This window comes from Patagioenas fasciata, chromosome 7, assembly GCF_037038585.1.
Source record: "Patagioenas fasciata isolate bPatFas1 chromosome 7, bPatFas1.hap1, whole genome shotgun sequence".
Classification (NCBI taxonomy): Eukaryota; Metazoa; Chordata; class Aves; order Columbiformes; family Columbidae; genus Patagioenas; species Patagioenas fasciata.
The window spans coordinates 17,584,750-17,646,394 of NC_092526.1; the positions used below are offsets into that span (position 1 = coordinate 17,584,750).

At 60.1% G+C, this 61,645-nt stretch overlaps 1 protein-coding gene across 1 annotated transcript; it reads left to right on the forward strand.

Annotated features, from left to right (window-relative positions):
* Positions 1-30,329: 30,329 nt before the first annotated feature.
* On the forward strand, positions 30,330-60,011 carry ASIC4 (acid sensing ion channel subunit family member 4). The gene is made up of 10 exons (XM_065841419.2): positions 30,330-31,664; positions 54,839-54,983; positions 55,199-55,326; positions 55,418-55,577; positions 56,005-56,061; positions 56,163-56,316; positions 56,718-56,809; positions 57,101-57,180; positions 57,477-57,581; positions 57,849-60,011. The coding sequence occupies exons 1-10, from the start codon at positions 31,089-31,091 to the stop codon at positions 57,966-57,968; spliced, it is 1,617 nt and encodes a 538-aa protein (XP_065697491.1). The 5' UTR covers positions 30,330-31,088; the 3' UTR covers positions 57,969-60,011.
* Positions 60,012-61,645: the final 1,634 nt, after the last annotated feature.

Genomic DNA, 61,645 nt, shown 5'->3' on the forward strand with positions numbered 1-61,645 from the left:
ATGGCAGTGCTATCTCTGCCGCCCAGGCGCTGCCTGGCTGCCTGCACCCAGCTGCCTGCGGGAGCATCTGTGCTCCAGCTCACCTCGGTGAATTATGTAAAGCATCCTCGGGTGCCGTGGGAAGATGATAACGTTGGAACTGGGGAGGGATGGGCAGTAGGGGCTGGTGGGGCAGCTGGTGGATAGCTGAGCCTTTCCGTGCCTGGGGTTTGTGCCACCCCCGGGATGGGTCCCTTTGCAGCCAGGCTAGTTTTGTGAACAGGGCTGACCCTTCTAGAGGAGCTGGCATGGGGCTGCGACCCTGGAAGTGGTGAAGGAGTTATGTCTGACACAGGAGAGGGATGTGTTGCCCCTCCTGTGAGCACCCAGGCTTGTCCCCAAGGGTGCAGGCAGGAAGGTCACACTTTGGGCAGGGAGCCGAGGCAGGCGGAGGCAGCAGGGCCAAGCAAGGTGCCCTGGTGTGGGGGTGGCACAGTAGCGGGGAGGGCAGGCAGGGTGCACCGGTGGGGGAGCCCTGAACCCTCTCAACGCTGATTGCAGATCAGCCTAGCAGGGGATGCGGAACCTGCCGAAATAGCAGATTTAATTATCTCCGTGAAGCAGCGGGAAACCAGCAAGCAAGGAGGAAGTGCGGGTACACGGGTCTGGGGTGTCTCAGGGTGGGGGGGGGGAGCAAGTGCTTGATCGAGCAAGGCTGTGACCCCCACAGCCTCTTGCCCCTTGGTAGGCACCGACTGGTCCCATTACAAGAGCCCCCCTCCTGGCTCTCCTGCAGGAATGGCACAGTCCCATGTTGCAGAGCAGCCCCCCCAGTCAGGGTTCATATGCAGTGCTGGGGACTCCCTCAGCTGTGCAACCCCCTGCAGCCCCCTCCCCAGCCCCAGCCCCTGCTCAGTATGCTGCACACTCCCTCTGGTCACTGGGCAGGAACTCTTCATTTCACACATCGTTTCCTGCTGCTGCTGCAGAGCCACCAGCAGTCTCATCCCTGGCTCAGCTACCCCCATCCCCTTGGCACCAGTCTCAGCTGTCCCCAGGACTGCTCGTTGCATGCTGCTGTCCATGTGTCTTTGGCACTGCCTGTGGCCATCACACCCTGTGCCCTGGGCACCATCCCTTTGTCACCACCCACCATTCCTGTATGCTCAGCCCTAATCCGTACTACCATGGCTCATCCCCTCTGTGCTGTCAGTTTATCATGGCCTACCACCCCTGTCTTCTCGGACACACCGACAATCCCCCTAACCACAGCTCTGGTCCTCCTGCCTCCCCTTACCTCATCAGCGCCTCTCCTTGCCAAGGTGCGCTCCCCACTGCCAACCCAGCCAAACCACCCCTGCTCGCTCTGCTCTGAGCCCCGGCCAGGGAAAACACTGCTCTTCTGAGAGATGGGCACTAGCATCCCATTTCCTCTGGCCCCTGTCTATTCCTCATCAGAGGAGTTTCTGGTGTCCCATATCCCACCTGTCAGGTCCCATCCTCGGCATTTTACAATGCCCACCAACACTGGTACTGGCCTGGCGCAGCTCTGGTCCCCATGGTGCAGCACTAGCTGCCAGTCTGTGCTGCTCCTGCTCTGCTGCCAGCCTTGCCCTGGTTCCCAGGTCCTTCCCACAGAGTCTCCCGAACACCCCAGGTGCTCCAGCTCCCTTGCACACACTAGGAGCAACTGGGGTGCCCGCTCGTCCTGAGTCAGCTGCTGGGCTTTCTTGGTGCTGGCTGGGGGGACCCCTGCCAGTTGTAGATGCTGGTACCCCTAGGCAGGGGGCAGAGTGGGCAGGCAGTGACACACGTGGGGACTTTGCAGGCAGCATCCAATACAAGATGTGGGCCAAAGACAGGGCTGCGAGAGAGCCTGAGAAGGGGGTCTCCACAAGCCAGCCTGGACCTACTCCTTATTGCCCTTGCTGCTGCAGCACAGAGAGGTGCCTGGCCCCAGGGCTCCCCAGGTCTGGAAGAGTTAACAGGCAGGGCCAACTTGCCTGCTTCACCAAGCAGGAGGGGCTGGGAGGTGAGGGAGCAGCGGGAGCAACCGGGAGTGATCAATACTGTGTGCTGGAGCCGCGCACAAATCGCAGCTTGGAGCCATAAATCTCCCTCCCGTCACAGGCGATGAGGATGAGAGAGGAGCTTATCTCCCGGCTGCGGCACTGCCAGCCGCTCCTCCCACACGTGCCCGGCTGCACGACGCCATGCGACCGCACCAAGCCCAGCGGGGAGCTGCAGCCTCCCGCCTCACCAGGAACCCCACGGCCCCCGCAGGGTGAGCGGTGGGTCAGGCATGGGGATGGATGGGCTTACATCCACGAGGATTTCCTTGGTGGGAGCAGGGACATGGGTTCACAAAGAGCTGGAGGCCAGGGTGATGGGCTGGATCCAGGAGAGACATCCTGGCCTGGCTCAAGCCCCCTGGCTCTCTGGCTGCTCCTGCCTGCTGCCTAGGGTGAATCACCCAGGGCGGGTGAGTCACCTGTCACCCCCCCCAGCCACCTTGGTGGCAGGGCTTGGCAGCAGCATCCACTTCTTTTCCTCACCCACGCCTTAGCACAGCCACGGGGCTGTCACTGCTTGGCTTTCTGCAAGGGAAGGGTAGCATGGGGGAATGTCCAAGGGCTTGAGGAGGGACAGACAGCACTGGGGTTCCCCAGAAGTGACTGCAGTGCCCTGTACATCCCTTCTCAAGTCAAATACTGCCTGACCACCGTCTGAGCACCAAAGGTTCTGGGCAGGCTCAGACCACAGGCACGTGGCAAGCAGCCTGCCCTGGTGTCTGGCCAGGATCGATTTCCTGTGTCCAGCCCAAGCTCAGTCAGTTCTGGAAAGCACCAGTGCCCAGAGCAGCAGGCAGGCAACCCCATCCCATGGCCCTGGCCAGCCTCCAGCTGCCCTGATACAGCATGACTGGTCACTCGCTGGAGTTGAGGTGAAGCCAGGGCTGCTCTGCCTTCATCCAGCTCACCGCCAGCACTGTGCCAGCAAGCTGCTGCCCAGAGCATCCCCCACTGAGCCAGCACACGTCCCTGCACCCAGAGGAGGCCACACACACTGCCACTTGCACCGCTGTGAGTCCAGGGGCTCCTGCCAGAGAAAGCCCAGACCTGTGCAGGCAATGCTGAGCAGTGGTGCCTTGGCCAGGGGAGGACCAGGACCCATCTCTGGGCACTGCCTGGAGGCAGTCCTGGCTGCCAAGGGCTGGCACCTGCCACCATTGTGCCTGAGAGCCTGGGCTGGCATGGGTGACATGCCACTAGGCCCATGTGGTATCAGCCATGAGCTGAGCCCACAGAACAGGCAAGGTAGATGCCAGGACCCCATGTCTCCCTGGGATCTCCCAACTAAGCCTGCTCTGGAGCAAAGGACTATGCAGTCAGCAGTTGAGCTGGGATTGATTTATTGACCCGGCATCCATAGGGGTGGAAGCTGGGAGGGGCTCAGGCTTTGATCAGGCTCCCACAGATGAGGCAGACATCAAAGGCTGGTGTGTGGGCAGCAGTGGCCTCTCTCCAGGACAGGGGGTAAAACTGTCTGCTGTTCTGCTGGGTATGGCCTAGGGGCCTGGCTGCCCATGGGGAGCTGGGACTGGGCTTGGGCAACCAGAACTGGCAACCCCGCCCTTTCTGGTGGTGCAGGGAAGGGAAAAGGTCTGGCAGGGACCAGGGCATCCCTGGATGAAGCTTGTTCCCCAGGGCAGCAGGGGTTGCCATGAGGATGGGCAGTCAGGCTCCCTCTTTCTGCTGCCAGTACTGGGACATCCATTGTCCACAGGAGAAGCAGCAGACCAGGCTGTAGCTGCATCCCAGGGGATGGGAGGCAGCAGTGTGGGGTAGCCTGGAGCCCAGCATGGAGCCCACGGCTGTACCCAGTTCTGCCCTGAAGGTGGAGGAGCAGGAGAGGTGAAGGGAGCAGGGCAGATGCTGCTGCGGCTGCTAAGCAGGGGTGGCAGGTGGGATAAACGAACCTGGGCTCTCCTGGGGCCAGTAAATTAGAATCAATAGGAAGCAGGAATAATTTATTTGTTTGATATCGCCTGTTAATTAACTGGGCTGATGTGTGTGATGGGGAGCGGCAGGAACCCCTCCACCTGTCTAGCTCCTGTCTCTCCATGGGGGATGGGAATGGCATGGGGGAGTCCCATCCCCGCCAGCACAGCATCTGTCCCCACTCTCAGCAGTGGGGCAGGACAGGGACAGGAGGGGATGACATGCAAGGACTCCCCGCAACAACCTGACCCCCCATGGCAGGGCATGAGGCAGGGAAGGGATGTGTGTGGGGATGTTGCGTGGCCAGTTGTCAGCCGTGTGCAAGGCCCCCTAGCTCAGCATCTCCTTCCTGCCCTGGGCCACTGCGGGGAGCAGGGCTTGGGGCTGTGAGCACCCCCAGACCTCTGCTCCTGCACCTTCCTGGCTGTTGCAGCACTGCTGTGAGCCATGTCCCTGCTCTGCCAGCTGAGTGTGGCTGCCCTGTCAGAATGGCTGGATGGGCACTTGTGCACATGTCACTCACATTCCCAGCACATGTCCTTGGCCCTGCCTTGCCCGCACCCTGCTGGGCTCACACATGCCCTTTGCCGCTCCAGTGGGAATGGCTGGGAGCGCAGCTGGCTGGAGTTGTGTCCCGAGGCAGCGACACACTCACCAGGACATGGGCACAGAGCCGTCCCCAGGGCCCCAACAACAGGGTGCTGTGCTGCCCCCACTCCACAGCCCTGCCTCAGTTCCCCCAGCCCCAGGCAGCACCATCACCTCCCTCTGTTTTTTTTTTAAAGAATAACATTTCTGCTAAATACTTTAATCAGATTAGTAGCAGTGTGTCTGCAGTGCTGTTAAATCAATGCTCCCCAACACATCTCGGCGGCTAGAAATCAATTACTGTTTAAGCCGTGCCTTGGTCCCTGGCCTGCGATCAATATGGGAGATGTATTACTCTCCCGGAGTCTTTCCCACTAAAAACCTTTCATTTGTATAACAGGAGCTCAGGCAAAGTGCCGGTGCCTTCCCCTCCTGCCTGCTCCCCAGGGCCGAGGCAGCCCCATCCCAGTCCTGTGTTGGGTGGCTGCTGGGGATTAACTGGCTTGGGGACTGTGTGTCACTGGGTTAGGACAGTCCCCGCTCCATGGGGAGATGTGCAAGACTAGGCCAGCACAAAAGGGTCCCACACACTGGGGATGGCTGATTAGGGACATCCTGGCCCATGCTCCTGTGTGGCTGAATCCACTGCCTGTCCCAATGCCCTCTATCCCAGCTCCGGCCCATCGCTACATCCCTGACCAGGGCAGTGCCAGACCCCCAACAGGGTGGGTACCACCACTCCCTGTCTTTCTCCTGTCCCAGAGATTTGCCCCTCTGCAGCCCCCTATACCCACAGGGCTTTTTCCCCCTTCCTCCATCCTTGTCCCATAATTTGGAGAGTGAGCTCCATTATTCATGATAACGATCTTTAATTAGCTGTGAATATTAATGACTTACTCTGTAATTAATCATGCTTTGCATACTGGGGAGGGGGTAGCTCCCACCACCACCACAGTTAAGCATGGGTGGGGAGACCCGCTCCAACAGTGGGGGCAGCCCTGGGGTCTCACCCCATCCTGGGTGAGATGTGGGGCTGGGGGGGAGGCTGCATGGGGTGCTGAGCTGAGACCCTGTGGGTGGGGCAGGTGCTGCCAGCCTGTCCTACTGCTTTGGGGTTAGCATCCCCACTTGCCCCATATGAGGATGGGGAGAAACTGGCCCGCCATAAATACAGTGGCAGCTTCCCAGCTGGATGTCCAGCCTCCCACCCCCAGGCCAGGGCTGAGGGGTGCTGCGAGGCACAATGGGGTGCTGCACCCACCCCACTCCCTGCCCCTGTCCTGCCTCAAAATCTGGGGGCAACCTGGACTGTGCTGGGATCATATCCCCCCCACCCCCAAGCTCCTGGGGCTGCATGATGAGGGATGAAAAGTGGCTTTCAAGGCATCATGTCCTCTTCTGTCCCATGCAGTGGGCTCTGGTGGGCTCCAGGCTGGGTCCTGCTTAGGGGCTGCTGGGCCAAAGCTGCTGCCTGCACAGGACAGGTCTACATTTGTCGAATTCCAGTCTCACCCCTTTGCAGCTGCAGCTGCCCTGCCTGAAGCAGGCAGGCATCATCCTGCCCACAGTTCCCTGCATTCTCTACCTGCCTGCCTGCCTGCGCATCGTCTATCATCTCCTGCTGACAGGGAATTTGCGTGGTCCCAAATCCTGCCTGATCACCCCAAACGTGGCTCTCACCTTACCTGAACAGAGGGGAAACTGAAGCACCAAGGCTGACATTGTGGGGAGAGCCCCCACATTGGTGTCGCATGCCTATCCCATCCTGGCCTGATAGTGACGTCCCAGGTGCCAGGTGGAAGTGCCACATCTTGGTGGCCTGGCTGCCCTGGCGGCAGATGGCGAGTGGAGGCGCCTGCTGCCTGCTGGAGTCCCCTGCCTGCCCACGGCAAGCGCTCCCGCGAGGGCAGAGTTTGCTTAAACGGAGACAGATTTAACTATTTCCATTACAGCTAAATGATGAGGCCCATAAACTTTATGGCTCTGTGTGCACGAGAGCAGCTCTAATGGCCTTCGCCATCTGGAGGAGATGGCTCCATGGGGGACCTGCCGCCCACCAGGACCTGTGTGCTGCGCCAGCACCTCCCCGGCACTGGCGCGGGGCTGCTAGCAGCTGCGGGTGGCACGATGCCACCGGCTCTCCATGCGGGGCTGGCTGTGTTTTATCACAATGTGATCGTGCTCCAGGGCAGATGAGCTGGACCTGGAGATGGCCTGGCTAACACTGGTGCTGGTGGGGCTGCACAGCCCTGCCTGCACACACACCGCAGCGGGGTGGCAGGAGGGCACCCCTGGGGGCCTCTTTCTGCTGTCTTCTGCCCAGCAGTCTGCAGGGGTGGGTTGGGGGTAGGTACTCGCTTTGGTCCTGCCTGTGCCTCTGAATGCTGTGGCCTCCAACATGCTCCCCACCACTTCTCCAACAGTGCTGTGCTGCAGGATCTGTTCTTGGTGGGAGCGGGCAGACTGCCCGGCGAGGCCGTGCTCTGCACGCCTGACCGCCCCTGAATAGCCCCTGCCTGATGCCTGCTGGCTGCAGATTGTGGCAGGGAGGCGGCGGGGCCCTGGGGCACCAGCACCAATTAGCCCCTACAAAGGGCTGCTGCCGTATCACTGCGATCCATGCAGGGATGCTGCTGGGCTGGCGATCCAGGCAGGGTGCTGCGGGCACAGCCCTCCCCTCTGGAGGGATGGAGGGACAGACAGGTGCAGGTGAGGACACAAAACCATCACCTCTGTGCTGCTAACCCCTCTGTTTTTGTGATTCCCATGGCAGCACTCCCATGGCACAGAGCACCCCCCCAAGATCGTGGGCCAGGCTTGCTGTGGGACAGCAGGAGCAATGGGTATGTGGCTGTGTGGCCACTGCTGACCAGGGCAGGGGGGCTCTGTGGCTGCCCCGACACTGCGAGTGAGGGCTGCTGGCACCGTGCTGCGGCAGAGGATTAGGTTTGGTGCAGGGGAGCCAGGCGAGATGCTTTGAAGTCTCATGAATATGGATCAGTGGCTTGGGGCGGGAGTGGAGGGGCTACAGCTAATCTCTCCCTTGCCATGGTGACAGGTGTGACAAACAGTGTGGGGGCCGGGAGGCGAGGGCAGGGAACAGGCAGGGGACAATGGATGGGGATGCCCTGCTGGCACCAAGGCTGGCCCTGGCACCGGGGGCAGGTGGCTGGGACACATTGGGGCTCTGCACCCAGAGCTCTGCAGTGCACCCTGGGAGCCTCTCTCATCCTTGCACCCACCCTCCCTCCCTGTCCCCCTACCTGGGCAGGGTGCTGCCCCCATGGCTGCTGGCACCCTGCTGGGCTACTGTCCCCAGGGCAGAGGTGACATAGTGGCCGCTGGCAGGGGTACAGGCACAGCTGGGGCTGGGGGGACCACAGCTGGGGAAGGGACCCATACCTGTCCCCAGTTCATCCCACCGCCAGCCCAGCCCTGTATGAGCTGTTAAAGACCCCAGCTCCCATCGATCCAGACCCTGGTGCCATCTGCTCAGTGGCACTGTGGCCCTGCCTGCTGTACCCCGAGCTCCATGGAGATGTCATGTTTGGGTCTACTCCTCCTGTGACAGCCTGAAGCCCTTGGTGCTCTCCTAGGAGACAGTAACTAGAGAGGACGCTTGGTCCTAGGAGGATGTACTGGGACTTGCAGAAAAGTCTCGGTGATCAATTTGGAGGTCGTTTTGATGCTCTCCTGGTTGCAGGACAGCAGTGGCAGCTGCTTGCTCAGCCCAGGGGACCATGCATGGCCTGGCAATGCACGGTGGGGCTCAGCAAAACTATTTGGGCTGGTATGCACCACAAGGCAGGCTGTTGGCTTCACAGCCCCATGAAGGCTGTGGGTGCTGGCAGTGAAGCTGCTGTTTTCTCCAAGGGGTGCCCAGAACCCCTCTCTCTCACAGCATGCATGGCCCAGGATGCTGTGCCTCTAGGCTGGGGCAGAGCGATAAGCAAGGTATACCATCCTGGTCCTGAGTGCTTGGCAGAGGACAGGGAGGGGAGAGCGAGGGCTGGAGCGACGTCACAGCAGGAAGACAGACAAATGCTGAGCAGATGTTTAATTATCAGCACAGTATTCTCAGATCCCTGGAAATCTCTGCATCCAAATGTAGATATTTTACGAGAGCATACACTTCTGCTGAGCGCTGGAGCCGTCACACAGTGCCCACAGGCTGGTCACCCCGCCTTCCCATGGACCATATACGCCCGGGGCTGGCATGGTTTGCCTCTGCTGTGCATGGGGCACCTGTGGGGCTGGAGCTGGGCTGGAGAGAGCCACCAGGAACTATATGCAGCTCTTGGGGATGAAGCCCTGCTGCAGGCTTGCAGCCCCAGAGACATGTCCCTCTGTCCATCCTGCTGTATCCCGCTCTGCAGGAACAGGCTGGGATGCAGCAGCTAGACCTGGTGCCCATCTGGGGGCCTGGCCAAGCACAGGGGCAGGCAGGGGCTGGAAACTGCCACCTTCCTATGTCCATCACCTCTCACAACCAGTCCCTACTGGCCCAGGCAACTTGTAGACATTTCTTGAAGTCCTTTGAGACCTTCGAGGTATCTGTTTTATACCGTAAGAATTGCTGGGTGTAGGTGTGCACATTACTCCTGTGGACAGGCTGTCTCTGCCATATCTCACACTTCTCCTGTGGCCCTTGGCTGTTCTCCCAGCACAACTGGGGCAAGAAAAGGGCTGGGAGCTGGGAGAGGCACAGGCAGAGCAGGCAGCAGAGCCACCTGGGGCTCTGGGCTCACACTGGGCTTTGCACAGCACTTGCCTCTTGGCTGCTGGAGGAGCTGGAAAAGCTGCCTGCCCTGCTGGGGACATGTGCCTCTGTAGGTCCCTCGAGAGAGCAATGTGCTGTAAGTTCCTCAACACAGCCCAGCTTGAGGCTGCAGCCAGATGTGGGGCTTGTCTCCAGCACAGAGCCCAGCACCATGCCAGGGCTGGACTGACTTGAGGAGCCCCCCCATCCCAGTGCTTTGCTGCAGGAGTGAGTTCAGCACAGAGAGGGCACTGGGCTACCCTGAATCCCCCCACTGGTCCAGCAGAGCTCCTGGGAGGATGCCCATGCTGGAGGAAAGGTTTTCAACAGCACATCAAGGATGCTGATGGTCTCTCCCCGGCATGGCCAGCTCATCCCTGATAGCCCAGCCTGCCTCCCTGCTTCGCATCAACGTGTCCCCCAAGGCTGTAAACATTTTGGATTCCCTGCCTCACCTGCTCAGGCACCATGCAGATTCAGGGCATGTTGCTGTCTTAAAACCTATCAGGTTTCCTGTCACCTCTCGGGGACCATGAATCTGCAGGCTGGTGGTGGAGCTGGGGCTACAATGACCCTGTTGTGGAATGGCTCTGTGCAGCCCCCGGCACCACCGCTAGGTCCTAGTGTGGCTCCTCAGCCTGCAGGTTTGGAATTGCCCCCAACCCACGGGAACCTGCTCCAGTCCCACAGGGGGTAGTCCCCAGTGTACTGGAACCAACTGCTCTTCCCCAGCTCTGCTGGAGCTCCCAGGGATATCCCAAGTATTGGGTACCTCCTCCAGCTACGCCTGGTGTGGTGCCCTGGCTGCCAGCTCTGCCGGTGGGCTCAGAGCTGGGGCCAGCAAAGGGTCTGTCACTCCTGCCAGCCTAATAAGCCAGGACTTAGAGGCCAGGACATTTTTCCTGCTGCTAGTACACCTCTTGGACATGCCAGCTATATCCCTGCCCCAGGGAAGGGGGAATTAGCAATGCTGTGAGTGCTGGAACCCCGCTGGGCAGCGGCAAACACAGGCTACATGCACACAACTGACAGCCCCAAACCCTCATAAATCTCCCTTGCATGGCCCATGGCTCACCTAAGTAGATTCGATTTGTCAAATATTAAAATTAATTTAGGATTGAGTGGTGGCCTGTGTGCGTGCCCTGCTCTCCCGTCTTCCCCTCACCGCCACCTCTGCTCCTGCCCAATGCATCATCCCCGGCCCCGCGCTCTCGCCCCAGTCAGGGCGCCGGGAGCCAGGATAAATCATCCTCCCGCCGCACTCGAAGACGAGCCGATTGCTTGCTCGGCAGCAGGGGATCACAGGGGAAATCACACCGCGTGCCGCCCGCTCTGTGCTGAGGGCGGGGGAGACGCCACGCTTAGGCAGAGATTTATTTATTTGATTTTACTGGGCTGGGATTTTTTTTTTTTCATCTCTCAAACGCCCGCCAGGGAATTGCAGCCCCTGGAATATTAATGCCACGCAGGACGCCAGCTCGTTAAAATGTCACCTGGCTGTAATTTCTCTTGCATTTATTATTCCCTGGGGAGTGCGAGCTCCCCTCTCTCCCCGCCTGAGGTGGTCCCAGCACACCGGGCAGCCCTGCCCGTCCCCTTTTGCTGCAGCACGAGTGCTACTCCATCACATCACCCAAAATGTTCCTGGCCCTCTTCCACCACCGCAGCAGTGGGCTGCACTGCCTCCGGCATCTCCTGCTGAGCTGAGCCCCGGGGACTGATGCCGGGAGAACCCCGTGCCACCAGCAGCACCAGTGTGGTGCAAACCCAGCCTGACCAGTGCGAGGAATCATGGGTGCTGGTGTGGGCGGGGGGACACGGGCACGGGGTCAGGCAGGGGACTGTGCCAGCGCGGACTGGGGGTAGGGTGGCACAGGGAACAGCTGCCTTAAGGAAACTTTGGCTCAGTTCCTGCAAATTAATGTTTTTTTCCCAAACAGTTTCCCGGCGCTAAGCGCGACGCGGGGAGCAATTATCTTTAGTGTCGATGTTATTACCATAAAAATTGCATTGAGGACTTTTCTCCTCCGATTAGAAAGTTAACGATCATCACTGCCTTCATTGTTCCCCGCACCGTGCTCGCTCTAATAAAGAGTCTGTGCACTTTACTTTTCACTTAGCATGAAAATTACCCAGCTGCTGCTGTGCGCGGCTGTGCAGCCCCGACTCCCACCTCCCGGTGACGGGCCCTTGTCAGGTATGGGTGGGGAGTAGCCACCAGGGACGACCCTTTGGCTTCCCTGTGTGGCGGGGACGAGGGGTCAGCTCGGGGTGGGGGATGCTGGCATCGGGGCTGCCTTCCCCACGTGTGTGCTGTGGGAGTATCCGAGGGATGCTTTCCCACACACTCTTCTCCGGGGATGTGCCGTCAGCAGTCCCTGCCAATGCCCATCCACTGGCCATCCCCAGCCCCTCTAAACTCAAGTCCACGGGGGATTGCCCCTGCTCCCCTTACCAAGGGCTTGGAGAGGCTGGGATGGGTCCAGCCTTGCCACTGTGGCTGCACTCCACCTTCTGCCACACCTCTCCATCCATGGCCAAACTGGGAGTCCCGGCTGCCCATGCTCCCATTACCTCTCGTGGGCAGGGGGTGTGGGGTGAACTCTGCTGCTGTCTGCTGCCTGCCCACCCCAGCACGCAGGTAGCGCAGCATCACTGCTCACAGCGAGCCGGTGCTGCGCCTGTCTGTGGGCATTCAGGCTCCAGCACTCACTGTCGGTCTCACTGCCTGTGCTTTTCACAGAGAATATTTGTATCGTTTTGCTTGATACCAGCATAGCTCTTTAAATTCTCCAAGTGCTGTAAAAATCTTAGCTAATCTTCGGAGAGTTTTTTTTTTTTTTTTTCTGAAGCTCTTCATTACTCTCTAATTGTTCAAACTTCTTTTCCTTCTGATTAAAAGCAGATTTTAAAAGTGCAGTTCAGTTTCTCAGCTATTTTCAAGTCAAATGGATTCCATCCCCCTCTCCATGTATTAATAACCTGTTCTCGTGCATCCCCCAGTGAGCCAGTAAAAGCCCTTCTGAGCAGAGACAAGGTGACAGCAGCGCTCCGGAGGGAGCGATTGGAAGGGGGTTACAGCTTGGAGGGAGAGAGATCCATCCATCCAGCTATCTATCATCCACCCCGCTATCATCCATCTACCAGAGAAATAACATTTGCAATTCCGCTTAGCTCTCCCTAATAATCATTAATATATTTTTTTTTACCTTCCCTATAGGTAGCAGAAGGAGATGCAGGGGTTTGGGGTGCGGGCAGAGGGGCCATGAGGAGAGGGGCGGTACAGTGGGGTAGTGGGATGGGGTGTGGAGGCTGGTGTGTCTGTGTGCTGGTATACTGGATGGCTGTGCTGCTGGGGCTCAGGATGAGGGGGATGCAGTAGATACAGCACCAGTGCCCGGCACATCCTGCAGCAGGAGGGACCATGTGCCAGGCTGGAGAAGTGTCTTCTGGAGGGTTTTGTGGGGAGCAGGGACTCTGGGGGTGAAGAGCTGTCATGCTGCTGCACTGGGCTCTGCCCCTGCCCCGTGGGAGAGCCTGATGCTGGTCGGGGTGCAAATGGTGCAGTGTGGTCCCAGACAGCACCCGAGGGTGCAGTGTGCATGAGCCTCTCACCATCCCCCAGGCCTGGCCCTGGGAGCCCCGATCCCTCTGGCTGTTGACACCAGACCCCTGACACAGCCTCAGGCCCCAGCCCAGCTGGGCAGCCGTGGGAGACAGAACAGTGATGGATTGCAGCACTTCCATGTCTTACCAGGGAGGAAATGCCAGGTCCTGCTGAACTCTGGCAGCTGTCAGCAGTGGGCAGGACGGGACCTTGGCCATACCGGGGAGCAGGTGCTGATTTCCCACGAGCGATGCAGAGGCAGGAGGGGGAATCCCAGATGCCAGCACCCAGCCTGAGCATTTCTTTCCTCTCTTGAGCACCTTCCCTCTTTTTAGTTAGTGCCACACAACCTCCTCAGGCAGGGGCAGCGGCCCGGGCACCATAAAACCCCCGTACTTGTCGGGAGGTGCCTGGAGGAAACTCCAGCAGAGCCCAGGGGATGAGCCACTGTGGTTAGTTGCCCTGCTCACCAGTGGGCTTCATACCAGCACCCAAATTGGTTTGCAACATCTTCTAGCCACTTCCTGCTCTTAGATGATTGCCCACCAGTGCCAGTGATGATAGTTTTAGAGTTTGTGAGCCACATTTTTGGTTACCAGTGTCCCTCAGACCCAGGATAAGACACTCCTCTGCAGCTCTGAGCTTCGGTGTCCTCCTGAATGGGCACACAGCACCCCCAGATCCCCAGCCACATCCATGGCAAGTCCAAGATGTCCCCTGTGCCCCACTGGAGATATCTCCTCTTCAGAGGTCTCCTCAACCCTCTGGATGGCTCAGGCCACCCATCATGCTTCCCATGGAGCAGCATGGGGCAACAACAGGTACTCAGTGGGGCTGGGAGATGGGAGAACCAGGGGAGGTACCAGGGCCTGGCACTGGCACCTGGGAGTGGCTGCAGGCAACCTTGTCCATTCCAGGCTCAAACCTTCAGGAGATGCCAGTAGGCTGGTGGCCGTGGCCATGCTGTGGAGGGAGGGATGCCAGTGGCCCAGGCATGGGCACAGCTGATGTGCTCTGGGGTGCTGTGTCCCCTTGGCTAGCCCATCCCGGCAGATGGCAGCAGGGACGCGTCACATCCCGGTAGCGCATGGGGACCTGCCTCACACCCCGACCTTGGAATAATCTTCAGTAGGATTAAGAGCTTAAACGTATCTGTGTAATTGCCAGGCCCCTGCTGAGCTGGAGAGAGTGTGAGTGCCAGCACAGGAAGGCAATGCCCAGGAGTGCCTTGCTCCCTCCTTCTGCCTGCTGCTGCCTGCTGCTACTGCCACAACCATGGGCACCACCAGGAGTCACCACCCTGAGCGTGGATGTCTGGGTACAGGCATGTGGCTCGAGAGAAAAGGGTGCTTGTCATGGAAAGGGATGATGCCCGGGCAGTGCCAGGGAATGTGCCTCTTGGTGGGTTCCAAAGGAGGATGTTGAGTGTGCAGAGCCCTGGTTGTGCTCCCCAGCACAGCCTCAGTCCTCCCAGGCATCCCTCCCACACCCCTCTGGCCCCCACCAGCTCTGTGCCCAGGAAGGACACGGGGCCCTGTGCACGCCTTGAGGAATAAGGAGGGTTGGTCAGCATGCCAATCTGTTCCGCCAATCTGAGCCTCCATGGGCAGATGATCCAGAAGGATTTGTTCCCCTCCTCAGGGGGAATGGGGTGCGTGGCTGGCAGTGTTGGGATCTGTAGGGTGTTCAGAGTGTGCCTTCAGCACCCATCAGCAATCAGAAGATGTTCAGGGTTGGCAGAGGTGTCAGTGGGTCTCAGACAGCCCCAAGCAGAGCCCAGGCACTTGGTTAGGGACACCCAAAGCATCTGCGTGGCCCCTGCCCAGGTATGCCAGTGGGAGGCCAGCACCCTGGTCCCGGCCCGTCCGGCTGGTGCGGGACTTGGCATGGAGCGGAGAGTTGCCATCCCAGCCCCCTCCCTGTCTGCCTAATGGTCCCTGACATTTAAATGAGATTTAGTGCTCAGCCTGATGCTGAATATTCATGAGCCCATGCGGCCCTGACAGCCCGGCTGGGGCTGCTCTCATGATTAATAATTTGTTTTTCCCTTTACTGTAAACCTCACCTGCACTCGCTGCTTGCTCTGGCACTGCCAACCCTGGTGCTACCAGGAAGCACCCATACCTTCGTCCAGCAGGTCCTTCACCTCCCTGCCTGCTGTGGGACACTCACTATGGGGCCAGGCAGCCCCCCAGGGACCCAGCCAGGGGTGAGTGGCATCTGCCAAGCATTAGGAACCTCTTCATTGCTCTGAGCTGTGCAGCTGCACAGCTATGCAAGGGGAGTGAGCGTCCTGTCTGCTCCTGACCCGGGGGCAGACATAGATGCTTGGCTTCTGCAAAAGAACACTGGGGATCCTGTGTGTGCCACCGCAGGGAGGGGTCTGCAGCTCACAGCAGTGCTGTCCCTTGTCCCCTCCCTGTGCCCTGGGTTGGATGCTGGCACAAGCCTGTGGTGGTGGGTTCTGGGGTAGTTCCAGTTGACTCCAACTAGAGACACCCTGGAGAGATGCAACCAAGTCCTCCTGCTGCTTGCATGCTGGGCTCCATCTTTGTTGGCACCAGCCCAGGCAGTACCAAGGCTTCCGGGCTCTCCCGAGTGGACAGGCAGTGGGCAGGCAGCCTCCAGTGGCAGCACAGCCAGAAGCCCAGAAGCCCAGCATCTGGGACCTGCTGTTGGTGGTATTCGCATGGTTTGTGGCTGGTGCAGATGTTCGCACTGCAAACCCAGCACAGTAGTACCCTGCGCCACCTTGGACACTGTCTCCCTTGTGTCTGTCCTCAAGGTCACTGCTCCCAGGATGCTCACTTCCCATCTCACTGCCTGCTGGATGCAGGGTGGAGGTGTGTGCAGTGGCATGGCTGAGCTGGACCAGACCCAGGGATGTCCCATGGGACCTGGGAGAGCCAAAGGGACAGGCTGCTGTCTACCCTCCTGCTCAGCAGCTCAGCTTCAGCAGCTCTGTGTAAATTGCATAAATATTCATGGTGAACTGAAGGAAATGTGACTGTCCCAGCTGATTACATGTGCCTGTCCTGAAGGCTGCGGCTGATCCCCAGGTAGTGCTGGCCAAGCGCCTGCCACTTGGCGAGAGATGGCCAGGGCATCCTGTGCTACCCACTTGCAGCATGGCATAGGGCATGGAACTGCGGGGACCCTCACAGGGCTGGAACAAGGGCCATGAGCTGGGGACATGCTTGTCCTCAGCCCTTCTGCAAGCTCAAGCCAAGGATGAGGCTTTTCCAGGGGAAGTTTCAAGACACCTAGGGCTTTCCCAGGGTGTCCCACCAGCTTTGCTGCCAGACTCGGGGTCTATCCTGACCATAGTCATGGGATGCCCGGTCCCCAGAGACATGTCACACCCACTTCAGTGATCCTGGCACATCGAGTGCTGCCTCCACTCCCTGGTACTTTGGGCAGATGTGGGCAGGGAATGGGACAGAGCTGCCAGGAGGAGCCCGAGGATGCAGCCCAGCTGGGATTCCCTCACGCTGCAGAGATTAATCCCCTGCAGACCTGAGCAAGGTGCTGGGCTAATAGCCTGATTTATTCTTTCCCGTCTCTCCAGAGCACACGAGGTTCCCCACTGTGTCCTGAACGACCTCATGCATAATGCCATGCACAATCCTATTAACGCCGCCCTGCCACGCGCTCCCTGCTTAGCGCCGCCACTCGCCAATGCAATTTCCCCATGATATATGGGAAAAATAATTGAACTATATTTGAAAAATATATTGAGAGTTACGGCTCACACCCGGCGGGATTTATAGGGGCCATATTTCACAAAACCACAGGCCTGCACACCAAGGCACCCGGTGCTCCCAGGGAGAGACCCACAGTCACAGTGGGTGCATGGTCAGGGCAGACAGTGAGGGAACAGGTCCCACGCCCTTGTGGGGCTCAATATGTGCTGATGGGCATCAGTGTAGGGCACAGGAGAACTGTCACAGCCCTGTGCCCAGGGAGCAGGGTGAGGGCGTCACAGGACCGGGTGGTGAGTGCAGCAGGCACAGAGCACCCAGCTGCGCCAGGAGCTGAGGTGGCAGCTGCAGGCACGGGCGCAGCCATGTGGGCAGTGCTGCTGCCAGCCAGAGCTGGGCTGAGCTTCATCCGCTCCTGCCGGGGGGAGGAAACGCTCCTGGCAGCGTCCTGACTGCTCAGCTGCATGGCTCTGCTCGCCGTGCCAGGCAGCCGCTTTGCTGGGTGCTGGTGTCCCTTGGCCTGCCACAGGGTGTCCCCCAAGCGGGCTGGTGGCTTCCCAGCCAGGGCAGCCCCCATACTGAAGGAGGGCTCTGCACGGAGCTTCAAGATCTGCGATGCTCTGCAGCCACCTCTCTAGCCTCTTCAGCCCCAGCGCTGCCCTGCCTGTGGGGTGACATTTCCCCACCTGGTTCTGGCTGCCTGATGCAGTGACAGTGGCTTGGTGCCCAAGGCACATGTCCCAACCCTCCCCATCCCCACCTCTGTCCCACAAACAGCCACCGTGCTCCCTGCCCCACATGCTCTGAGCACCCCTGCCCCAGTACCCCCAGGCCGGGCACATCCTCGTCTCCGTGGGTCCTGCTGGCACAGGTGACACCTGGAACAGTAATTTTTAATTTCCTGTCAAAGCAGCGCCTGGCATGGGGGTGCAGCAGATGCCCGCTGGGATCAGGGGGCAGCAGGCAGGCTGGCCTGGGGCACAGGGGCTTGGCTGGCGCACCCAGCCCTTTGCTGTGTCCTGCACCTGCACAACCCCGCACCCAAGGCCAGCGGAGGAGCAGCAGTGGCAGATGTGCACCTGCCTGCAAGGAGGAAGAGGAGGGAAACAGTGATGCTACCCAGATGGAGAAGCTCCCCCAGGGCTGCCAGGATGGGCAGAGAGCTGACCCCAGGGGAGCCCACCCTCTCCCTGGCCCTGGCTGATCCCCCTGCCCTTGCAGCTGCCTCTGCAAGGGAAGCACGCAGGGATAGGGCATCTTTGTGAGCAGCTCCCAGGGCCGTGGGGCCAGACAGCCTTCATCCCTGCGGCCCATCAAAAGGATCCCAGGGCATCGCTGTCTGGAGGAAACTCCCGGCGTGCCCTGGGGAATGGGAGCTATAAATAGCTGCTGGGTGCCAGGTGGAGGGGGACTGTTTGGGAAGTGGCTTTGTGATCAGGACAAAGAAGAGGCGTCTTTGCACTTGCTCTTCATTAGCCGCCTTCCTCTGGCTGGCCGGGCCAGGATGCGCTTGCATCGAACGACAGCAGGATGTAGCTGCTCTTGTCAAGGACGTGAACAATAAGGGCTTTAAATAGAAGTACTGCCTTTGAAACCCGCTCGCCTGTGCTGCAGACAGACCCCGGGAAAATTGTGTGGCGTGAGAAAAGAGGGGATGCAGGAGTGGCGGGGCTCTCGGTCCTGGAAGGGCCCAACCTGTGCCATGGCCGCTGCCCGTGGGTAGGCGGTGCTGTGGCTGGGACATGCAGAGCCCTGCCCCAGAGTGGTCGAGGATGCCCAGGTAGATCCATGCCGGCCCCTCCAGCAGCTCCCACAGTGGCAGATTTCATAGTTTCCCCTGCACAGTCCCCCATGGTTCTGGGCATACGGCTAATTAGAAGCATAGCCCTGACCTACCAGAAAAGTGCCCCATGGTTTTGTCTGCTTTCCTCTTCCTCTGGCTCCAGGGCTCTAACTTTCTCCCACCTTTCTCCAGGAGATGAAAGAGCCCCCATCTCACACCCAAGCATGGAGGCACCCCTTCACCTCCACCATGAGCTGAACAGCTGAGCAGTGTCCAGCAGTGCTGGCAGGGATTTGGTGGCATTTGGGATGGAGAAGTTGCCATGCCGTCTCGGGGAGCCCAGCTCTGTGCCATGCCAGTGCAGGGTGGCCCCAGCCCCCAGTCAGACATGGAGTTGGGCACCCAGGAGCTGCACATTAGGCTGATGGAGAGAGTTCGGAGCTAGCAAGCCACGTGCGGGCACGTGCATGTGCACGGGGGGGGGCTGGCTGCGTGTATTAGCAGGCCCTTAAATCAACACAGCACTTCAGACAGGAAGGAAATAGGCTTTGCCGACGGCAGGAGCGGCACTTGCTTTGTGCACATTACAGAACATCAGGAAAATGTCAAATTTACATAAAAATGATACAAACTCATTGGAAGAAACATGCATCCAATTATCGGCCCCAGCGCTGGCACGGCTCTGCAGCCAGAGGCTGGCCGGCCAGCTGGCGGTGAGGGACCCAGCCCCGGGGCACACATTTCATCTCTGGGTGTTTAACATCAAAGCAACAAACAGCCTCGCCTCTGTCGGCTGCCCCGCTCACCTGCTCCCTCCCTCTGGTTGCCCGCCGTGCCACTGCCTCACAGCCCGGGCATGCCAGGCCCAGGGCAGGGGGCAGCAGTGCCCAATCATGGCTGGGGGTTTTCCAGTGGGTAAGGGGCTGTGCAGCTGCAGTACCCCCACATGGCAGGGGCATTAGAGGGAGGTGGGGACACGGCTGAGCAGCCTGGGATGGAGGATGGAGAGCTTGCTCGTGCAAAATCCCTCAGAGATTTCACCCTGTTCTTGGCTCTGCACCAGGCTGTCCCGGTGGCCCCTTCTCTCCTTTCCTGGAAAACAGCCAACAGCATCCCCAGGGCTGGAAGAATCATGTTTGATATGTCTGTCCTGCTGTGGCCCCACAGGTGAGCACCATGGGCTGGGCATGGCCATCTTCATTTGCTCTGGGGCTGGGGGCACCTAGGAGGACAGGAGAGGGACAAGAGAACAGTGCAGATGTGTCACCAGTGGGTGCCCTCCAGCCATGCCTGCTCCCTGCTCGTACTGGAATTCCACCTGACTGTCCAGGATTGATGGCCCATCCTGTGGCCCCTTCCCGGCATGTTGAACGCAACGTTTCTATCCCTGCCACCCGCCGGGATTGATGTCTCACTAAGCACAGGCAGTGGCTGTAACTCACACCGGGGAGCTGGCCTCCCGGTTCGTTACTCACCGGGCACCGTCATCTCACGAGTTATGGCTCTGCCTCACGCCAGGACACCTCAGCAGCGAGGGGTTGGGGCAGAGGGGAACACAGATGAGATGTGGCTGGGACAGGGGACAGACCTCTCTCTCCGAGCATCCCCCAGGCTGGCAAACCTGGCACACCCACATGCAACCTGCCGGCTGCAGCAGGGTGGGAGGTGGGCACACGTGATACCAAGGACGGGTGCTGGGGTCCCGGCCGGGGGTGGAGGGCGACACCACAGCCAGGATTCCCCACACCACACCTGCCAGCCGGTGCCCAGGCTGCAGCGCACTGGAGAGGCTGACGAGCTGTTAATTACAGGTGCTGCTTGGCTGGTGCAGCACATCTCTGCTGCTCGGCTGGCAGAGCCTTGTGGCGGGTGACACACTCCATGATAAATTGATATCCCGTTTAGCATCAATTTTCCCTTCTCTGGTGGCAGACAGCTGTGCTAATGGGATGGGACAAGTGAAAATGAAATAACAGGCCCTGAGCACACCAGCATGCGCCGCACCACTGGCCCTCCTGCACAGCTGTCGCTCCCCAAGAGACAGGCAGGACGCCCCGCACCCTGGGATGGGGGAGCCATGAGGCCAGCAGCCTGTGGGCAGGGCTGCCTTCATCCCCCAGCAGCATGCTCAGCGCCAGCTGGACAGGTTGCTTTTGGACACCTGGGGCAGACGTGTGGCACAGGATGTGCCAGCGCTTGGTGCCATCGCCGAGCCTGGTGTTTACAGAGCAGGCCCTGAGGTGGGTGTTGAAAGAGGGCTGGTGTTTATTTGCAGTGTGCCCAGCTGTTGGGGGTGCCTGGTGTCTGTGTCCATTTGATGTTTGGAATGCATTTGAAGGGCAGTGCCTTGGCACAGTTCCTATTCATAGCACAGCACACAACCAGGAGCCAGCGAAGCATTTGGTTGGCATTCAGTGCCCATGCTACATTGGGTATTTGCAACACACACAATGCTCAAGCTGATGTACACAGCATCCCCAGTACCCATGCCAGGTTTGCAGTATGCAATAACCCATGGTGCTCTGTACCCACACTCACACAGCTCTTTTTGGTGTGCTCAGTACCAGCCGCACACTAGTTATCAGGAGCATATTTGTCAAATTGGTGCCTGCGGTGTGTTTGTGGTCGTGGTGTGCACAGCGCTTGTTGCCCACAGTTTGCTTGATAATCGCAGAGTGCTCAGCACTTAATACCTGTGGCATCTTTGTTATTTGCATAGCACTTGCACTCAGTGGCAGCAGCACTCGGCACACATGGTATGCTCGGCGTGTGCGACCTGCCACCACTGATGTTTGCAGTGCCTTCAGCCTTTGGTGTCAGCTGTGGGTTTGTGTTTGCCAAGCACTCAGCCATTTTCGCAGGCAGCGTTTCATATTCAAGGTGTGCCCAGCGCCTGTTAGATTTGGCATTTGCAGCGCAGTCAGTGCTCGCACTGGCCTGTCCTCTGCAGCATGCGCAGTGTTTTAGTCCCCGTGGTGTGATCAGTGTTCACAGCAGACTTCTGGCATGTGGCCAGAGCTCAGAGCCAGCGCTGTGTGTGGTGCTTGCAGTGGGCTCAGCCTGGGACACCACAGCGTGCTCCCACTGCCTGCTCGCTCCCAAAGGCCTGTGTACTTGCTGTTTGTCCTACATCCTGCGCCTCACGTGCTGCTCACGTGCTGCATGCTTTGCGATTGCAGCCTGTGGTGTGGTCAGTATCAGCTTCCTGATGCTTCCGCTATTCACAAAGCTTGCTGCACCGCGCCAGTGCTGCTTCTGCTGTTCAGCCTGTGCTCGGTGCCAGACACCAGCCCGCTTCCGAGCTGCAGCACACTCTGTGTACACTGCTAGGGCCAGTTCTCACACTAGCAGTGTCATCAGCCTGCTGTTTCCTTGCCGAGACTCACTCGGCAGCATGCTCATCTTCACAGCCTGCTGTGCATCCGATGTTCACAGCACAGTTTTCAGTGCCTGTGGCACATGTGGCATCAGCAGTGCCCTCAATGCTCAGCATCAGTTGCCTGTTTGCAGGGAGCTGGCGCTTGGTGACTGAAGGCATCACATTTGAAATGGCCCAGCTCACGTTTGGGGTCAACACTTTGCGAATGTTCAGCGATCGGATGATTTCCCTATTCACAGCGTGTTCAGGATGAATCCCAGAGATGTGTTTGGCATCTGCAGAGTGCTCCACACTTAGTGCCAGCATCATGCCTGGGGTTTGCAGAACATGGGGGACTGTGGACACCTAGCTCCGCAGTTCCTGGCAAAGTACACATGGCACATTTTCTGTAAGCCATGCGCTCTGCAGCAGGTGGTAGCCACCATGCCGTCAGTGCTCATGGCCCATGCTCGGGCTGATTGATGTGGTGTGCTCAGCCGCCAGCTGTGCACCATGACCGTGGTGTGGTCGGCTCCCGGTCCTGCTGCCAGGCTGGATCCCAGGCCCATGAGCTGGGCTGTGGGGCTCACATTTGGACTTCTCAGTGGTCTTCTCTGCATTATGGCTCCCCACTGCAGACCTGGTCTGAGACCAGACCCTGCTGAGGGGCAGGACCAGTCCTGGGCTTGGCTCCCAGCCCCTTCATCCAGCAGCCCAGGGGGACAGGCAGGATAGCCCCACCGCACATGCCGTTGGTGGGCCCATGGCATTAAGGTTGAGGTTTTAATCACACAGATGTCAGAAAAAGGGGAACCATAGTTCCCATGGTAACGCTAACTCTGCCCCTTGCCCGCGGCATGACGGCTGTGCACACACCGGGGTGTGATGGGCACCATGTGGCTGAGCTATGGCTGCTCGGGGACCCATAACTTCCAATCTCCTGACTTGGGTGCATTTAAAACCTCAGCCCTATTGCTGCACTGAGGCAGGTCTGCTGGCAGTTTATGGCTCTGCTGTTTTTAGGAAAGGCAAGTGGGAGGCAGGAGCAGCCTGGGCAAAGCACTGCAGATGGGGCAGGAGGAGATGTTCGGGGCAGGAGGAGATGTCCAGGGCTTGGGAGGAGCAGGAGGGAATTGCCTGAGCACAGGATGCTGGTGGCTGCAGGGGACAGGGCAGGACAGGGCCTGCGGGCACAGCTGAGCGTGAGGGAGCAGCTGAGCCATGTCTCTCGGACAGATCTGCACACTCTGCTGGCTGGGCATGCTCCCACCCAGTTCCTCGCATCCCTCGCGACCTGGGCCAAGGCAAAGGAGCCTCAGTGGGTGGGTGCCAGCTCTGCTTCCCGGTGGAGGTGCTGCTGGAGTGAAGCATTACCTGTGCCCACACTGGGTCTACTTGCAGGCTGCACCTCTCCGAAGATGCTTAGAGAGCCTGGAGATGGACTCCCTGCCGCTGCTGTGCCAGGCTCCAGACCTGCGGCATCCATCATGCTTCTGCTCTGATGCCAGCGCAGGAGATATCTGCTCCCTGGTGCAAGATCAGGGCTGTCCATGTGGGAATGGGGCTCTCATCCTCCCTGTGTGCCACAGTAAGGCTGCACCTGTCTGCACCCTGGTCTGGGCATGTCCCCTTGGCTATGAGATGCCCTCACAGCTGTGCCAGCTGTGCCCATACAGCTGTGTTCAGCAGCACCCCTACCCACACATACAGCTGTGCATGCTGCCATGCCAGCCCTGAAGGGTGTGTGTTGGGGCTGGCACTGTCGAGGCAGGACAGGGACACCTGGCTGGTGCTTGAGGGCTGCTCACAGCAGCCAGGGCTCTCCCCAACAGGGAGGGAGCTTCCCACTGCCAGGAGCAGGGTGTTCTCTCAAGCTCAGCCCAGTTCATATACCCGAGCATCCCCTGCCCATGAGTCAGAAAATGCCATAGGCTGCCTTAGGGGCTCATGCTCCCCTCAACTGCTTTTCCACCTGAGGTATCCTGGGCTGGCTTATGAACTGGGAGAACTGCGGCCAAAGTGGGCTGCCTGCCCTCCAGTCACTATTGCTCCATTGTCACTTGGGGGGGATTGAAGCAGCAGGGTGTCCTGCTCACAGTGGGGCCAGGGAAGGCTTGATTATCTCCCACAGTGCTCGCTGGAGCATCTCCCAGACCCAGTGCTGCCCTTCCTGCCTAACTGCTGCAGCTCCAGTAATGTATGCATCCCAGGGTGCTCCAGTGCAGCTGCAATATCATTATTGGAGTTTATGACACCATTAGCTTTAAAGTTTTATAAACCACTAGACAGGTGACAAGTGGTGGAGGGGTGGACTCATGCTGCAGGCTGTGTGGGGATAGCACTGGGGATGGTCCCAGTAGGGTGCTGAGCTCTGTTTACCTGCCACACTGGTGCTTTTGCTAGTGGAACAAACCGAGTGACACCCTGGACAAGGCACACACCCTGCTGCTGCTTTGCACCACACAGCCACGTGCCAGTCTGCCTGGCTGCCCTGCTCAAGATGGCAGAGAACAGAGAATATCAACCAGTTGCAGCAACAAAACCAGTATAAAACCAAATGAGTATTTCTGTATGGTGCAGCGGTGGCTCCCAGGATGCCCTTCCCTTCCTAACAGCACTGAGGGCAGGAGAGACTCTACCCACCCCAGCATCCCATGTTCAGAGCCAGGACCCCTGCTGCCACGCTCTCCAGTCACATTCATGATGGCCTTTCCAGCCACAGGGGATGCTCTGAGGATGGTGAGGCCATTTCCGCTACTGCTCCCGCTCAGGACTGGAGGGCAGCATTAGCCCAGCCTGACCTCTTGCCAGTCAAAGGCCAGTGAGCAACACCAGACCTGGAGCCTGAAGAACAGTGCTGGGCTGAGCATCCTCCTGGGGACGCTGAACCCCCTCTGTGACGAAACACACCCATCCTGCTGGCGAGAGGTCTCTGCTTTGCCCCCTCCATGGATTCAGTAGGCTTTTAGGTGTTTCTCTCTGTGAGGATGTTTGTGCTGGCTACCTCAGTTTGGAGGTGGTTGTATTGATAGGGTCAGAAAGGAAAAGCAGTTCTTGCTGCTTCTCTTGCCTTCAGCCTGGCAGAGCTGGGGCAGTGCAGGTCCGTGGCACATCAGTTGTCTCAGATGGAGACCAGGAGCAAGGGCTGCTGTACATGGATGGGCAGCTCAGAGCAGCTGCTGCCTCTCCCCAGGCACAGGGGCAGGGGCTGGCTGGGATGAGGGCATGGCTGAGCATCTCTGCTTTGAGAAAGTCAGGAGGGTAATCAGCAAAGTCTCAGCTCCTTCCCAGGAATCAGCCTGGGCACAGCACAGACCCTTTTCTCCTGTGAACTGGGCTGTGATTTGACCCATTACGCCATTGAGAGTCCATAGGATCTAAGCTGGCTCTGGTACAGGCAGGCATTATCCTCTCAGCCATGGTGGATGCTCCTACATGCAGATCCTAGTGAAACCCAATCCTTAAATTCCTGGAGGCAGGACCCCAAAAACTGTATAAACCCAGTGTTGTTTTTCTGGCAACAGCAAAAGGTGTCCGTGGCACTTTGTGTGAGCTCGCGCACGCAACTTACAAAAGAGACTTTGTAATTGCGGTTTTGTGCTTAATGAAGGAATAAATTGAATGGGAGTGTTGTCCTTAATTGGGGTGTCGCATTAATTAAGGTATTGCACTTAATTGGGGTAAAGCATTTAATAAGATATTGTGTTTAATGGGGGTAGTTTACGTAAATGGGGTCAGCGAGCTAATGGGGTGTTGCATCGCTGATGCATCTGCCGGCCCTGGCAGACGTGTCAGCTGCCACTGGGGGCTAAACCGGGGAGCGGTTACCTGCATGTGGGGGAGCCCAGCCCAGCACCGTGCAGCTGGTGACAGTGTCCATAGCCATGGCTCCACTCCGTGCCCCGGTGTATACAACTCCCTCCCGCTGTTCCCCACCCTACCGCTCCCAACAGGTGCAGGATGACAGTGCTGAGGTTTTGGTCAGTGGGGTACAAGCAGCATTACTGCTCCTGTGGCCACCCCGCAGCCGGCACTATGGTGGGTGGTGATGCCCGGCATGTTCATCGCACCGTCACCAGCTCTGCTCTCCCGAAACTGGAGTGGACATCTTGTCGTCCCGCATCTCCGCGCAGCCGGAGCCTGACCTGCCGGGTGGGCACCGGCAGCATGCTGGGAAGGCTCGGGGAGAAGGCTGTGCTTGTTAAGCTGATGTGTTTGCGAAGGTCTCGGAGGATTTGACCAGTGCGAGGCAGAGCTGAGCGCTGCGGCCAGCTGGGCTCCGCAGTCACGTTTCTTTCAATTAGATCAAAATTAATGATTGCCCCAGATCCACTCCCCTTTGGGTGCAGGGCTACGACCAGCACCAGCTCCAGAGCACGTGGAGCTGGCGAGGAAGACACAGCAGCCAGCTCATGGCTCCGGCTGGCAGCAGAAGCATTCAGCAAGCAGAAGCTCAGAATAGCAGAGAATGAGGTGGGAGCTACCTGCTGGGGGTCTCTCCTCAGGCAGGTCCCCGCTGCCTGGCTGGGGCTGTGACCATCCCATGACCTGTGTCCCCCACCCACCCCAGGCTGCCACCTTGCCACAGCACCCTGCGGTCCCCAGACTGATCCCCTGTGCCTGTGCTGAGGAGCTTCAGCCCCGCAGGGTGTCCAGGAGGGTGGGCTCACCACACTGGCACAGCACCAGTGCTGGAGTGTGGCAGGAGGTCAGATGCTGGTACAGCAAAGAGTCAATCCTTCAGCTCCGTGGCAAGAAAGGGAAATCACAACCAAACCCTCACTCAGAATGACCGAAGAATAGAAAGGGACAATGTTTATGTCTGAGGGGAGTGGATCATCACAGAGGTGCTGGAGGGCACCATGGCAGGATCAGTCTCACCAAGGACCCCTCCAGGCTTCTTGCATGTGGAGACTCCACCTAACCCCTATTCTCTTCGGTAGTGTGTTAGGGCCCCGAGGCTCTAGAAAGCCTCTTCCTTCTGTGTTCACTGCAGTTATCTTGTCTACAGATGCAGCGTCTTAGCATCCTCTGCTCTCACACAGACCTCCAGTGCCTCCAGCCAGTCTCCAGCACTGCTCTGTTATTGCCATCCTCTCTAGTCATTCCAATTAGTTTGGATTTTTCTTGACGTGTGGTCCTGGACCAGCCACAGGGCTCCCACCAAGGCCTTCCCGCCAGCAAGTGCTTCAGATGCCTTGTGAAGGATGCTCCTTCTCACGCAGCCCTGAGCAACGTCCTCCTTTCTACTGAGCTCAGTACAGTTGCAGGGCAGCCAGACATCCCACATTAAACCAGCAGATCCCATATCCCAAACGAATGAGGCTCGTCCTGTTTTTTCCTAGCTCCCGGCTGCTTTTCCAAGCAGCTGCCCAGCTGCTGGGCATCTGGGAACGCAGTTTCTGCACACACAGATAATTGCACCTGCACAGCGTGTCCTGCCAGGGGGTCTGACTCTCTGTACACCTTGTTTATCCACCTGGGACTGTTCTGGATGTTGGTGTTAAACTTGGAAAAGCCAACACCCCTGCCCACTGCCAAGCCAGGGCTCTGCCCTGTCCTCCTGCCTGCTGTCAGCCCTGCCCTTCAGCCACTTGCTGGGCGGATTTACTTCCCGCCCCAACCCAGCTCTTGGCACTTGTCCTTTTGAATTGTATCTGATTGTTTTCAGGCCATTTCTCCGATTTGTCAACATCATTTCGAATTCCAGTCCTGTCTTCCTCGGCGCTCCCAGCCTCCCTCCATCATCTGAGCATAGCACATGGGCCCTGTGCCAAGCCCCCACCACTCAACATCCCCCCAGGCTGGGGGGTGTGTGGGTGAGCAGGGGGGACCCCCCTTTCCCAGTCTGCCAGTATGCCAGTGAGCCCCTGGCTGGCTCTCCCGTCTTCTCGGCTCACCAGCACTCCAGAGCCCAGGGCATTAGGCTTCTCCCGGATGTTAGCATCAAACTCCAGGGCTGGATGTGCGAGCATCAGCAAGCAGACAGGCTCTGCAGCTGCTTGTGGTGGGGTGGAGGGGCAGATGAGCCCTGCTGCACACTACGGAGTCCCTCCTCGTGGACTCCATGTGCAGGCGTGCAATGCTTAGCCACAGGTGGGATGCTCCAGTGCAGAACCTTGAGCTGCAGACATGCTGCCAGGTGGTCCTGTGCTTGCTATCTTGACTGGTCTGAGGAGAAAGCAGTCCCTGAGCCCTGCTGTCTCCTCTCCCAGCCATGTTGCTTCCCCGCTTCCCACTCTTCCAGCCCAGCGACTCTCCCAGTGTGGTCTCTCCTCCGGTGCTGGTGGCCACAAAAGCCACAGCCCTCCCCACTCTGTGGCTTGCAGGAGGCCTGCAGCCACAGCTGGGGATGGGGCTTGTGCCTTGGGTGCCACTCACTTGGGCACAACTTAATCCCAACGCAGCCCAGCTGCACTTCAGCCCCATGCCTTGGGTCATCCTGCAAGGGGATAAGCCCCAGCACCCATTTGCCCTTGCTGGGTGGCCAGGCAGGACAGGGCACAGCAGGGGAGGAGAGGCAGAAGAGGAGGGAGGAGAGGACACCTCTCTTTGGCCACACAGGAGGGGACTATGCTGTGGGGAGAGTGTTGAGAAGTGTCCCCAGCCCAGGTGGCAGTTGCTAATGGAGCAAAAGATTCCCAGAGGGGACAGGGGTCTGTGGTCCCCTTGGTGTGCAGCCCTGGTGCTGTGTAGGGAACCAGGCCCTGCTCCCGTGCTGTGACTGTCCAGCACACAGGGGACACCAGGCTCTTGCCAGTCTCACACTCACACAGCTCAGTTTGTTTGCCCTGTACCTCGGGATATGTGCTTACATGGTGGACCTGCCTGGCAAATATCCTGTGTCCTCATATCCCTCATCACCACAGCACAGAAAGACATAGTCAGGGACTCCACACAAGGCTTCGCAGACCAAAGACCCAATGACAGACATTGCCTGGCACCCCAGAACCATTTTGGCACAGGATCAGGCCCTTGCTGCCCACAGTCTTTGCAGGTCCAAGCATCCCCCCCAGCCCAGCAGAAGCAGTTTGGGGCTTGCGGCTGTGTGGTTGGGGCCATCCGTGGGGGCAGTAGCATATTTGGACCGCCTGCCCAACCCGCTCCCCGCCGCGTCTCTCTGAGCTGGGGATGCGGGGCTGGCACGTGTACACGGCATCCCCTGGGCAGGGTGAAGCGGGCAGCTGGGGCTGTGCGTGCTCCCTGACGGAGGCAGCCTATCACGCTGTATTGACCTGCACGGAGGCAGGAACATGTGTGCCATGCACAGATCGATGGGAAGATTGAAGATGTGTGTGCGCTTGCCGGACGACTGGGGAAAGCTTTGCCGTTGGCATCGGCAGCACAGTGAAGGTCATGCTGACCTGCGGCGCAGTCCCTGGGGAGAGGCGAGGCCTCTCGCCGAGATCATGGGCGGCTGTCTCATCACTTGTCCTCCGGGGACCCTGGCTTCCCAGTCAGGCACGCACCTCCCCAGCAAAGCCACATCTCCTGGGGGAGGTACCTTGTGCTGGACTTGTTCTGGAGGCAGAAAGATGGTGTTTCCCCCACCACTGTGCCACTAGGCAGGGTCACAGAGGGTAGCTTGACTTGTGGGTAGGGGTTTCGTCTCAGCCTTTGTAGCAGAGCTAACACTCCATCACCAGCAGGGGAAACTGAGGCAGGAAGCTGGGAGAGATCATGAGTTGCTGGCAAAAGATGCTGTGCATGAGGAGCAGACAGATCCATGCACCACATGGCTCTGTGGTTGGTGCTGCAGGGTGAAGCCGTAACTGCACTGAAGCTCTGACCCCACTGAGCAGTGCAGGCAGAGCCCCACTGCTGTGGGTGGGATGGGGCAGCAGGACACTCTGCTTTCCCTGCTGCCACAGGAGCTGGCTCCTGCATAGGGCTAGATGCGAGTGTGCCGTGGAGGGGCAGGGGCTCAGTGGGGCAGGAGAGGGTGAGGGGTGATCCTGGCTCAGCCTTTCTACCAGAGCTGATCACGACCTGTGGGGATCCACACTTCTTGTGTGCTGTTGTGGGGAAATGCGGAGCGCAGCGGGCGGCACAAAGGGCGGTGTGGGGCAGAAATGAAGCAGGGGAACCCCAGCCCGAGCGCACAGCAAGCGCAGCAGGGACGGGGGCAGTGGACACGGGGGGTGGGTGTTGGTGCTGCCGCCCTCCCGGCTCCGGGGCACTGAGGAGTACGGGGTGGGAGTTGGGGGTGGGGGGCGGGGAGGTGCAACTCCGGCGCCCCGTCTTCAGTCCCGCTCCGCCGGCTGCTTGCCGGCCGCGTCTCGCTGGGGCCGCTGCCGGGACCGGGACCGACGGGGCTCGTCGCCCGCCGACTTGGGGCGCGGCGGGCCGCGGCAGGGAGGCGGTTAACGGCCAGGGAGCCGCCGAGGCAGGAGGAGTCCGCAGGCGGGCGAGCAGGAGGGGGCCGCCGGGCGAGCTGCCCGTAGGCTGCCCGCCCCCGCCGAGCCGAGCCCAGCCGAGCCCGGCCGCGCCGCGCCGCGCTCTGCCCCGGGGCGCACGGGCCGGCGGGGCACGGCGGGGCGAGGCGGCGAGCGCGGCGGAGGCGGCGGCAGCGGGGGCAGGCTCCGCGCCCCGCCCGCCTCGGCACGGCACGGCACGGCACTACTCGCCTCGGCTCGGCTCGGCACGGCACGGAGAGGCATCGCACGGCGCGGAGCGGCGCGGCTCGACATCGCGCGGAGCAGCACGGCACGGCACTGCACGGCTCGGTTCCACTCGGCTCGGCACGGCACGGCGCGGCTCTGGCAGCTCCTGAGCCATTCAAACAAGTGGCTCCGGCAGGACTTCGGAGCTGGGTCTGAGGGGAGGGTGCAGCGTGGCTCATTGCCCCAGAGGCACTGGGCCCTTCACACTGCCTCTTTTCTCTGGCGCTCGCTCTTTATTTGACGATGAAATAATGTTGACATGTCTTGAATTATTAAGTATTCCCTGGATTTTATTAGCACATGATGCCTAAATGCTGTGTATATCTGCCGGGGTCTTAACCAGACAGGAGCGAAGGAGAAAGGCAGAGAGACAGAGCAAGGGAGAAGAGAGAGAGGGGTTTTTGACAGCTGTATTTGTGCTGATAAGCGAAGGCACAAGGAAACGATCGACTGGTGAGACAAGAGGGAAGCGGCGGCTCAGAGCTGCTGAGAGGGGCTGTGCTTCTCTCCCGAGACGGCTCGGCCCTCCCGGCGCCGTGCTGGGGCTTGGGAGGGACCCGAGCCCCCTCCCAGTGCCTGGCCGGGCTCTCGGCCGCTGCCCGTGCCAGGGGGCAGCTCGGTGGCTGGGCACACCAGCCGTGCGGGGCAGATGCCGATTGAGATCGTGTGTAAAATCAAATTTGCCGAGGAGGATGAGAAGCAGAAGGAAAAAGAAGAAGGGGATAAGGAGAGCCTGATTGAGGAGCCTGCCCGGCCCCGCTCCCGGGACCTGGCCACCTTTGCCAGCGCCAGCACCCTGCACGGCCTGGGACACATCTGCCGATCTGGGCAACTGGGTGTGCGCCAGACCATCTGGGCATTTGCCTTCCTGGTCTCGCTCGCCTTCTTCCTCTACCAGGCGGCCAAGTCAGCGCTGCTCTACCTGGAGCACCCCCACGTCATGGCCCTGGATGAGGAGGCCATCCATGAGATGGTCTTCCCTGCCATCACCATCTGCAACATCAACCGTTATCGCCACTCGGCGCTCACCGATGCCGACATCTTCCACTTGGCCAACATGACCGGGTTGCCCCCCAAGGACCGGGATGGCCACAAGGCCACGGACCTGCTCTATCCTGACCCTGACATGGCTGACATTGTCAACCGCACCGGCCACCAGCTCGATGACATGCTCAAGAGCTGCAACTTCAGCGGCGAGAACTGCTCCTCCCGTGATTTCACTGTGGTGAGTGCACGCCTGACTCAGCTTCCCTGGGGACTTCACCTGGTGCGGGGGCACCCACCCTGCTGCGCCTCACCGGAGCAGGGCTCCCTGGCTCACTCCGGCTGCTGAAGTTCGCATCTCTCTCTGTTTGAGTTTCCCTCCAAGTTTAACACAGAGAGAGAGAGAGGATAGTCTGTGGGAGCTCTTGGGAGGGCTGTGTGCCGCAGCACTGGACTGCCAGCAGGTCCGTGCCGTAGGGGCTCACAGGCAGGAGTGGGGGCAAGGGGGGAGTGGGGCTCAGCGGTCCCTGGAGTGGGTGTGCAGCAGGCAGGGGGAGAGCTGTGGTGTAGAACCCCGCTCCAGCCTGCGCTTCCTCGTGGGTTGAAGTGCTCTGACACCAGCTGCTTTGCAAAGCAAGGGTGGCTGAGGGGGGTGGACAAAGACCCCTTTGCACATAGGGCAGCCTTTCTATGTTTCAGGGGGTTGGCACTAGGATGTGTGTGAATCTGGAAGCTGCCAGCATTGCACATGCATGTGTGCACAGGCACACACTCACACCAAGCAACTCTGCTCCGGAGGCACAGCTGTGGCCGGGCGAGTCAGGGGCTGCCTGGGGCTGACCACCCACTGCCCAGGGCTTGCTGGCAGGGTCTCCCCCCCGGGCAGCACTCTGCATGCCCAGGCAGTGAGCTCCCGGCTGGGCACCACTGGCATGCAGGTCTCGCTAATATTGAGCCTAGAATCACAAATCCCCACTGTGGTTTGGGAAAATAAATGTGCTAAATGGGCGGAATACCTGATGGGACCCTTTTCAGACCATAATGACTCTGGAAATGAGCTGCCTCTCTCCTACGGCTGCCAGGGGCTACTGCTCGGCTGGCTCGCTGTGCTCCCGGGAGCAGTGCTGCCAGCCAGAGCCCGCTCCGTGCCTGGAAGGGGGATGTGATGCCACAGGCTGTGCGGGATGCTGGGGGGGGAAGAGGCGGCTCTGTGGGGCTGGAAGTGGCTGATGCAGCATGTCCTGTGTCACTTTGTGCCCATTGATACAATGCCTGCTCACTGTGCAGGGTGATGCTGTGCTTAGGAAAGAGCTGTTTCAGAGGGGCTGCCCTGTGTGTGGGGTGACATGGGGCACTGTGGTGGGGTGGGGAGGAGCAGGAGACAGCGGTGAGGTGACCACATTCCTCATGGCATTTTGCTGGGTTCTGTGCATGCTCTGCACCAGCTGCCTGAGTTTGCTGGGGAGAAGTGTGGTGGGATCAGCGATGGTGGGATCAGGGAGCTCTGGTGCTGGACAGTCCTGCACATGGCTCGGCCACGCTGGCTCTGACCCTGAGGTCCTTCTGGGGCATCCTGCACAGCTTTGGCTTCCAGAATAGCCCAGCCTTGTGCAGCAGCACAGCATGGCAGTGGGATTTTGCTTGTGCTGAGCTGCACTGTGAGGCTGGCAGGACAGAGCTCAGGCGTACAGGGCTGGGTACAAGCTTCCTGCAGTGTGGACATGGTGTGTGGCGTGTGCCATGCTGCGTGGCAGCAGAAGGTGACTGCCAGGACAGTCACTGGGACATGGTTTCTCACTGGGTGGCCGTACAGGACATCTGGCCTGCCTGTGTCAGCTGCTCACAGTTCTGCCCTGGGAACGCCCGGGCAGCCGGGCTTCAGCGTGCCAGCACTGTGCACTGGAGCAGGCTTCAGGTATGAGGATGGTTAGTGCTGGACAACCCTCATCCCTTAGCCCAAGGGCTCCTGCAGCCTCCACCTCCTTGTCACCAGCTCAGCCCCCAAGCCTGGCGTTTGAAGCATGAGGGGCTGTCAGGAGAAAGGGGTGTACCTCTCACTTGCCTGGAGCACCAAGGTGAACCTGGGGCAGCAGAGGCTGCAGGGCATGAGTGTGTGGAGGGATGAGGGAAGATGTGACCTCTTTGCCGCATACCATGTCCCAAAACCATGCTGGGCAACAGCGGGACATGTTGAAGCATCACATCAGCAGCTGGAGCCTCCTGCTTCCATTCCCCGAGCTGAACTGGTCCCTTGTGCCTTCTCCTGGGAATAACTAAAACACAGTGTGAGCTGCTCGGCAGTCAGGGTGAGTCCCAGCTGTGGCATGTGGGCTTGGGTGCTCCCATGCCTCCCAGCTGTGGCCCCGATGCAGGGGCAGCTGGTCTGCCCTGCATCCAGTTATCATGCAGCAGGAAGCTTCAGGCTTCATCAGTCCCAGTCCTGGGTCCCCACGTGTGCATTTCCATTTGGAACGCTCTTGTACCCCCGCTGCAGTGGGCGGATACGTGAGTCACAGCATGTCCCAGCAGTGATGGAGGGCTCCCAAACTGCAGCACATCCCAGTGGGACAAAGGCTCTGGGGTCCTAGGGTGCCCGGCCCATGGTGAGCAGTCCCTGGAGAAGAGGTCATGTCCCCAGGGATGCTAGAGAAGGGAAGGAGCTTTTCCTGTAGCCATGCTTGCAGGAGTGCTGGAGTCCCTCCTTCCCTCTGGGCATGAGACAGACTTCAGCCAGAGGCTGGAAGTTTTACAGCATGAGAGTGGCCAAGCTGTGGGGCCACCACTGGCCAGCTGCCTGCTTGGGAGCAGGAGCAGCGCTGAGGCTGGAGCGTGTCCCTGTGTGCTGCCGCTTGCAGCCTGTGCTCACACGATAAATAACTTGTGCGGATCCTTTAAGTAAGAGCCGCGAGTGGTAAATGATCTTCCCCTATTTAACGTCACAAATCCACATTCTTTATGGGATAGCAAATTAAGAAACTATGGGGAAAAAAAAATCCCCAGCGTAAGCATCTTCCATGTAATAAAGCCCGACTGGGCTGTAAATCTCCCCAGGCGGCAGGGACAGCCCTGAGCCACAGCAAGGCTCCCCTGCAGCCCCGCTGACAAATGTGCCCCCTGCGTCAGCTGCCATAGGGCTGTGCTGGAGCCCCAGAGAAGCCTCTTCCCACCCCTGCGAGCCGTGCTGTGCTCTGCAGCCCCCTGGTCTCCTCCCTGCCCAGGGACACAGATCTGGTCTGCCCCTGCCTGCTGCCCACTGCCCCCGGCACACTGCCCAGTGCCTTGGGGAGGGCAGTGGGTGCAGGGTCCCACTGACTGGGCGAGCACAGCTGTGATGCCCAGCGTGCGAAGCGTGCAGCGCCGGCACGGGAAATCAATAGCGCTCTTTACGTGCCATTAAGCAGAAGGCTGGGAAGCGTCCCCATGGGACTGGGGCTCAGCTGTGGCAGGTGGCTCACACTTGCCCTTGCCCCCGCATCTGGCACTCCGGTATACCCACAGGCCAGGGCCAGTGCTGGACATGTCGGGGGACACTGTGGGAAGGGAGAGCCCTCACAGCTGTGCTTTGGGGACAGGGGTGCAGGCAGCTGGGGGGGGCAGGGGTCTGGGGGCTGCAGGAGGAGGTATGTGGAGGTGGTTCCTCCAGCTGGCAGCAGCATCCCACCTGCTCACTAGCAGTGACTGTGGCAGGAGGCTCTGCTCGTGGCCAGGCGGGAGCTCGGTGCCTTTCTCAAAACCACGTCCCCTGTCAAAAGCCTTTTGTTTCTGATGTGTGGCTGCTGAATCCAGTCCTGCCAGGGCTGGAAGTTGGGGGGGAGCGGGGAGGTTGAGGGGGAGTGGGGAGGTTGCTGAGAGCTGGCAGCACCTCTCGGAGCTGGCGCCAGTCCCGGTTCTCCAAGCAGGGCCTCCCGCCTGCCCGGGATGTGGGCAGTGCAGGGGGTGTCCCCAGCACCCCACGCAGACCCTGGTGGGGAAAGCCCCTGTGTCGAGACTGGAGTAGCATCCTCAGCTGCACCCCACACACATCCTGAGAGATCCTGGCTGGGGGCTGTGTGTGGGGGGGGCAGCAGGCTGTCACCCCTGCCACCTCCCAGCAAGGCTCTGCCAACGTCCGCCCTGCAACCCACACAGCTCCCAACACGGGGACTCACACTGACCTTTCTGCCAGAACTGTACTTAATAAATGTCACATTTTCAGCCTATTTTTATGCTGGGTAAAAGAGCGGGACTCATTGCTCTTCAGCTGCCCTGCCCAACCTGATGACTGCTCAGCCCTTGACATTCACTCACGCCGTTTCCCCTCTGCTCCCCGTCCAGGGCTGAGTGTGCCCTGGGGCTTGGGGGGCTTCTTGGGTCCCCTCAGCTGCTCACTGGGCTCCAGGCACTGCAGGACCTGCCTTGGCTGGGGCATGGAGGGGCTCTGGGACCAGGCAGTGTTGTGTGGGTCCCAACTCAGTGTCATCCCTGCTGGAGGGTGACATGGCTGCAGGGACTGGCTGGGCTGGGGCTGGCCATGTCCGTGCCCAGGAGAGCATGGAGCATCCCTTGCCGATCCCATGCCTGTGAGCTGCTCGGCCAAGCCCGGCCATGCCCATCTGGATCACTGTGCTCTGCTCAGTGAGTCCATGTCCTGCAGCCCCAACCCAGCATCTGAGCCACCTCCCTGGGAGCTTACAGCCTGTCCAGAGCCCCCCATCCTCACAGCCTAGCCACCGTGCTTGTGCATCCCCAGGTCTGTGTCCCGGGTGGTGCAGACACATCGCAGGTTGGTTGTGCTCCTGTCCAGAGCTGCGGCGGCGGCAGCTTTGGTGCTGTTACACATGAGCCGCCCGGGCATGGCTTGAGGCGCTGCTTGTGCCAGAAAACGGGGGACTTTAATGCAATTCGTTGCCATTTAATTTTACACAATTCCTGCTGCTTAATCCACTGAGAAATGCTAATTTATACAATTCACATCTAAAAATAAATGTCAGTCCAGCAGCTACCAGCAGCGGGTAGCTGCTCCTACCAGCCCCCGTTGGAGCCTTCTGCGGGGACCCCAGTTTGGAGCCCACATCGCTCTCCACCAGTGGCTGCTCCTTGTCCCATGGTGCCCACGCTGTGGCAGCACATGGGTGGATATGGAAGTGTTGAGGATTTGGGGTACTGAGGTGGGACAGTGAGGGGCTGACTGAACACAGGGGTGTCACTGCAAAGCCCCTAAGCACCGTGGGTCATGCGACAATGTAGCAAGAGGACATGGGAAGCCCTAGTGATCTGGCTGTCTTTCGGATGCCTGGGGAGGTGTGAGGTGGTTTTGGAATCCCTGTTACCCCATGTTTTCTCCCAGGAAAGATGGGCTCAGCCCCGCATGTGGCTGCACCCCGGGCTGCAACTGGAGGTGAATGGGGCAAGAGGGGGTCCTGGTGTGAAGGGCTGACATGGGGAGAGCTAGACTGCATGTGAGGGATCCATCCACGGGTCCGGGCAGCCTCTGGCTGGCTGGCAGGTATTAATTGGTTGCAAAGCACCATTAATGACTGTGGGAGGGAAGAGAAGCACACACCCACCCTGCCTGGGGAAAGGGGATGCATCATTAGCTCCCTAAGGAGGCTGCTCTTCAGGGGACAGCGAGGGGGCTGGATCCTGTGGGGAAGTGGACCAGTGGCTGGGAGGAGCCCACGCTCAGCTCCCCAGGCACTGGCTCTTCTACCCAAGCATCTCCATACCCCGCTTCCCTCCTCCTCAACCCACTGGTCCTTGCACCTCACCCCTATTGCCTCCCCTCTCTCACCCTTTTGCTGGGCAGACCCCCATGCCACCCCAACCCAGTGGGGTGGCACCGGCTCCAGCAGCAATGCCAGGGCAAGGATGCCGGAGCAGCGGGAGGGGGCCAAGGCAGGGGAGCAGGGGGGTGCGGAGGCAACACGGCGGGGGAGCGGAGATGCTGGAGGAGCCGGCGGCTTTCCCACCGTCTCCCTGATTGAGATCGGATCACCATGAGCATAAAAAAGCTCTCTTCATAATTATATTTAATGAATTGACTTTAAAAGCTCTTATGCTCTTATCTGGGTAATTTAATATCACACACTTAATAAGCCTGTCTCTGATACGGGAGGAGCCAGCGGCCAGGACGCCTGCGCCTGGTGTGGCTCCCCAGGGATGCGGAACGTGCCACAAGACTGGTCCCACGTGCCGGGCTAGGCAGATCAGGGGACACCACCGTCCCCCGAGGCCAGGGCACCCATGGAGGTCTGTGGAGTGGTGCCCCCCAAGTGCTGCTGGCTGAAGAGCAGGGTGAGCACCTCGGGTGGCTGCAGGACAGATGGGGCTGGGGCACCCATGCATGTTTGGCCCCAGTAGTGGGTGCTTGTTGGTGCATGGGGACACAGGGCTGTGGGGCTATGGGATGATGGGGATACAGGGCTGTGGGGCTGACGGTGTGCAGGGTGACAGGCTTGGGGGTTTCATGGCAGGCAGTGTGGCTGGCTGGGCATGGGGCAGGTCTTGCTGGGGTGCAGGTGCCCTGTGCTGGTGATGTGGCTGGATACCACATGGCACTGTGGCAGGCAAGGGACTGCTGTGACCCCATCCTTGGTGCCAGTGTCACCCATGGCAGTGGTCCCATGGCCAGGCATCACTGGGGGCAATCACGGGCCAGAGTGCACCATGGGTTCCTGTGCCATGATGCTGTTGGCTCCCTGTGTCCCTCCAGCTCTGGCCACCTGCATACCTGGGGTAGCCAGCTGTGGTGGCACAGGGATAAACAAAGGCTTGTCACCACAGTCTCTGCAGCTCTGCTCCCCCGGCCTCTGTGCTGCCGACCATGGTGCTGGCTGCCTTCCTGCAGGCAGGTGTTGCTGCAGCCCTGGCAGGAGTTCCCAGCTCCCCTGCGACCCATCGGTGCGTGCATGCGGGCGCCTGCGGCGAGCCAGAGGGGCAGGCTCTGCCATATGGAGCTGAGGGCCCTGGGGACTCCACACAGGCTGGGACTGGGACCTGTGCCCCATGGCCATAGGGGCAGCCCCAGCATCCCATGCACCAGGCACTCACCAGGCAGCAGGGTGGAAAGCCTCCAGCTGGGCTTGTGTCCCCTGCTTGTCAGAGCCAGAGCTGCTGGGAGCCAGCCAGTCCCCCCAGTCTGGCACTGTGTTCCCTGTCACCCTGTACCCTCAGGTCCCTGATTCCCAAGTGATGGGGGATGGAGCAGCACCTCCCAGCATCCCCACCTGCACTACCCCAGGACCCGCAGCAGGGATAGGGAGGGTGATAAGGGCAGAGTGGCGGTGCCGGCCATCCCCCAGGCGCCAGGGTGCCTGGCAGTGCCGGCTGCCGCGCCAGTGCTCAGTGCCAAGGCCAGTGGGGCGGGAAGGGAGGCGTGTGCCAAGGCGGCGGGGAGGGGGGACGAGGACACAGCTGCCACCTGGTTCTGCGGGGGAAGGGCAGCCCCAGGCAGAGCGGGGACTCCGGGCTCCTTGCTGCCAGCGTGGGGCACGGGACAGCCGTGCCGTGTCTCCCTCTGCGGGGGAGTGGCTGGAGCAGGAGGTTTACGGAGCTGCACTAAGTGACGCAAATGGTTTAAAGCCCATAAAGAGAGACGGTTTTATGTAAGACGACTATATAAAGCGCTGCTGTTCTGCCATTGATGAGATATAGGCCTTTATTTATAGAAGGCAATGTTTGCGGTGCGAGCACTGAAAGCCAGCCAGGGACCAGCAGATAGGGCGTCAAGTCATTTCACATGCAGCTGCCGTCGACACTGTTCACACATTAAAGAAAAAAATTAACAAGTTTGAAGCCAGTCAGGTGGAAAAAACAATAATTGTCAAAAACTGTATTTTCCCCTTTTTCCAATAACAAATAGCTGGAACACTGCTGGAGAGGCTTGGGCTTGCTCGGCATCTGGGAAGGATGGGCTGCGGCTCTAGCCAGGCTGGCGATGGAGCGGGCACAGAGAGGCAGCCAGGGGTGGGAGGAGAACCCAGTGAGGGGACGCAGGGGCTGCTGCCATCACCCAGGCAGCTAGCAGGGGGTGGACACCCCTGCCTGGGCATTTATATGCCCAGGACTGGAATAAGAGAGTCTGTGGGCAAGGATAATGGCACTGGCAGAGCAGCACAGCTGTGTGTGTGCTGGGGAGGGGGGACAAACACCAGAAACATATGGCTGAAGGTGCTCACTGCACAGGGGCTGCAGATGAAGCCCTGCTGGCTTTTCCTGCCTGTCCCAGCATTTATTCTCCCTGCCTGCACACACAGAGATGCTCTGAGGTGATTTCTTTGCCAGATGTGGCTAGGTTTTTACCGGAGAGCAAGCAGCGAGTCCCTGTGGTCAGAGTGCCCTGCCAAATTTTGTTTCATGCACGAAAGGAGGAAAAACTTCTCATGATTAATTGTGCAATAGGGGAGAACATGCTTCTCTCTAACTTGCTCCTTGCCTGTCTCTGGCCTTTTGTCACAGGCACTGCCCTGACATGCAGCCGAGGAGAAGGTGGCAAGCTCATTCCCAGGGCATGCTCCTTACACGGGCTGCACGGACAACAAGGGTGAGAGGGCAGAAACATCCCCACACTTCTGCCATATCCTAGCTCTGCAAGGGCTGAGAAAGGGAAGAAAGCCAGCCAGGGATCACAGCAGGGGAGCAGAGTCACGCTCATGCTTGAGCTGCTTCCCTGCAGCTCCCTGCATGGTTCTGTGGGCGTCTGTCCCCTGCTTACACTGCAAAACCTTCCCTCTGTGCTCAGAGCCGCGCCTCTGTGCGCTGTGCAGTCAGTGGTGACAGGCAGGGTGCCGCCAGCCCCATCTGCCCACAGTTGTATTGCCATGCCAGCAGCAGGCGGGAGGTGAGCATGAACCTGCTGCTGAGCCCCAGCACGTAGTACCACGCTTCTGGTCTTGGGTGGGGGGCCTGGACCTGCACCCTGACCCGCTGGGACTCGGGGCTCTCTCTTATGCCTGCCTTGTTCCTGGGAGACGTTGCTGCCTGTAAGGCTGGTCCTCCCCAGTCACCCTCACACAGGTGGGGAGGCCCCTTGGTGGAGAACCCTCCAGCTCACCGTGTTCATCTCCAGGTTCAGACACAAGGCAGAGCACGCTTTGCACCTCAATGGCTATTAAGTACTGGCTAAGCTCGGCTGGACTCAACAGGTTTTCTCCCAGCATAACAAAAGGTTCCCTCCTGCTGGCAGTGCCGGGGTGGGGAGGCAAGAAGTGAGCACAGGAGGAGGAGGGAGGGCAGGAAAGCCAGAGGCGGGGAAGACCTGCAGGTGCCATGTCTCAGAAGCAAGGGGGTTGGGGACCCCTCTCTGTGTTGGGGAGCTCAGCTGGGCTGCAGAGCCAGGCTGGCCCCTGCCCATGGTGATGGGACAGGCAGGGAGCAGGGGACCCGCTGGCCCAGTGCTGGCCACCAACCCCTGGGATGTGCATGGCAGGAGGGAAGAGGAGGCACAAGCCTGGGCAGAACAGAGTCCCTGATTAATCACTAACTGCCGGCCCTCCAGCCAGCAACTCATTAGCTGTTTAATTCCGGGTGCCCAGCATGCTGGAGGGTTACGTGGCTCTGACTGAACCAGCTGCAATCAGGCCATAGCCCCCTCTGCCCCAGCCACAGGCACACTTAGTGGCCGTGTCCACCGTGCCCTCCAAGGTGGGCTGGGCACCAGATGCTGTGGGTGCTGCGTGTACCATGGGTGCAGTGTTCAATCATGAGTGAGGCACATCGGTGACAGTGGCTGTAGGCATCCCCAGGGGCAGGAGACGTGCCAGTGTCTCCTCTTGTATCCTTCTGTATCCTGTCTGTGCCCAGAGCGCTGTGATCCCCGCAGCGTCACGGGGCCAGGAGCGGCTGTCAGCAGTGTCAGTGACCGTGGTGAGGTGCTGCGCTCGGCTGCACAGGGATGTCTCGCCAGTCTGTCATCCCTGGGGAGCAGTGGCCCTGCCACCTCACATGTCCCCATGCTGTCCCATCCCTCCTCCACCTGCACCCATAGGGTGGCAAAGCGAGGGTTGCGGGTGGCGCCAATGTCTCTACCTGCACCCTGTTGTCCCTGTCACCACCCCAGGCTTCATCCTACTCCAGCTCTTCTTCCTCCTGGGCCAGGGCTCTGCCTGGGGTACCCCTCTGGGTGTGGGCTGGGGGTGCTCACCTGGGCCAGGGGAGCAGGGCAGGGGCAAGAGGGAGCTAGGTGACCCAGGAGGGCAGGCACTAGACATGGATTCTTCCCATGGATCTCATACCCCAACCTGAGCATGCAGAGATGGACACCACTGTGCCTTTTGGCTGCAGGGGGGTGTTGGCAGCTCAGCCACCCCCCTTTACCCTCCAAACTCTGCCATGCCCTTCACTCCCAAGCTGCCATCCCTGCTATTTCCTCACAGCCAGAGGAGGGATGGAGCCTGTGGAGCCAGGGCCCCCACAGCAGAAGGAAGCGTCTCCCTCTCTCTTCAACGCTCCAGTGGCTGGAGCAGGGCAGGGTGGGGGCCTGCAGGTGTCCCTGCTGCAGGGTGTGGTGGGCAAGGAGGGATGGGGAGCACATGGGGGCAAACTGGGGGCCATGCTAGAGCTGACACCTCCTGCAGAGGTGTCAGGGCTGACCCGGCATCTGCTCCTGGGAAGGGCATGGAGCAGCCCGCCTTCCTGGGCAGCATGGGACTGAAGGAGCTATGCAAATCCAGCCTAGATTGATGCAAGTATTAATTATGTCCCAGCGGCTCAGCTCCCATCCAGCCAGGCAGGGCACCGGGTGCCACGGCTGCTTGCACAGGAGAGATGCTTTGCACTGGCAGTGTGTCCCCTACACGTGTCCCCTGGGTCCCCAGCCTGCTCCCGCCACCCTGCTGTGCACCATACCAGGCCAGCCTTGCAGCACTGCTCAGCCTTGGGGGGCAAAGCTGTCACCGAGCAGGGAGACAAACAGTCCAAGGCAGGAGCAGCATGAGAGCTGTCAAGCAGGCTGGCCTGCCCGGCTCTGAGGTCCTGCTAATCAGAGAGCATCTGCAATTACATGTGCTAATTACAGGCTGAGGTTTACAGCAGTTCTTGCCTTTCCCACATAGTGCTGGTGGCACTGGGGCACGTTTCTCCTGCACGAGGACAGAAACTGATAACCAGGGCTACTCTGCTGTCTCTCACTGCCCAGCCACAGCATGGCACAGCTGGGCCCCATGCCCAACCCCATCCCATCCTGTCCCATCCTGTACTGGACATGGGTCCAGCATGTACGGTGCTGTCCTTAGAGCCCTCAGGCATGTGGCTGTGACAGCCACTCCATTCCTGAGCACCTGGCTGATCACATCTCTGTGGAGTTGCTTTTCAGAAGGAGTTTTTCTGGCTCTGATGCCCATGTGCTGCTGCTGCTCTGACATCCTGTTTCCTTATCCCCTGACATGACCTTAATTAACTCCTGGGGCTGATAACACTCTGGGCTTCTCCTTCAGGAGCTGTATCTCAGCATCATGTCCTACCTCACCTGCTCAGGGACCACTGCAGAGACTGTGCAGGCAGCCTGGAGCAAGGGAGCGAGGGGGCTCCATGGTGCAGGCAGGGCAGGGCAGTGATCGCTGGGGACACTGGGGGTGACATGGAGGGGATGGGGCAGTACTGGAAAGGGTGGGTTGACGCTGCACTGAGGGTTGCAGAGAAGATGCCAGCTGGGTGGAGACGGCTGTCCTGGTGCGGAGGTGGGGAGCAGGGGCTGTGCTAATGCCCAGGGCAAGGTGGTGTGGGCAGCAGTGCCCATGGCAGCAGCATCCACCCCAGGCGGGCAGAGGTGCAGCAGAGCAGCATGGAGGCGTCCTGGCTCTCCTTGCTGCTACAGGCAGGGCACAGGGGCCGCTCGGCTGGCCAGGGCTGGGACCTGGCATGGGGGTTTGGGAGGTTGAGCCAACCCATGGGGTCACCCCTCAGCTGCCAGCCTGGGTGTATTGAAATGCTGGCACTGATGACTTTTGTAGCCACTCTATCTTCCGCACTTGGCAAATATTGGCGTAGGGGAGAAGATTCAATAATGAGGTTTGCAGATGGGAATCTGGATGTGTGATTCCACCAGCTCCTTGCCATGCAGCAGCCCGGCTGCCTCTGCCACAGCTGCCGCTTGCCGAGGCCGAGCCTGGCATGGGCACAGCCCAGGGCCAGCAGGGCTGCTCCCAGCACCTCCTCCCCGTGGACTGGTTCCCAGCAAGATACTGATCTGAGCTTCACTGTGTCGCAGCTTGTGTATCATTCTCTGGCATGGGTAGCTCAGACCCTGGAACAGGGTACCTGCTTGGGGTCCTGCCACTCAAATGCCACCAGACCCACAGGCAGCTCTGCCCTGGCAGCATCTGGGGTGATGCCCTGAGCCCTTTGCAAAGAGTGCTAAATGCTCTCAGCTGGTCTTCTCCTGGCTTGCAGCCACACAACCCTCCTCCCCACAGCTTCTAGTCCCCAGAACCTTAGTCTTGCCCATCTCAGGTGCTCAGCTCCTGTCCTCAGGCCCTCAGCCCAGGCAGTGGGTAGGACGGGAGGCCACTTGTTCCTGGGGCATCTGCAGGCAGGGTGCCTCTGCTAATGCTGCCTGCAGACACAGTGGGAATTGCATTTTCCTGAAGCTAGGCATGTGATGGAGACCATGGGCATAATGAAAAGTGCATACGGATACTGATGCTTATAGCACGTGATGTATGGGCTGCTGCAGGCAGCAGACGGTCCTGGGAACTTGATGCTGGCTCTGAGCAGGGAGAAGGGAGCATGGTCTGAAGGACAGAGGAGATGGGAGCTGCCAGTGCTGCTCCCCAGTGTATGGGAGGCGAAGCAGGCATAAAGAGGGGGAAGGAGTCCCCCAGCTGCAGGGGCAGGTTGTCCCATCCCATCCCTGCCAGGACATGTCCCTCCTCCTATAGCAAGCCCTGGGAGCTGAGAGGAGCTGAGAGAAGATTGGGATGCCCCTGCAGACACCAAGGAACCAGCAAAAGAGCAAAGTGGCCAAAGCATCCAAGAAGGACAGACATGCTGGGAGCCCTGGGCTCCCCTAGCCCATTGTTTCCTGCATGGTAAGCAGAGGATGATGATACAGGAATATGGGTCACAGGGTTGTCCCTGCCTGACGGTGATGGTGCCTCCTTCCTGGCAGCCCCAAGGAGGGAGCCCCTGCTAGTGCTGAAGCGCGGGGGCTCTGTTGATCAGCCCCTCCACCCGGGAGTGCGCAGGCTGGGGAAAGCCAACCCCTATCATGTTTGTTCCATTGATTTAGCGCCGTGGAGAGGGTTTAATCAGCCTTTAGCCTGCACGCTCCAGCATTAAGAACAAATCCATTAGCCACGAGATAACCACAAAGGGTTGCGCGGAGGCTGGATGAGGTCCCAGCGCCTTCAAGATGCAAATTGGCAATCAAAGATCAAAGCCGCACAGCTCCCTAATCTCTACTAAAAGGGCTCAGCTATTAACGAGCCCTCTCCCGCTGGGCTGTGATCACCCCACTTCACTCAAGCTCCTGATGTGCTGGTGGGTTACACTATCACCCCAACCAGCCCCTCAGCCCTCATGGCACCCTGAACTAGACGTGGGGAGGAGGGTGCAGCTGGGGCTCAGGCTGTTTGTGTGTTGTTTTCTTCGGTTCTGACATGCTGGGGTCAAATTAATATTGGCAGAGAGAGTGGAGCCCGCGGCATTGTCAGGGGGTTAGCGGCTGGAGGGGAGAAGGGGAAGAGGCAGGAGCTGGGGTGGAGCAGGGTGGTGGGGAAGCTGTACAGGGCTTATGCAGTGACTTTGGGGACAGGGGGGATGCTGGTAGGCAGCTCCCCCTCCTGCTGTTCAGGGATTTAGCCTGGTTCAGCCCCTGCCTGGCTGCACCAGGTGGCTCAGGGCAATCCCTGCTGGCCCCAGGGAAATCAGTGCTGGGGACTGTGGCTGGTGGGGGCAGGCAGCAGGATGTGTGTGAAGGACCAGGGCAGAGCAAAGTACCTTGGGTCCAAATTTGCCTTTTTTGGGTATTCCTGCCCACCCCTTGTCACCCTGGGGCAGAGGGTGCACAAGGCTCCAGCTCCCATAGCCACCCTTCCAGCTCCCACATGGTGATGGGGGGGTGCTGCAGGAAGAAAGGCTGCCCTCTGCTCCCTGCCCAGGCCATACTGCCTGCAGTAGCTCCATGCATGGCCACCTCAGCAGCCCCACAAGTCCCTTGCCATGTGGGAGAGCCACACAGCTGCTGAACTGTGACAGGAACTGTGCTGCCAGCACTGTCAGCAAATTTCTGGTAGCACAGATGTGTTCTCTGCTCAACCTGATCTGGCTTGGGGACCAGCATCCTGCTGTGATGGTGAGAAGCTGGGTGAGGAACCCTGGGATAGGTGGTCAGGGCTAACCCAATTAGCCCTGGTAGTGGGAAACAGAGGGACATGCCCAGTGCCAGCTTGTGAAGTTGCTGCTTGTGGCTCTCATGGCATCTCCAAGCAGCAGCACAACCTTGAGAGAGGAGCAGGCAGTGAGGCCCTGGCAGCACCTCAGCCAGGATGACAATAAATCTTATCAGTGTAAACCCATCCATAGGCAGTAGGATAACCCCCGTGACAACCCAGCTAGCGTGGAGGTTTCATTTGCACCGTGTCAGTGCTGCGGATTTACAGATAAGTGCAATGGCTGGAGGGACCATGTCTGCGCCGGCACATGCTGGCTCCTGAGAGGCATCCCCCCTCCTGCCCTCCCCTGCCGCGTGGCTGCGGGAACTGCCAGGACCAGGCTGGGGTGACCCAGCGACATTTGCCGTGGGGTGTGCAGTGGGAATGCTCAGACAGTGGATTTGGTTTGACACCCGGCAGGGGAGCACATGGATAGGTGAGGATGGAGGGAGGGGTACATGCAGGGCACAGTGGCATTGCCCTGCCTGCTGTCCTGTCCCTGCTTTGTCCTACATGAGCTGTCCCACAGAGCACTACATACTCCATCCACCCGTGGGGTCATCGGCATCGCACAGACTGGACCACCAGAGTGGCGGGGGGGGGGAAGGTGGGAAGGGAGGAAAGACCAGGGAACGTGTGTGTGTGTGTGTGTGTGTGTGTGTGTGTGTGTGTGACACTGGCAGCGTGTCCCCAAGGCTGTGTGACAGGGCCAGGTGTGAGCAGTGCCGTGTGTGAGACAGCATGCTCCGTGGTGCAGCCTGTGTGCACGTCCCTGTGTGTGTACGTGCGTGTGTGTGTGTGTGTGTGTGCGTGCGTGTGTCCCCGGCGGGGGGTGCCGGGCCCGGCGGAGGCTGCCGAGCGAGGCGGGCTGGCGGCAGCCGCTGCCCCCGGCCAGCGCTCCGCGGCTCAGCTCCTCCGGCTGCCGGCGGGGCGGCCCGCGCAGCCGTGGGAGCGGTAATGAGATGGAGCAGCAGAAGGACGGCGAGATAAGGCTGCCTGCGCTGCCCCAGCAGATTAAACGCTGGGATTAAGCAGGCGGTGCCAGCTCTGCTGCCTTTTTATCTCGCTGCTTCTCTCCTCTTATTCTCCCGCAGTCGATACTGAACGGTCTCGGAGCTGTCAGCAAAGGAAATTGCTTGTTAACCCTTTAGGGACGGGCAGCGCAGCGCTCCCCGCACGGTTGCTTTCAAAGAGAAGCGGTCCCCAGGGACGGCGCTGCCTGGAGAGCTCTGCCCGCGCCGGGTAGGGGAGCAGGGGGGCTGCGGGGCTGCGCGCTGCCTCCCCGCAGTGCCCCGGCCTGCAAGGGGGAGCAAGGCAGGGCCGGTGGCACCCACGATCTATTGCCATCTCTCAGCCACAAGCCACCAGCATCCAGCCGGAACCGTGCAGAGGCACCGATGTACCTGCAGGGCAGGGGACATTCTGCAGCGCTGAGGTCCCTGCAGGGTGACAGCAGCCAGAGAGCAGGGGCTGCCTGAGCTCCACAAAGGACCCTTGCTTATCCCACTTTCGGGTACCCTTGACGTTCCCTGCTTCCTCCAGCCTGCAAAATAGATGGGCACTGTGCTACACCTCTGTGTGAAATCACAGAGCTGGGGATCCTTCTCTGGTCTGTGGCCAAGTGACACAGAGCATCTGTGTCTGCACAGCACCACGCATGGCGCTGGGTCTCCTCCAGCTGCCAAGAGGAACCCTCTACCCAAAACCATAATTATTGCTTTCTGTGTATGTGCATGTTTTGTTGGGTTTGCAGCAGCAAGGCTGAGCTGCAGCCCATTGCAGCACTTATCTGCAGCGTCCTGTGCTGCGTGCCCAGGGATGATGTACCCAGTGCAGGGGGTGTCTGAGGATGGGAAGCCAGCTGGAGAGCATTGGAGGGTGCACAAAGCCACGGCAGGATTGTTGCTCAGCACAGTCCAAATCCAGAGTGGAGACCATGTTAGGAGCTCAGCAAGCTTGTCTGGCATGTTTGGGTGTGCAACTTTGCTGCATCTTTCCCATGAGGACCCTGAGCATCTCCTGGCTCTGCTCCATGGCTTTCCCCATCTCCCTTCAGGAGAGTCAGGAGGAAGAAATCTCCTGCAGTCCCAGCACCTGACCCATGTGCTTAGGGAGAGAGCAGGGTAAGTAGGCAGGATGCTCAGCATCTCAGAGAGGTTTTCTGGCTGCCGACAGGCTTCCTCAGCTCCTGCCCCCATGCCTCTCTGCGCCTCTGCTCTGCACTGCAGCACATCTGCCCCCTCCACCAGCAAGCCCAGCACTTTGTCTTCTGCAGTTCCTTTGGTGTTGGCTCCTTCACCTACCCAGGTGACCCTTTTGGTGGATGCTTTAAAGTGCTTGGTACGAGCAAATAATATGAAAGCACAAGCCGCCAGGAGATCTGCAGGGAGACAGTTAGCCATGGCTAGGGCAGTAGTCCTGACCTGGGTGGGATGCTCCCTCATGGCTGCTGTAGGATGGAGAAGGCAGCATGTGAGCCCTGGGCATCGGGGGCTAAGAAAGCTGCTGGGAGGTGGAGCAGATGCTGTGCTGGGCAGCTGGGCTGCACAGGTGAGCAGAGCCTGAATCAGGAGAGGAAACCAGGAGCGATTGGAACGTACAGGCTGGCAGAATGGAGGCTGCAAGGAGATGGGATTGCTGTTCATAAATACATCAAGGAAGTAAATACAAGGAAGGGAAGAGAGCTATTTAAGCTAAGGGGCAATGCTGGCATGAGAAGAAATGGTACAAAATGGCCATGAATAAATTTGGGTTGGAAATGAGGAGCTGAGTGAGATTCTGGGATGAATTTCCCCCAGGAGCAGTGGGAAAGGAAAGCACGACTTTGTGATGGCACTTGCTCTGCTACCAGAGGCAGCTGTGTGCTGCTGTGCCTGCACAACAGGCCTGAGAGGTGAGGACCTGGGGTCTCCAGCCTCTCACTGCTGTGTCACGGCCACCCTGGCTCCATGTAGCACTGGCAGCACAGCCATCTCCAGCTCCTGGCTTGTCCAGTGCAGGACTCCTGAGGTAATGCCTTGCAGAGAGAGGTCCTTCGCTGGCACACAAGTTTGTGTGTGTTGTCACAGCTACTGCTCCTGAAAGCAGGATGGTGCCAGTGTCCCCATGCTTTACTGATGTAACTGGCAGTGCTGGGGCAGATGCACTGGGAAGGCATCCTAGCCTGTGCATGCAGTGCATCCCCCTGCCATGCATTGCACCCCTGTACTCCTTACCCACCAGGAACAGGGAGCCCTGGTCTGGAGCCTGCCTGCTCCTGGGGGGCACTGGGCTGCACGCTGACCCCAAAGCAGCAGCCTGGCCTGCTCACCCTGCTCAGTGCTGGGGCTCGAGTGCCTCCCACCCCTCTGCTCAGCTGCTGGTGCAGCCCACGGCACAGCTGAGTTATTGGTATTCCAGCAGTGATCCTATTTGGCACCAGAGGGGTCTTGCCAGCCCCACACACCCATGTCTCTGCTTTTGGCTCAGCCTGGCCAAGGGGGCTCAGCTGGCATGGGCTGGCCTGTGGCACAGGGAGAGGCACATCTGTGCAGAGAGGCAGCAGGAGAAGTCCCACCCCTCCAGGATGTGCCCTCAGCATCTCCCACCTCACTGCCACCCCACTGCTCTCCCTCCTCCCAGGGAATTGGGTTGGGGCACAGCAGAGGATGCTCCAGAGCTTGGCCCTTCACAGGATGGGGGAAACAAGGAACCCAGCCCAGTGCTGGTGTGCCCTGCTCAGGGCCAAAGGTGCCCTGCTCTGCCGCAATTGAGGCTGCAGGGCCCAGTGCTCCATGGAGGCGGGAGCACCAACCCCTTTGAGCAGGGCTGCATCCCACAGGATCCATCCTGGCAGTTCTGCATGGGGCAGGGGGTGGCACTGAGGGGCTGCCGGTGTGGGGACATGGTGGTGCCACTACTGGAGCTGGGGTTGAGCCAAACTGGCGCTGTTCCCCAACCCTCCTGGGAGCAGGGAAAGGAAATGGTGCAACCGTGCATGAGAGGGGACGTTTGCAAAGGCGAAAACATCCCACTGGCTCAGAAAATTGCTGCAGAATCAGGCTTGAAATGAGTTGAAATTGCTGAATCCAAGCGGTTCTCATATCCCGGGCAGTTGCAATGCTGGCGTCAGCGCTGTAGCTTCCCTCCCGGGGCACCCAGGCGGGGCCTGGCCATGCTGTGTGGGGTGAGTGGGCTGCTGGGAACATGGCAGGGGGTGCTGGGGTGGCCCTGGAGCATGGAAGGGGGCTCTGGCAGAGACAGGCTAGGGGACCAGGAGCAGAGCAAGGGACAGTATGCATGGGCATGCTGTTACCCCAGCTCTGCCATTGTTGACCCAATTTGGCCCCACCTCCTGTGCAGCATCTCCTGGCCAGGGGAATCCCTGTGCCCTCAGCACACTCAGGAAGCAGCATTTCTAATTTTGGAGTCTACTTTCTTTTATTCCACAGTCCTGCCCATGCTGATTTACTCTCTGGGCTGGAGTACCCAGATGATACCCCCAAGGTTACCCCTGGCCTGGCATCTTTGCCAAGCCAGGGCAGGCAGCACTCCAGTGTCATCCCCGTCCCCATCATGCCCCGGCAGTGACTGTTCTCAGAGGTGTCCCCATGCCAGGGTACCCTCTCTGCATAGCGTGCCCATGCCCAGGGCCTGCCTGCTGGCTGTGTGCCCCAGCAGGGACGTGGGAGCAGGACTAGGTGTCCCAGTGGGGACATAGGAGTGGGGCTGGGTGCCCCAGGCGTGCAGGAGCAGGACCCATCAGGGCTTCACATGCCGCAGCTCATTTCCCTTGCATGCAAACATTTGGCTGGAAGCCTAGTGCAGCCTCTTGTCTCCTTGGAGCAATCAGGATTTGTCACTGCTTGCAATGTTTAACATCGTCTTCCAGAGGCTAAATACCATGGGGAGCTGTGTAAGCCGCAGAAATACCTGCGTGAGCTGGGATCAGCCAGAGACTAGCACAATGGGCTGGCAGTGGTGGGGATGGGGGGACTGAGGGTGCGTGGGGCTGGTCTTTGTGCCCCCAGTGATCATGGGCAAGCTGGTGTGAGCTGAAGTGAGGATGCTGGGGGCTAGCACGCTGCTCCCAGGGGGTGACCCAATGTGGGGGGAAAGGACAGGAGTGAAGGGGAGCCCCAGAGCTGTGTGAGTTGGGGAAGAGGACGCCAGGGCACCTGGCAATCTCCTGCTAGGATTCGTCTGCTGAGGCACAAGCAGCTATTTCTGTCAAGGTCAGCAAGTCTCCACGGCAGAGAGCAGGGAAATGAGGAATTGTGTTGAGAAATTACCTCCCTAATGGGGTCTCCCCTGCACGTGAGCACGGCGCGGGGTTGCCGGCGTGTAGCGGCTGTGCAGGGAGACTGGCGTGCGGTGCAGGAATCCTGCTGCCCCGGCCCTGAGGGTGCCCAGTGAACAGAGCCCCAGGTGACATCCCTAGCTGAACACATGTGCTCCAACCCTGCAAGGCGCTTTTCTGGGTCAGCTGTGGGGAGGAAATCATGTTCCTCATGCATGCAGGCTCTCCTCTGCCCTTCCTCCTCCTCCTATGCACCCTGTTATCTAATTCAGTTTGTCATGCTGGAAAGGCAAAGCCCTTCAGGACTGTGCTGTGCTCTCGCCAGCGCTATTTCACAGCTGGCCTCGGCACCCTGGCAACCGACGAGTAACTCAGCTGGGTGCCACAGGCACCCCTGCCCTCCCCATATGCCCCTGCAGCCATGCCTGCCTGCCTGGGGCTAAAGGGGTAGGGAACAAGGCCACCACCACCTCTGGACCTTTTCCTCTAGCTCTGGCCAACCCTGGTCCCTGTCCCTGAGCTGTCTGTCCCCATGTGACCCGGCCTCTGCATCCCATCCCTCGCCCCACACCAGGGCGATTGCGATGCTGCCTGGAGATGTCTGAACCAACACGAGATGGAAGCGTTCAAAGAAATGACATTTCCTCCAGCCTGGGAAGCTCATCTACCATTTAACGGAAACTAATATAAAAGCTGCCCTGGTGTGCAAGGGGCTGATGGTATCAGGCTGGCAGCCTCCGGCTCTTGGAGCCACAATAAATCTCAGCAAGAAGCCAAGCCGGCTCAAACCCCCCACACAAACACATCGGCACAGGTATGGGGGTTGCTGAGCTGTGTCCTGGAAATGGTACAGGGACACAACAGTGTGGGGGTTACCCACTGGGCTGGTCCTGAGGGTTCAGAGAGCAGGGAGGCCCATGGCACTCCTGCTGTCATGGGGGAGCCCATGGCAGTGCTCCTGCCCACATGGGCATTGTGGGGACAGTGCCAGAACTGGTGACAGCTCTGGGGCATGGATTCATGCCGTTGGTTAGAACTGCTCCCCAGCCTTGGCTTTGTGTCCCCAGGGAGCCGACCTCTGCCTCGAGGAAGCGCTGTGGCCCCGCGGGAGCATTTGTTCCTCCCGCAAAGCAAGCAGCAGTGCAGGCACCTGATGGTGGGAGAGAGAACGATACGGTGCCGTGGGGCTCGCTGCTCCCCATTGCTGCCCGCTGTGGGGCTGGGGTGCTGCCCTCGCCTGCCCTGCGCTGTGCCGCGGCAGGACCCGAAGGTGGGATTACGGGAGGAGCAAGGGAGGGCAGCTGGGGGGGGCCCTATCCTGCCGGTCCCGACTCTGTCCTGCGGCCGGCTCGGGCCGGGCAAGCAGGGCGCCCGGCGGGCGGTGCTGCGCGTCCTGCGCAGCCCCAGCGCGGGGCCCTGCTGCCCCCTGCCGGAGCCGGCCCCGCCGGGCCGCGCACCCACCGCCCGGCCGGCGGCTGCCCGGAGCCGGGGTGCCCGGAGCCGGGATGCCGGGAGCCGGGGTGCCGGGAGCCGGGGCTTGATCAGAGCTAACAAGGTCTGGTACCTTGGGTGTCTTTGGGCTGGGCTTCTCCCTGCTGCGGGTAGGGGCTGCAACAGAGGTGGTGCGGGTGGGGAGTGCTCTGTCGCCTCTAGGCACAGGAAGTGCTGCCCGCTGCCTCTGCTTGCCTCCCTCCCTGCCCGTGCCATTCCCAAACTCCGTTCCTGACCTGCCTGGCAGCCTCCTGTGCCTGTCACCAAGCTGCCAGCTATGATCCTGGCCAGGTCCCTGGGATGGCTGCAGAGGTACACTTTGCTCACAGCAGAATGGATAGCACCAGGAATGCCTGCCAGGGCAAGCAGGAGCTTCCTCATTCCAGATGCCACGTTCACCATTGCCATCCTCCTCCTGCCCCAGCCACCGTGGAACAGCAGGAATGATGCCCTTCATTGGGGGCACAACGGCTCCAGCTCATCCCGAGGCTGCGCGACACCCTGGGGCCAGCCCATGCCTTGGCAGGGCTGGTGCTGAAGGTGGGTGCCTGGGGGAGGCAGCACCGGAAGATGAGAGGCTGCCGAGGAGTGCGGTGCTGAGCTTTGAAGGTGCCCTGACAGGCTGTCAGGGCCCTGCCAGCTGCGCTGACAGCCTGGTGCAGAGACATCCCCCCGCCGCCACACTCTGATCACAGCCTCACCGTCACTTCAAAGCGCCCGCCGTGCTCAGTTGGGCTCTCACACAGCCTCCTGCTCCACAGCTCTACTCCTTCTGCCCCACAGCCCTACTTCTCCCACCCCACAGGGCTTAGATCCACTGGTGCCCCGAGCTCGAGGCCAGGCAGTACCAGAGTGCAGCACTGGGCACTGAGGTATATATATGGTCCCAAGCAGCGCTGGCAGGAGGCAAGGGGCCCCCAGGCTTGGCAGTGTCCTGTGCCTGTGGGGCAGGGCCCCAACCCCAGAGTAGCTGTGTTTGGGGACCCTGGTGGTCCAACCAGATATCCAGGAGTGCTGCATTGCCAGGGCAGGTGACAATGATGTTGAGCTGGGGCACAGTGTCCTTAGGCACAGGGCTCATGCAACATAGCTGGGACAGGACATCACTATCTGGACACTGGTGCCCACCATGCTGGGGCACTGGGTGCTGCCAGTTCACCCTGCCAGGGGTAACGCAACACATCCCCCTGTCCCAGCCCGGCTCAGGGAGGAATTTTCCATTCCTGAATGGAGGTTGGGGGAAGGCGTGTGTTTGCAACAGCCCCCTCCTCTCCCTCCCCTCACCCGTCACCAGAGCAGCTTGGGAAGGCGCCTGCCACATTTGTCTCCAGGAAGGTGCAGAGCAAAAGCCTCTGGGGAGGGAGAGCTCCCTGGAGGGGACCAGGGACCCTGGGCAGCTTCAGGGGCAGCCTGAACTCCGTTTTCCAGAGGAGCCACCCTCCCTGCAGCCATGCCACTGCCCCTTGACTGCTGCCAGGATGAGGAAGCCCTGGCAGATGCTCAGGACGACGGTGCTGCCCAACTCATTGTCGGCATCCTGCGAGCCACCAGGATCCCTGGACTGCACTACATGTGCACCCGGCCACAGTCCCGCCTGCGCCGCCTGCTCTGGAGCCTGGCCTTCCTGGCCTCCGCTGGGCTGCTGGCCACCGGCGCCACTGACCGCCTGCACCACCTGCTCTCGCGCCCCGTGCACACCCGGGCACGGCTCGCCTGGGCCCCCCAGCTCCGCTTTCCAGCTGTCACCCTCTGCAACCCCAACCGAGCACGTTTCCTGCGCCTCACCAAGCCCGACCTCTACTCGGTGGGGCAGTGGCTGGGGCTGGCCTGGGAGAACCGCTCACTGGTGCCCGAGATGCTGGCCATGCTGGGAGAGGATCGGCGTGAGTGGCTGAAGCGTCTCGCCAACTACTCACGTTTCTTGCCACCCCGCCGCTCCGATCGCACTATGCAGAGCTTCTTCCACCGCCTGGGCCACCAGATCGAGGACATGCTGGTGGAGTGCCGCTTTCAGGGAGAGCGCTGTGGCCCCCAGCACTTCACCCCTGTGAGTGCCCTCCTGGTAGGGGCAGGATAGCTGGGCTGCCCCATGGGTCCTGGGAGCAATGCTTCACTCTCCAGCAAGAGTGGAGGAGTGGCAGCATGGTGAGACGATGAGATGGGCCCTGCCAAGGGCTGTGCAAGACATTTTCCAGCACCACTGTGGGACTGGAAAGGGTCCCTGGACCTCATCCTGCTTGCAGAACACCCCGCCAGACCCCTGCCTGCTCCCTCACCCATCCTTTTCTCCATTCCCAGGTCTACACACGTTATGGTAAGTGCTACACCTTCAACGGGGACCGGAGGAACCCAAGAGTGACTCGGCAGGGTGGCATGGGCAATGGGCTGGAGATCATGCTGGACATCCAGCAGGAAGAGTACCTACCCATCTGGAGAGAGACCAGTGAGTGGGGCCACGGTGCTGGCAGGGCACAGGCAGGGGTGGGAGGTAGGGAGAGCTGGTGGGGAAGCAGGGCACTCCAGGACAGGGATGTATGGGGCAAGTGGGGCACCAGAAGGGTGCTGGGCTCTAGGACGAAGGTTCTGGGTGGGCACAGGAGCACAGTAGAGGGCTGTCCCAATAGGCAGGAGTGCAGCCTCTCTGTCCTTCTCCCACAGACGAGACGTCATTTGAAGCTGGCATCCGAGTCCAGATTCACAGCCAGGATGAGCCACCCTACATCCATCAGCTGGGCTTTGGTGTCTCGCCTGGCTTCCAGACCTTCGTGTCCTGCCAAGAGCAGCGGGTAAGGCAGGATGCCCCACAGCCCCCAGGGAGATGCCTTCAGGCACCCAGCCTGGCATGGCCCTGCAGCGATGCCCTTCTCATCCCCACAGCTCACCTACCTGCCGCAGCCATGGGGGAACTGCCGGGCCAGCGTGCAGGGGGAGCAGATGCTGCCCGGCTACGACACCTACAGCATTGCTGCCTGCCGCCTGCAGTGCGAGAAGGAGGCCGTGGTGCGGAGCTGCCACTGCCGCATGGTCCACATGCCAGGTAAGGGACACATATGGCAGTGAGGGGGCACCGCGCTGCCCTGACAGTCCTCCTGGGGCTGCCCCAGCCCCCTACAGCCTGTGCCCAAGGATCACCCCTGCCCCATCCCTCTGCACCCTGTGTCCTCCCTGTCCCATCCCTCTGCACCCAAGGACCACCCCATCCCCTCCACATGCTGGGTCACCCCCTGTCCTACCCTCCTTACACTCCCCCTTCCCTGCCTGCCTTATACCCAGGGGCCACCTCTGCCCCAGCGAACCTGCACCCACGGGCTACCTGTCCCCAGCCTGCACCCAAGGGCCACTCGTCCCCATCCCCTCTGCATCCAGGGGCCACCCCTGCTCCACTGCCTTTAGGAGAGTGTGTTGAGGGTGGGAGGCAGAAGCATGTTAGACTCCCACCCCCCCGACCAGCTGCTTCTCCACAGGCAACGAGTCCATCTGCTCCCCCAATGTGTACATCGAGTGTGCTGACCACACGCTGGGTAGGTGCAGCGGCGGGCAGGCAGGTGGCAGGGGGCCAGCTGGATGCCTCCAGGGAGGGCACTGAGGGGGTGCAGCCATGCTGATCGGTGCGTGCCCCCAGATGCGGCAGTGGAGGACAGCCAGGAGCGCTGCAGCTGCCCCACACCATGCAACCTGACACGCTACGGCAAGGAAATCTCCATGGTGCGCATCCCCAACAAGGGCTCAGCACGCTACCTTGCCCGCAAGTACAACAAGAATGAGACCTACATCAGGTGAGCCGCTGGTTCCAGGGTGTTCTGGAGGAGTGGGCAGGGGGCTGAGGACCCTGGGAACCTGCGGGACTCCCACCCCACTCCTGGCAACATGCAGGGAGAGGGTCCTGGCGTATGTGGTCCCTGCAGCATCCTCTGTCTAGGGCTGGCTGCCATTAGAGCATCTCCCTGACCTGTCTATGTCCTCCCAGCCCTCCTGCCAGCACGTCCCCACTCCATGGTCCCTCCCAGTGTCAAACATGTCCCTTCTGTGTCACCATTGCACCACCCTGAATAACTCACCAGGGCCATGGGAGCACCTGAGAGCTGAGGAGCTGGGGGATGGGGAAGGTTTGGGGGGCATTGGGGATGGGAATGTCAGTGACCAGCCCTCCTTGCTGAGCACTGTGGTGTCCCCACAGGGAGAACTTCCTGGTGCTGGACATCTTCTTCGAGGCCCTCAACTACGAGGCCATTGAGCAGAAGAAAGCCTATGACATTGCTGGACTTCTTGGTGACTCCCCTCACCTTCCTATGGGACCCTGAGGCGCGGAGCTCTGGGTCTCAGCACCGGGAGGGTCTATGGCTGGTTGGGGAGGGACTGGCTGAAGGGTCGCACGCTGCTGGCTGTCCCTTGTCCCGTACAAGACCCTGCTCTCCCCATCTTGTTTCCCCTGCCCACATGACCATGCTGTTGCCCTCCATCTGGCAACCCTGGCAGTGCCCACAGCCCTGCTGCCCACCCTGAGCTCCCTCTGGATTGTGCAGCATCCCTTGGTGACCATCTCCCCTTTCTCCTCCCCAGGGGACATTGGGGGACAGATGGGTTTGTTCATTGGTGCCAGCATCCTCACCATCCTGGAGATCCTGGACTATGTGTATGAGGTGCGTTGAGCCCTTGGGGCTGTGGGGCGAGGTGCAGAGTGAGGGCCGGGCTCCCCTGGCGGGGTGGGACACGTGCATGGCCACCCCAGAGGGCTACTACAGCAGGAGGCAGTGGGAGGAGAACAGGTCCTCCAGCATCCTTTGGTGCCCTGAGGGCAGAAGTGCTGTCCCCACTATCAGCCCTGTGTCCCCCAAGTGGGCAGGTGAGTAGGCAGCAGGTTCGTGCAGACCAGGGTGCCCACACATGAGGTGCTCCCCGTGTATGGGTTCAGGGCTGACCCCCCATCTGCCCCCAGGTGATCCGGGACAAGGTGAGCCGGGTCCTGCGCCGCTCCAAGCCACCACTGAAGAAGCCCTCGGGCAGCATTGCCACACTGGGACTAGAGGAACTCAAGGACCAGGTACCTCTGTGGGGGTGGGCTGCCCTGGGGGCTGCAAGGACAGGGCCAGCGCAGTGTCCCCTCCAGGGGGAAGGGATGTCGTTCCAAAAACAAGGGATGGCATGATTCTGCATTTGGTGACCTCAGGCTGTAGAGCTGGGGCAGCCCCGGGGTGACAGGGAGCTGGGTGCCCCCGGTCGGGGCGCTCCGGGGGACAGGCTGTGCTGGAGTAGGGGGGAGCAGGGTGCATGGGGTCTGTATCCACCCCACTGACTGCTGTCCCCACAGAGCCCCTGTGCGACGCTGGGCCGGCACGTGGAGGGTGCCTACAATGCAGGCATCCTACCCAACCACCACCACCGCCACCACTACCCTCACCAGGGCGTCTTCGAGGACTTCGCCTGCTAGGCCAGCTTGGGACTGGGGGTGGGCAGCCCCCTGCCACCCCCGTGCCCACCATCTGCATGGAGAGGGATTGCGGCACTGGGGGCACAGGCCCCTGCATCCCCCACGCCACCATGGGGACCAGCTGCGCCATTTGCCCCCGGTGACGCTGCCAGAGATGCCTTGGCAATGGCACTGGAGTGGTCCCTCAGCCCTTTCGCCTGTCCCCTCTGCTTGCCCCCAGCACATGGGCTCAGTCCTGTCTCAAGCACATGGCGCAGAGGGGAATGGGCATGCTGGGGAGGTTTGGGGGAGCAGCAGGGTATAGGTCAGAGGGGCCCTGGCGATGCAGAGCATGCAGCAGGTAAGCTGTTGTTCCTGTGAGCCCTTCCAAGGCCTCCCCTGCTGGTCCCTCTTGGGAGGGGTCACTGCCCTGCATAGTCCACCTAGGAGAGCGATGTGCCTGGAACAGCTTTCCCTCCCCAGGGACCACTCACCCCCCACCTTCCCGCTGCAGGGCAGGGCTGCATTGCAAGGCCCCTCTGAACAGCGCAGCCCCCCTGGCCAGCCCAGGGACACCCCACCTGCAGCCACACCTGCATGGCACCACCCTGACCCCTGGCGCCACTACCACTGTGACATCCCCAAAACATCTACCCACCCTTCCCCAACCTCATGCAGCCTGCCAGAGCTGCAGCCCCCCCACTGCTGTTTCCAGCCAGACCCCTGCACTGTGACACCCCCCACCACTCCAGTGTTGGCCCTAGTAGCCCCCAGTCATTGTGGCACTGCAGACCTACTGCCTCCCCACTCTCCTGCCTCCCATGCCACCATGTCCCTCCCCAACCCTCCCCATCCTCTCCTTGCCCAGGCATTTCCCAAAGCGGCTCATCCCTTGGTGCAGTTGTCCAGTGCAGCCCAGGCAGCACAAGGGGGTCCTGGCCTTGCTCCCCTGCCTGTCACCATTCTTTTGCACCATGCACGTACCCCTTGCCACACTCCCACTCCCCGGGTGCTGAGCACCTGCTGTGCCTCCCCCAGACTGTACATGGTTAGGAGGGTGCCCCATGCCCAGCACCACCCAAACAGCCACAGCCTGACCTGCTGGCTGTACCCTCAGCCAGGACTGGCACCCACAGCCCTCCAAGCCGCCCTGAGGTGGCAGGACCCACAGCAGGATGCATGGCAGGACTCACAGCGTTCTCCCTGTCCTGCTGGACATTGCCTCCTCCCCCTCCACTGTAGCAGACACCAGCGCAGGGCAAACCGCCCCAAAATATCTCAGGAGGGGGGGTGGGCTGGCAAAGCCCCCCTCAACACACACCCACGGCAGAGAGGGGGACCTTGGGGCAGGAATTTGGGACCTCTGGGGGAGGCTGGGGTTGACCCAGGCAGCCCCTGGCCCTGCCGGTTTGGTCCGCATCCCCGGTGCCCGCAGATGGAGCATGGCCATGCCATGCTGTGGCCAAAGCCATAGATGCAGGAGGAGCCATCACCCTCACAGCCTCCAAGGCCCCACACGTGGGAGATGCAGGGCAAAGACCAGAGGACCAACCTGGTGATGTGCCCAGCAGGCCTGACACTGGGTATGTGCAGCCCAACAGGCCCCCAAAATATGCACCCAGGTGGAAACATGTTCCCCGCCAGTGCAAACACCTGGCTGTGTGGTGTCCCATGTCCTGCTGCACGGGGAGGACACAGCAAGCCTCCCAGCAGGACAGGCACAGCGGTGCTCCCTGGGAAGACCCTCCAGAGCACTCCATGCCAGTTCCCCATGGAGTCCCGCCACACTGACCCACAAGCAGGAGTGCCCCTGGAGGTGTGCCACGTGTTAGCTTGGGAACATGCCATGACTGTGCCAGCCAGCCCTGCACCAAGGTCTCCTGCAGTGCATGGATGATGCAGGTTGTGGCCCCTCCACCAGCAGGAGCAGCAAGTTCCGAGCGGGATGGGCACAGGCACCGCGGTGGGAGGGCCAGTACAAACACCCTCATGCTGCTGAACGTGAGAGATGTGTAACTGTTTTATAAATGTACAAACACTCCCTAATAAAGAGGCACAAGTAGGTCTGGAGCCACCTGCGAGGGCTGGGGCGGGCACTTATGCGGGGCTGGGGAGAGAGGTGAGGGGAGTGAGGATAGCAGGATGTCCTGGCGCAGATGGTGCTGAGCTGATGACAACTGGCAGGAGGACCCAGGTTTGGCACCCTCATGCTTCTACCCAAGGCCAACCCCAAACCTAATGCTGTGGCCAGAAGGAGTCCAGTCCTCCCGAGGCAAGAGGCCGCTGCTGCCTGGGGCTCGCTGGGCTGCAAAGTGGTGCCAGCCTAGCCCAGCACTGCTTGAATTGCCTGTAATGAGCCACATGGAATAGCTGGGGCATAACTAGAAGGGGATCCACCATACTGAAACAAGCCCTTAATTTTAACGAGCGCAGCCTTCTGGACAAATGCCAGGCACCTGACCGCAGCATGACCGGCTGCACTGGTGACAGCTCCTGTCATTGCAGAGGTGACAAGCCAGGCTGGCTCAGCTCCGGTGGCTGTGTGTGCGATTGGGGTGCTGCCAGCTGGCCCCAAAACTTGGGGATGCCATGCTGTACCCATGGTGGGGGCACCAGGACTGAGCAGCCAGCAAGGATCCCTTCTGCCCACGGGACAGGCATCTCCTTGGACACTTCCCACAGCACCTCCACCACCACAGACCACAATTACAGCTGTTCTCAGAGAAAAGCTGCGTTTCAGAGAAAACAAACCATCCAGCTTGGAAGTGCAGGGGCTGGAACTGAGCCCTAAAGTGCCACGGGACATGTAGACTTGCTGCTGTCACCTGCCCCCGGTTGCGTACTGCCTGGAGTTGCTGGTGGCGACGAGCAACACTTGGAGAAAGGAGTGGCCCTCAGCATCTCCTAATGACCTGAGCATGCCAAGCTTATTGCTTTGCTCCTGGCTGTTTCCCTATGACCCCCTGATGGGAAAATGCATCAGTGGTATCTGCTGGCAGGACCAAGTAGGGGACACAGCCCTTGCTTTCCAGTGCTTGGCTCCTCACCATGGGCAAACAGACTGGAAGAAACAAGGAGGCAATTAAAATCAAAATCCAGCCAAGCTGCCTGCCTCTCCCCCCAGAGATTTAGGCTCCAGCAGTCCGCTTGTGCTGGGGCTGTGTGTCCCCAGAGGGGACGTCCCTGGGCATAGCTGGGTACACTGACATCCCTGTGCAGAGAAAGCCCTGCGGGCAAGCACACGTTGGCAGCAGCCCTGCCTGCACTTGCAGCTAATGGCTGTTTCCCGCTTCATCAAAAGGATCTGATTACCCGCAGCTCACACAGTAAAGCCCCTAGCTGGAGCCCACCATTCCCCACACCCTCCAGAGAGGTTCAGCAGCACATCTGGCTGTGATCCAGGGCATTTGGCACAGGCAAAGCCCAGCATCTCTGCCTGCTCCTCCTCAAGCAGCACAGTGTCTCCTGCCTTCGTTTGCAGGCGGGAGGAAATGTTTGCTGGGGTTGGGTCCTGCTCTGCGGGTAGTGGAGCTTCTCCTGCAGACAGATAGCAAGGCATGGCTGTCCCCTTCCCAACATAGATACAGGGATGAGAGGGCACTGCACTTCCTCTTGCCCTCCAGATCTCTCCTGGCACAGCCTTGCTTCCTACACCCTCCAAACATCAGCTGTCGAGCTGATGAGTATTGCCAGGGCTG

What these genes read in the sequence shown, in the direction of transcription:
- ASIC4 (XM_065841419.2), top strand. Translation starts at nt 31,089, where the DNA reads ATGCCGATTGAGATCGTGTGTAAAATCAAATTTGCCGAGGAGGATGAG. An exon ending in CCTCCCGTGATTTCACTGTG is followed by an intron (nt 31,665 to 54,838) that starts GTGAGTGCACGC and finishes CTCCATTCCCAG; the next exon opens with GTCTACACACGTTATGGTAA. An exon ending in ACCCATCTGGAGAGAGACCA is followed by an intron (nt 54,984 to 55,198) that starts GTGAGTGGGGCC and finishes CTTCTCCCACAG; the next exon opens with ACGAGACGTCATTTGAAGCT.